The sequence below is a fragment of the Leuciscus leuciscus genome (assembly GCF_965113295.1).
Source record: "Leuciscus leuciscus genome assembly, chromosome: 13".
Lineage (NCBI taxonomy): Eukaryota > Metazoa > Chordata > Actinopteri > Cypriniformes > Leuciscidae > Leuciscus > Leuciscus leuciscus.
In genome coordinates, this window is record NC_138737.1 from 18,197,248 (window position 1) to 18,258,195 (window position 60,948).

The 60,948-nt window shown below is 38.4% G+C and overlaps 2 protein-coding genes across 2 annotated transcripts; one reads left to right on the plus strand and one right to left on the minus strand.

Annotated features, from left to right (window-relative positions):
* Nucleotides 1-4,271: 4,271 nt before the first annotated feature.
* selenop (selenoprotein P) lies at nucleotides 4,272-9,600 on the plus strand. Its single transcript, XM_082189102.1, is given in 8 exon segments — nucleotides 4,272-4,426; nucleotides 7,180-7,407; nucleotides 7,594-7,803; nucleotides 7,898-8,015; nucleotides 8,335-8,595; nucleotides 8,599-8,613; nucleotides 8,617-8,631; nucleotides 8,635-9,600. Coding segments are annotated over 7 exon segments (855 nt in total). The 5' UTR covers nucleotides 4,272-4,426; nucleotides 7,180-7,204; the 3' UTR covers nucleotides 8,668-9,600.
* An 11,702-nt stretch (nucleotides 9,601-21,302) lies between these two features.
* Nucleotides 21,303-59,810, minus strand: ghra (growth hormone receptor a). The gene is made up of 9 exons (XM_082187986.1): nucleotides 59,472-59,810; nucleotides 44,962-45,071; nucleotides 31,728-31,860; nucleotides 30,916-31,085; nucleotides 30,651-30,829; nucleotides 28,157-28,310; nucleotides 27,941-28,031; nucleotides 26,690-26,759; nucleotides 21,303-25,868 (listed from the first exon to the last, which is right to left on the minus strand). Exons 2-9 carry the CDS (start codon nucleotides 45,053-45,055, stop codon nucleotides 24,945-24,947), a joined length of 1,815 nt encoding a protein of 604 aa, XP_082044112.1. The 5' UTR covers nucleotides 45,056-45,071; nucleotides 59,472-59,810; the 3' UTR covers nucleotides 21,303-24,944.
* Nucleotides 59,811-60,948: the final 1,138 nt, after the last annotated feature.

Here is a 60,948-nt window from a genome sequence, read left to right on the forward strand (position 1 = left end):
CAGGTGTTATCTCAAGCGTGCCTCAGGAGGGCAGTGGAGAGTTTTGTCTGTCAATCAATAATTCAGTGAAATATATGCATTGGAAAAAAAATCTTTTTACATTTAATCATTTAGCAGACGCCTTTATCCAAAGTGACTTACAAATGAGGAAAGCAATCAAACTAACAATCTGGAAGCAATGCAAGTGCTGTGACCAGTCCCAGTTAGTCTAGCACAGTTCACGTAGCACAGTTTTTTTTTTTTTCTAGATATATAGAATAAGTGTTAGTATTAATGGGTCAAGTGTTGAGCCATTTCTTGAAAGCGGCTAAAGACGCAGCAGCTCGGGTTGAGGCAGGTCATTCCACCAGCAGGGAACTGTCAAGGTAAAGGTCAAGGTTCTGGAGTGCACATACGTCTTAAGTAATGAGTTTAGGTATGGGGTGCAGAGCCAGTGGTTGTTCTGCATAAGTAAACATCAGTGCCTTGAATTTGATGCGAGCGGCAATTGGCAACCAAAGCAAGTTTGAGGAGAGGTGTGACGTGCGCTCTTTTCAGCTTGTTAAAGACCACTCTTGCTGCAGCATTCTGGATCAGATGCAGAGGTTTGGCAGTGCATGCTGGAAGGCCTGCCAAGAGAGCATTACAATAGTCCAGTCTGGATAGAATCAGAGCTTGGACAAGGAGTTGTGTAGCATGCTTCGATAGGAAGGGCCTGATCCTCTTAATGTTGTATAAGGCAAAACTGCAGGACCGGGCAGTTCTAGCAATGTGGTCTGTGAAGATTAACTGATCATCAATCTCAACTCCAAGGATCCTGGCTGTCCTGGATGTAGTTATGGCTGACGAACCATAGCTGAATGGAGAAGTTATGATGAAGTGTTGGGCTGGCTGAGACCACAAACAGTTCTGTCTTCGCAAAGTTGAGTTGAAGTTGGTGGTCCTTCATCCAGCAAGAAATGTCTGTCAGGCAGGCCGAGATGCGAGCAACTACTGTCAGATCATCTGGCTGGAATGAGTTGTATGTCTTCAGTGTAGCAGTGATTGGAAAAAACATGTTTCTGAATGACAGATCCTAATGATGACATGGAGATGGAGAAGAGAAGTGGTCCAAGCACTGAGCCCTGAGGTACCCCCGTAGCTAGATGTTGCGACTTAGACACCTCACCCCTCCACGACACCCTGAAGGACCTAGCTGAGAGGTAAGACTTTGGAGTGCGGTTGCTGAGATGCCCTTCGTCATGAGGGTTGACAGGAGGATCTGGTGGTTAACTGTGTCAAAAGCAGCAGACAGATCCAGCAGGATGAGTACTGAGGATTTTGGAAGCTGCTCTTGCCAGTCTCAGAGCTTCAATAACCGAGAGCAGGGCAGTCTCAGTTGAGTGGCTGCTTTTGAAACCAGACTGGTTGTTGTCCAGGAGGTTGTTCTGTGAGAAAGGCAGATATTTGGTTAAACAGAAGTGTTTTTGCAATAAATGGAAGAAGGGAGACCGGACTGTAATTTTTTAAAAGTGTTCGATTTAGAGTGGGTTTCTTAAGCATATGACATTAAAACTGATCATTTTTAACGTAAAAGGTCTAGCAAGAACCTTTAGCTTTGATTGCTGGAAGCAAAAAAAAAAAAACTGTAAAATTAAATACAGCATAATCTTAATTCATATCTATGGAAATTAATTCAATGTAACATTATTTAGTAAATTGATTTCAACAAAAAACATTTAAAAGAAAAGAAAAAAAAAGGTTCTAGCACAGGTTGTACTGCAATTATGGCAGCACCCTTGCTACTGTTATGGGGCTAACAGTTTAGGACCCAAGGACCAGATGTTTGAAAGAAGACCCGGAGTCAGAATTATAATAAATTGAAGAAAAGTTTTACTGAAGATAGTTTGCAGTTTCATCAGCAGAAGTCAGCTACAAGACTCACACAGGAGTTTGTTGGCCGCCCCGCTTACAGTTACAAAGATCACAGCAGTTATACCCTTCACCAAGGTCTAAGCTACATCCTTGCTTCAAGTTGCAGTTTCTGATTGGCTAAGAAATAGATTAACAAAGTAATTTTCCACACATATACAGATAGATTGAAGTATATCTCCATCGATTATGCCGCTGACACTTGGACCCTGAAGTTAGGCACGTCGTGACCTTCCAGTTCTCAGATTTGGGTTGCTGGGTGCCAGCATGTCCAGAACACCAACTCAGTCAATCTCCAATAATGCCAGTGGTTCCTTAACCTGCAACCAAGAAGACTAACACACACACCGACACATAACTTTTCCAAGGTTTGATTTGGCCAGGCTCTAATTATAAACAGGAGAGTCGTCTCAAAACATCAAGATAATGCGTTCTTTCTCTCAAGGAGAACTACACTTTAGTCTAACTGGAAAGTAAGGTTTTAACAAAGAGATGGTCCCTTAAACTATAGACTTCATTGACCCCTGTTACCATAGTTGTCAGAGTACCCTAGAAAAATGATGATGTATTTATTGACACATGTTGAAGACCTTTCTCAAACAAAACATCTTTACATATTTCATTCCTGGAAGCCGGGCTAAATGAGCAAGCACTGTTACTGCATTCATATCAAATACAGACATTAGAGAATATATGAAAAGAACATTTCAGTGATCACACTGGTAACTTCTATAATAAAGTAAAATCTCACAAGCTTAGAGAAGTCATTCAACTCATGTGATATTTAGAAGGAAAAATAATGATTAATACCTTGATTATAATCACTCATTACATAGGCTGAAGCAGCAGTGGATTCCAATCCACCCCCTTCACAACAAAAGTTTTAACAAAACATAGTGTATTTTTAAATGGTTTAACATGCTTGTTATATAATTTATGATTAGAGTGGAAATCCATTTACTAAATAATGTTAACTTGACTGACGGCTTCATTTCCACTTTCAAATATGAACCAAGCAAAGATATGACTTCCCTATGACCCTTCCCAAAGTTGTTTATGTATAATAGTGTCAAAAGATAATGTCTTGGAATAACTTAATTTGCTTAAAGAACAGAAGACCATGTTCAGATGTTGCTAAAGTTATCTTAACCTATCAAAACCTGTAGAAATGAAATCAACTGATTGTCCATTTGACTAAGTATTGTTTCTGTATCTTAAGTTTGAGGCTGGATCCTCTTACTCATTTTATATGGCCTTTGGAAGTGGGGAGAACTTTGTCTTCAGTAAACTCTCTGTCAACTCATTGAACTTCAACGTTGACTCCTGTCTTCATAGAGCATAATGGTCTCTTCATGTGGCTTAACTGTAATTCCCCTACATACCTAAAATCAAATAGATCAGACAATTTCTGAAGATGCCTAATATTTAATGTTCAGTTGTCGCACTATCCATTGGCTTGTTTTTTTTTTCTTTATTAAGAATTGACTTATATTGTTGTCTGAGAATCAGTTCATCTTATTAAATTATTTCATAATACTTTATTCAAGTTAACTATTAACTGTCAGTAATCAGTAAATCTGTGTTAACTGCATCTAAAGTGCATCACGGTCAAACTGTCCTCCAAATCATGAGACCTGATAATGAAGATTAACTACATGAAATTGATTATAAACCGGTCCAGACACAAGGATCACAGACAATGTCAACCTGAGACTTTCTTCGAATGTTTGAAACAGATTTTGAATGTGTAAGAGATTTTGAATGTGTAAGTTTTTCCAAGTAAATGTGTTTTATCATTGTTTCTCCTGTCTTACATAATTTCTGCTGCATGTTGTTTATCAAAGATCAGCAAAGAGACAGGACGTTTCAAAGTTTCATCTCAGCAGGAAAAGTGCTGACACTAACCCAGCTGTGCACTGCTGCACAAACAGGATGTTAAGAGAACCATGCAAATAAATCCGCATTGATCATTGATTCTCTCCAAATGAATGCTTTAAAAATCACGCTGTCCACAGTCCTCTGATACTCAGTTGGTTGTATTTTCTTTTCAGTGTCGCACCCAGCCCCCTCTTTCTGTATTAGGGAAAACAGAAGTCTGGAATGCAGTTCTTTAACTGTTTCCTCTCTGGACATTTTTAGCAAAAAACAAAAGTTAACTTTGTGTGTTTTTCGTCTTCTTCTTCTTTTAACAACAGAGACATGAAGAAATAAAAAAGTTTGATAAAAAAATTAAAAGAATTTGCAGTGACATAAAATATCTAATCACAATGGACTTTTTTTCAGCTCAAAGTTCTGGCTTGTCCCTTCAAACACATTATGAAGGTTGCATACATTTATATTCTTGCTGATGCGTGTAAACCCTGGGTGAATACGTGAGCTATTAACGTTTTTGAAACAGAGACAGAGGGACCTTTGCCCTGCTTTTAGTCAGGAAAAACAAGAGGGGTATAAATAGGAGGAGCTGTTTGGGAGCGGGTTGTTTTTGTCTAGAATCAGCTAAGAAAGCTTCGCTGCTGAAGACTCTCAAGTAAAATAAGTAAGTGTACACTCCTCAGTTATGAGATATCTTTTTCTTTTTGCTCTTTTTAGTTCTTATGTAAAACAACATGTTTGCATTACTTATGCATTTCTTAAACTATTCAAATCTGCTTAAAAATTAGATGCTTGAAGTTTTAATGTAGTTATATATTAATGCATTATTTGCGCACCAGTTCGTGCACATTAGTTTAGCTCTGACAACTACATGTAATACATTTGCAATGTTCTTAGCATCTGGATGGACTATGGACCTTGCACGAAACTCGCATTCATTGACTTTAATCAGGAAATCTGGGGTAGTTCAAATGAAAATGTTGTCAATTTATTCACACTCATATTCTTCCACACAAAGAAGATATTTCGAAGAATATGGATAACCAGACATTTGACGGACCCCATTGACTTCCATAAAATGGGTCAACATCAACTGTTTGGTTACCCATATTCTTCAAAATATCTTCTTTAGTGTTCAGCAGAAAAAATACATTTATAGAGATTTGGAACAACTTGAGAGTGAACAGCCTAAATTATGACAGATTTAAATTTTTTGGGTGAACTATCCCTTTAATAACCAGATATGATATATGTGGCCCTGGATCACAAAACCAGTCACATGGGTCCATTTTCTGAAATTGAGATTTAAACATCATCTGAAAGCTGAATAAATAAGATTTCCACTGATGTATGGTTTGTTTGGATAGGACAATATGTGGCCGAGATACAACTATTGAAAATCTGGAATCTGAGGGTGCAAAAAAATCAAAACATTGAGAAAATCGTCTTTAAAGTTGTTCATTTATGTTGGCGATTGTGCTGCATTCACTGAATTCATGTTTTATGTATTTACGGCAGGAAATTTACAAAATATCTTCATGGAACATGATCTTTACTTAATATCCTAATGATTTTTGGCATAAAAGAAAAATCGATAATTTTGACCCATACAAAGTACTGTTGGCTATTGCCACGAATAAACCCGTGTGACTTGTGACTGGTTTTGTGGTCAAGGTCACATTTGATCAGATCAGGAATTGCTGAGTGGGCAGAAATTGTATTACGTGTGGACCAAAAGAGGCTAAGTTAAATATCAGTATTGTATCAGTATATTATACATTATATATCAGTATATTGATGTAACATTTTAACATAATAAATAAAATATAAAAGAAATAATAAAATATAGATAAATACAAATATATAGGGGGAGAGTGGGGTGATTTGTGCCAGGGGGGAAGTAGTTCCACCCCTTGTTCTGGAAAACCATAGAATAATTTGGTCATGTGACCACATAATTTTGAAAAGCAATCAATTTTACTCATCCTCCAAAGAAGAAAGATACATGGCATGAGAGTTAAGCACATTTTAGTGCAAAAAACTGTTTTTTCCCTTTCAAAGTACATTTTCTATGATTAAGGTTTTTTGATTGTAGTGTCTGGACAATTATAGACAAGTTTGAAAACATTTCACACATGTTTTAGTGCTTTAGTAGGCTACACAATGAGTCTATACAGTAAGCATGATGTTAGCTCTTAACTGCTGGATCATGCTAATTATTCAAACTTGTGGGTCTGGGGTGATTTGTGCCAAAGGGCTGGGGTAAGTTGTGCCAGATCCAGACCACCTAGAGACTTACATACTCACAGGGGATAATCTTGAGAAGTGAGGAGATGGGCATGCCTCATCAGTGTTTGACTTAGGCCTACCTGCTATGTGTTTAATTTAGCTAACACTGATTTCAGTTTTGAGTTTGCACTATGTTAATAAAGATAAGTTTTATTCAGTTTTTAAGTGGCCTAAGTCACAATAGGATGTTTAGAAATTAGCCTAGTAACTTTATTCTTATGTTACATAATTGACAGACAGTGTTCTGTCAACAGGCATCTATTGCCAAAGCCTTTTTTGCCTGAAATGATTCACAAATATCATATATTGTGTTGCTATGGTGCTCTAAATGGTTGCTAGGGCGTAGCTTGATAGCTTCACAATGATCCTGAGAGACTGATTGGTCGTCTGAGTAAAATGAGCCCGCCCCCTTGTCTCTGTGACACTGTGATCCAGAGTTGTGTTCAATACAAAATCCCTATGCAATTGACCATAGTAGGAAAAATGCATGCTATGGTATTCCAGGGTGACAATATCTAAATAAACCTTAAATTAGTCATTTTGTATTGAATTTGTCTTGCTTTCATATAGCATACGGTTCATAACAGTAAAATGTTCTGTTTTACTTCAGAAAGCACTGGCACAATTTACCCCAACATATTTCCCCAAAAGGCACAACTTACCCCGCACCAGGGGCAAGTTGTGCCATGAGACCACTTTTTTCCCAAAAGCTATATTTCTGAAACTATTTATTTCAGATCCAAAGTAATTATTCTCAGGGATGCACAACATCCTGAAATACATGCACATCCTTAAGTTGAAGGCATTACTGTCATGGCCTCACTTTAAAGTCACTTTGAGTAAAAACTGGCACAACTCACCCCACTCTCCCCCTAATGTGTTATCGTCTTTTATATGTAAGTATATATGACATTTTAATATAAAAATGAATAAAATATAACATAATAAAATAACAATAATATACAATATAAGAATAAAATATGCATCTTAAATTTTTTTTGCTGATTGTAAGGTTTGAATTGTATCTGAATTTTACAGTTGAAATGTCTGCTATACTTTTAAGAAAAATATTTTCTTTTGTTTCTTTTTTATGAATGTGAGGCATAAACTGTTGATCTTTGTGTGTAGGTTAGTGGGCTTGCTGTTTGGAGTCATGTGGAAGGCGCTCAGCCTTACCCTAGCTCTCTGCATCCTGGCGGGCTGCAGTGCAGAGAGCGAGACGGATGGAGCCCGCTGTAAACTTCCTCCTGTGTGGAAGGCTGGGGAGGAGGAGCCCATGAAGAACGCTCTAGGACATGTGACAGTGGTGGCTTACCTACAGGCCAGCTGACTGTTCTGCTTGGAGCAAGCATCAAAGTGAGTCCAGGCTTTTTATTGCAGTGATTAGCCTATACAAACATTTAAAAATAGCAATGTTTGAAAAAGAACAAGTTTGATGAAACCTTTTCAAAACCATATCTAGTCACATTCTTGATGGTGTTTTCTCTGTGCTGTTTACACAAGGTGTATTTATCTAATCCAACTTGTTGAATGTTCTTCAAGGCTTAATGACTTGCTCCTGAAGCTGGAGAACCAAGGTTATGTAAATATAACCTACATGGTGGTAAACAACCGAGATGAACGGTCCCAAAAACTGCACCACTTGCTCGAAGAAAGACTGTTAAATATCACCCTTTACGCCCAAGACCTCACCCAGCCGGATGTCTGGCAGGCCGTGAATGCTGAGAAGGATGACATTTTGGTCTATGACAGGTTTAGCTCACAACTTATTCAGCTTAATTCACCCAATGAACATATTATACCATATAACTTTATCAATATACCACTAAATACCCTTTTCTACCAGGTGTGGACGACTCACTTACCATCTGTCTCTTCCATATACCATCCTGAGCCATCCACATGTGGAGGAGGCTATAAGAAAAACCTATTGTGATGGTATTTGTGGAGAGTGCAACATAGAGGTAAAACAGCAGTGATTTAACGTTAAATGTGTTTATGTAACGATCATTTTTATTTTATTATTATTTAACTTTTTTATACATAAATGCAAATTTCATGGAAGTGATACAATTTAAATTTTAATATCTATGGAATCTTTCCATTGCAAAAAAAAAATAAAAAATTATTCATAGTGGAAAAGGTTCTTCAGATTATTAAAATCACACTAAGAAAAATGGTTATTTAAAGAATTGTTCACTAAAGGGATCTTTGGGGAACCCAAAATAGCTCTTGGCAAAGCTGAGAAAAAGAAAAAAAACTTTTTCCTTTTCCTCTGGTCAGAGTTCACTGCAACTTGAAGAGTGCAAGAAATCCACAGATGTGAATACACCAGCAGAGGAAGAACGGCCTCACCATCACAATCATCACGATCATCATGAACACAGTCATCACGGTCATCACCACGGTAGTGCGGAAAGGCATGGTGGCTCCCACCATCACCACCCTCACCATCACCACCACCAAGGCCAACAACAGGTTGATGTGGGTCAGCAGATTGACTTTGGTCAGGTAGCCGTTAAACAACCAGTGATGAAACGACCTTGAGCCAAGCACACTAGGTGAAAAGTCCAGTTCAGCTGACAGCAGGGGGCAGATTCTCCTGTGGCCAGCTGATGCTGACACTGACGACAGCTCTTTGGTGGGGAGGGTAGTGGCCGCGTGGCAGGCCTCTGACACTGTGAGGAGACTCTCCCAGCCTCCTGACACTGACAGGGCCTGAAGGTGGAGGACAACAACATCAGGGAGACCTGACAGTGACGTCCCGCCCACCCCACTGAATGAGAGCAGTCGCAATCAACCTGAGCCTGACCAGCAGGGGACGCTAGTTGAGTATGACAAGAGAAGTAAACAGGGCCGTTGCCTGATCATTTATAGCTTCACGGAAACATCAGTGAGCCCGGCACTGCTGGTCAGCGCTCTCGTTTTATCTACCAACTAGTATTTACACCTCAGCGTGTGGCAGCACTGGACCTTTGCATCCCATTCTGAACGAGTCGCAAATTGGTTCTTCTTATGGAAGCTAAACAATTCAATCTAAATAACCTAGTTTTTGCAATTTTTCTGGTTAAATCTGTTATATAACAAACAAAACCATCTGACTTTAATGGGTCCAGTGTCTGTTTTCTTCTGAGAGTGTGTCAGGTTCATCATGTTAGTGTCTTTTCACCTCTATATGCTTTATGTGGCATTTATGAAGGCAGGTGCAGAAACTATGCTCTAGTGGTGCCTGTCCGATGTTAGGCCATACAGAGCAGAGGGCAAAGATCACGTAACATCCTGTAACCTTTGCTATACCCAATCAAAGCTATGAAAATCTGGGGTATTAAAATCTATTTTGTCATTATTCTGGTATTCAAAAAGATGTTTTAGTTTAGCTGTGTGGAGATAGAGGTGGTAAAGTAGGCGGAGAGATTCTGATCATGAGAGTTTTAAACACTGTTGAGAGACTTCATTTAAAGGTAATGGACCACTTTATGATCTGTTTTATTTTAGTTACTAACACAAATGTTGTAAGCGGGTCGTAAAATTGATATGCTCTGCAATGCATTACAAAAAGGTTAATGGATCATAGGGAAATTGACAAAATGTAACTTTTACTACACATATAGAGAGGAGTTTGGGGAGTAACTGGAAAAAGGTTTGGTCATTGTTATCTTGGGAAGGGCTGTTTGAAACATTTTACATACTTAATGAAGGTTTTCTGGAAAATCTAGTATCACCTGGAAGACCCGAGAAATTGTATGAAAATTGTATGTTTGTGATGGTGCCAATGACATATGAATGTGAAAAGCAAGTGAAATGTAAGAGAAAAACATGTTACACAAATAAAGTATAAAAAACAAAAACTTTGTTTATCCACTAACTTGGTCAATGTACCTTGATTTTTTTACTTGGCTATATAGTTTAGTCACTCTGCCTCAAAACGTCTTAACAGAAATTTAAAATTCTAAATTTTTGAATGATAACCTTGATAAATTAATTTATATATTTTGTAATTAAAATAATTAATTGTATTCATTTTAATGGTATGATTAGTTATAAATCAATATAATGAAATCAAATGACATTATACATTTTTTTTGTTATATATTGTTATCAAAATATTATTTAAATATATGATTTATATAATCAATATTTAAATCAACATTTGATATTTTATAAAGTATTTTATGTATATATTAGTAATTTAAATGATTAATAAATTCCTTTCATTCATTTAATTTTATTAATGACTATATAATTATTTGTTTTATCATTTAAATGTATATTTATTTTACATTTATTTTAAAGATCCCATGACATGGATCATTAATTATTTTAGAATGTTTCCTGGGGTGCCCTTATAATGTTAGTGTGTTTTTAAGATAAAAAATTAATAATTTAGAAATAAAAGGCATTTTTCCTAGCCTGATTTTAGCCTCTGATTTGAACACTCTGTTTGAAGGGGCGTGTCACTGCTGTGATTGGCTGACATGCTTGCATATGAAATAGCTATCATTACATGTGGAACTCTCTCGAATACTTTTACTATTACAGCTATTATATGTTTTTATTATTACAGCTATCGAGATTAACGAATCGTGAGAAGTTTAAGTATTTAGATCTATTCCCATCATATAAAATGTTGCAGTGATGAGCATTGAGCAGATGACAGCCTGTTTGAAGATCTTATCATTGATTTCACCAATGCAAACATGAGGCGAGTACATGCAGTAAGAGCTTCGTTGTGCAGCGTAACAGCATAATTGATTTCATAACGAGTTTTGTCAAGTGTCCAGATAAACGCGCCGTGTGATTGACAGCTTGGGCGATTGGAAAGGTATTGTTTTTTTTTTTTATCACTTTCTGTATATATTTTAATCACAGTTTAAATACGATTATTTTCATCCTACCAAGAGAAACGATATGAAGTTGATATTTTAGTCAATGGCTTGATTTACTGATGCATAAACAGTATTGAACGATTTTGAGAGAAAGATTATCTGTCTGAACTTGAACAATTACACATCAGAAATTCACATAACTGGTTCTTCAGAGGCTCGGATGAAGGAACTAAAAAAACACTTTTGTGTTCAAACACCGAGCAACTGCCATGCTTCGCTCGTTTGCAAGCCTTAGCCAAGATGTCTCTCGAGGAAAAACCAATATCACGCTTGCGCAGCTCATATTCTCTAGCCTGACTACGAAAGACTTTGTACTTCCGCTCAATTTCAGTTCGCTTCTGTACTCAGTCTGAGATAGCGACCTATCTCCCAGTTTTCCTCCAGCCTCAAAACAGCCGGCCAATCAACGAACAGAGGGCAGGCTGAGAGCCGTGACGTAGACGCTGAGGGGGGTGTCGGTACACGATCCGTTCCACCTGCACGATCCGTACACGCATGCGCGTAATTACGTAGTAGAAAACGTCACGGTTTTCCTACACTATCGGAACCACGCATGCGATGGCACAACTTGCGGCATATTTGTGTAACGTTGTATTGTGTTTAACATTTCACAGCGGGTCTATTTTGATGCTTTTAAATGTAGCTTACGCTATGCATTACGATGTGTTTACGTGGTTGCCAATCCAAAAATAATAAAGGAGTTGTGAGTTGTTACATTAACATACATGATCAGTTTCCTCCATAGGCTACTCTCCTTTGCGATTCACTGCTGTATGGTATTAGGCTTAACTTGCCGTGTTTTGGTCTGAGGTCAGTAGTATTGTCAAAGACGGTTTGTGTCATTTTTTTATTATTAAAAGCTGCTAATATTAGTTAACTTTTAAGTTGAGTAATTTTGTATTAGTATGGTATGGGTCTATATAATCTAAATGAGGAAAATGATCCCTTCAATGTTGTTTACAGAAGACAATAAGGAACATAATATGCATTTCTGCCTAGACAATCTGCACTTACATGAAGAAAGAACTACGTGGAACAGATCGTGCAGTGTCGTAAATCGTCGCAAAACAGAATTATCATTTGCGCATGTGCGTTCCCTTTCAAGGGAACTCCCGTTGCGTCGAAAAGCTGACGCTATGGGAACGCTTTGCGTGATGACGTCTTGAAGCACATGTAAAATCAGTCCAATGGTGTGGCGGAACGTCAGAGGCGGGTGACGTCACGTACCAGGAAGCTATAAAAGCCGGCCCGAAACAGAAAACGAAAGCTTTCTGAGTCTTCAGTTGCGCTCTGTGTTGAATCTGTCCTTGTTATTTGGTGTTGTCTGTCTATATTATATATATATATTCAGTATGGCGAGCAAGCAGCAGTTTAGAGTGTGTGTCCATCCCTGCCCGCGTTATTTAACGGGAGGTGATACTCACACTCTTTGTGTTGTTTGTTTGGGTGAGGAGCATGCCCAGTCAGCACTCGAGGGTGGTGACTGTGTGCATTGCGACGCGCTTCCATTGCGCACGCTCCGATCCCGCTTGGCTCGGTTCAATCCCGATCGCGTTCCCGAGGGCTCGGGTCCCGCCGCGGCTGAGGCTCGGCGGCGATCTCAGACCTGGGGTTCGCAAATGGATCTGTCAGTGGATGTTGAGACGGGCTCTGCCTTATCTCAGCATCAATCTGACAGATCCAGTGCCTCTCATCAGGGTGTGGAAGCACGCATTGCGGTTTCTTCCCCCCCGATAGAGGCACCAATACTGCAACTGTCCAGCTCTGAGGAGTTGGATGTTGTGAGTATTGAAGCTGAGTCTGAGGATTCGCCACCTCAGTCTCATGCGTTTGAGGAACTGCTCGATGTTATTACTAGAGCAGTTGACAGACTATCTATTGAGTGGCCAGAGGATAGGCAGGACGTTCGTTCGAAAAGTAAGCTCGACGAACGCTTCCTGCCATCTCGTACACAGCCTCAGCGAAGAAGCCTTCCGTTTTTCCCCGATCTCCACACCGAGGTGTCGAAATCGTGGGGAAAACCGGTTTCATACAGAGTGTATGCACCACAAACATCCCACTATTCTTCCATTCACAAATATAAAGAATATGGTTATGGGGAGATGCCGAAGGTGGAGGAGACGCTTGCGAGCTATCTCTCTCCAGCAACGGCATCTTCCCTGAAAGCTCCTTCACTTCCCTCTAAGCCAGTAAAATTCACATCATCTCTGGTTCATAAATCGTATGCAGCCGCTGGTCAAGCTGCAGCGTGTCTGCATACGATGTCTATTATGCAAGCCTATCAGGCAGAATTATTGGGGGATTTAGAGGAGGGCGGGGGAATTGGTCCTGACACAGTGGCTGAACTACGCAGAGCCACAGGTCTGTCTCTCAGGGCCACCAAGGAGACCGCTAAATCAATCGGGCGGTCTATGGCAGCCCTGGTGGCCACTGAGAGGCATCTGTGGCTCAATTTGAGCGATATAAAAGAGAAAGAAAAGCACGTTCTCTTAGATGCTCCGGTTTCCACTGTTGGTTTATTTGGTGATGCAGTAAACAGTGCGGTAGCTAAATCTCAGGAAGCTGCTAAACAGGCAGCTGCATTACAAAAACTTCTCCCCCGCCGTTCTTTCATTGAGGCTGCTGAGCGGGAGCAGCCTCACTCCTCTAAAAAGAGCGCTGAACATCGTGCCACTCAAAAACAGAGTATGTCCTCTCGTGCTCCCCCACAAAAATCTCGGGGACACGGAGGGCGCTCTCAAACCCAGCAGTCTTCGAGGGGTAAAACGGATCTGCGGACCGTTATTACCGCCAAGAAGGCTGCTGGGGAAAAAGTCCTGATGTCTGAGGGCTCAGGACAAATGAGGGTAGTCCCCCCGAAGCAGAGCGGTTAACACCTCTTTTCACGGTGCCCGTCTCTCTTCGGTGCCCTCAGGGGACCGTTCTGCCAACCCTGCCACCTCTGGTGTTACAGGGCGCAGCGGTCTCCGGCGAGCACATATCTCAAGGTCCACCCGGAAACGTAGTGGCCTCGGGATGCCCGCCCCCTCTGAGGAGGGTGCTAGAGCAGTCTGTTTGGTCGTTCCCTGCCGGTGCGCCGTTACAGGGCGACGAACCGACTACTCAACAGCAGGAGAAAAATACGGTGCCGTCTCTCTTCGGTGCCCTCAGGGGACCGTTCTGCCAACCCTGCCGCCTCCGGTGTTACAGGGCGCAGCGGTCTCCGGCGAGGACATATCTCAAGGTCCACCCGGAAACGTAGTGGCCTCGGGATGCCCGCCCCCTCTGAGGAGGGTGCTGGAGCAGTCTGTTTGGTCGTTCCCTGCCGGTGCGCCGTTACAGGGCGACGAACCGACTACTCAACAGCAACAAAATCCAGAAACCAGTCTCGAGAGACTGGTACCTCTTGTAGAATCTTTGACAGCGTGGAAGCTACTGTCAAATGTTTCTCGTTGGGTCCTGCAGACCGTGGAAAAAGGGTATTAGAAAGGCCAGCTACTCACTGTCAAACAGTTCCAGAGACTGTTGGGTCTCATGGCAGCAGCTTCCAACGGGATACCTTTTGGACTGCTGCACATGAGGCCCCTGCAGTGGTGGCTCAGGACCAGAGGGTTTTTCCCCGAGGGGCAACCCATTTCGCACAATCAAGGTCACGCGGTGATGCCTACGTGCCTTGGTTATGTGGAAGAAACCTTGGTTCCTGTCCCAGGGCCCAGTGCTGGGAGCTCCTTGTCGTCGCAAACTGCTAACGACGGATGCTTCCCTCACGGGTTGGGGAGCGATCCTGAGGGTCGCTCATCTCAAGGTCTGTGGGAAGACCATCATCGTTCCTGGCATTCTATAGCCTAGAGATGTTAGCTGTCTTCCGGGCTCTGAGGAGCTTTATCACAGGTCTCAGGGGACACCATGTGTAGTACATACGGACAACACGTCGGTAGTCGCCTATATCAAGGGGGTTTGCGCTGGCATGCCATATCCTCTTGTGGTCCCAGGGGAAGTTGCTGTCACTCAAGGCAGCCTACATCCCCGGGGTCCAGAATATAGGAGCAGACACTCTGTCGAGACAGGGGCCGAGGCCCGGGGAATGGTGGCTCCACCCCCGAGGTGGTGGAGCTGATATGGAAATTATAAGTGGATCTGTTTGCGTCTCGAGAGACGTCTCACTGTCCACTTTGGTTCTCCTTCACGCATCCAGCTCCTCTGGACTGGATGCTATGGTACAGACGTGGCCGAGGCTACGTCTGTACGCCTTTCCCCCAGTTGCTCTGCTCCCGGGAGTTCTGGAAAGAGTTCGCAGGGACCGGATTTGCCTGCTTTTTATAGCCCCGCGCTGGCCGGGCAGAGTATGGTTTCCCGATCTTGTGTCCCTCCTCGACGGGCATCCTCTGGAGTTACCCGTCAGGAGGGACCTTCTGTCCCAGGCAGAGGGCTCGATATTTCACCCTCGGCCAGAACTGTGGAACCTGTGGGCTTGGCCTCTGAGGGGGCCCAGCTCATAGAGTCAGGTCTCTCAACCGAGGTTGTTGAGACCATTCTACAGTCCAGAGCTCCCTCCACGAGGAAACTTTATGCCCTGAAGTGGAGAGTATTCACTTCTTGGTGTAGTGACCGTCGGTTGGACCCAGTCCACTGCCCAATTGGTACAGTGCTGGAGTTCCTGCAGGAACGGTTCACTGCAGGTCTGACCCCGTCCACTTTAAAGGTCTATGTGGCGGCCATGGGTGCTTACCACAGTCCTTTGGGTGGAATGTCTGTGGGGAAAGACCCCTTGGTATCTCGTTTCCTTCGTGGCACTTGGAGGTCCTCCTCCCTTTCGAAATCGGACCAGGAGGCGAATAATTTGCTTTGCCCTGTTCGGGCGTTAGACGCGTATGTCCACAGAGCTGCCCTGTGGCGTAAAAGTGACTTTTGCTCCCCTAACAAGGGAGGTCCAGTGTCTAAGCAAAGGATGAGCAAGTGGGTGGTTGAGACTATCTCACTGGCTTATGAGGCGGCTGGACAGCCTTCTCCTTTGGCTGTCCGGTCGCTCTCTACTAGGAGTATGGCGGCCTCTAAGGCCCTTATATCAGGAGTATCGTTACAGGACGTCTGTGATGCGGCAGGCTTGTCCTCACCGCACACCTTCGTCAGGTTCTACTCTCTGGATTTAGACTCTACTCTAGGGTCTCATGTTTTGTCTTCTTAGTGCTGCTCACATGATTACACACAGGACAGACATTTGTAGCTATGGAGGCGTTGGTATAGACGTTCCCATAGCGTCAGCTTTTCGACGCAACGGGAGTTCCCTTGAAAGGGAACGCCTCGGTTACGACTGTAACCTCGGTTCCCTGAAGAGGGAACGAGCGTTGCGTCGCCTTGCCATATCTCCTTCATGCCTGTCAGCGCGACTTCAGACTTTACGAAGCTTTCGTTTTCTGTTTCGGGCCGGCTTTTATAGCTTCCTGGTACGTGACGTCACCCGCCTCTGACGTTCCGCCACACCATTGGACTGATTTTACATGTGCTTCAAGACGTCATCACGCAAAGCGTTCCCATAGCGTCAGCTTTTCGACGCAACGCTCGTTCCCTCTTCAGGGAACCGAGGTTACAGTCGTAACCGAGGCGTTTTCTACTGCGTCTACTACGCATGCGTGAAACGGATCGTGCAGGTGGAACGGATCGTGTACCGACAGGTGTCATATGCAGGCTAGGGGAACCCATATTAATGTTATAAAAACCTCATAAAGTGACATTTTCATGTCATTGGACCTTTAACATTTTATGAAATCTGTATGATTTCTAACCTATAAATACATTATTATAAGTGTAATAGATATTTAATATACAATTATTATAATAATTAAAAGTATTCATTAATTTAAATAAACTATGAAAATATTTTAAAGGGAATGGAAATATAACATCAAAACCTGTTGAAATTCAAAGTAGTTAGTCTGTTAGTCCGTGTATAAAATGTGTCATTCTGAAATTCACCTACAGATGGCGCGCGCGCTTTGAATAATCTTTCGTATACGTTGCTCTCCCTTTTGAGAGCCTCTCCAACATTTTTTTTCCCAGACCTGGACTCATGAGCTGTCTGCAGTGTTTCCTTCTAGACACACCGAAGTCTCTGTCCATGTGCGTGATTTACTGTCTCCTGGCAGAAAACAGGTAAAGAGAAAATAAAGGAGAGATTTTCTACAAGAACAACTTGCAGTATTAATAGCAAGACAAAATATGAGACTTTCGGTTGCAGACAATGGGTTTCTATGCAGGATCCCACATATAAATCTAAAGCAGCATATCCAAATGTATAATGCCTACTGTTGTCATATTTATCAGTGAGGTTTTCATCATCACTTAGCAAAGAAATTCATGGATCCTCAGCTAACTAGCTTTGTTTTATTTGCTATAGTAAAAAATGTGCACTAAATAGATGGCCTCAATTCATTTAGGATAGTAGCCCAACCTATCCATTTCATTGTTTTCAAATCCACAAGGGTGGTCTGGGTTGTGTGGACAATCATATGACCCCGAAACATTTGTAGCATAAGATCAAAAATCCACATTTCCTCGTTTCAACAGCCCTCGAGATGCCATGTAAACGCCAACTCCTTTAAGCACATCTCAAACCTCTTGTCTAGAGTACGCAATGCAAAAGGTCAACAAGCAAGTATCGAGGTGATAAATGATCAGGGTGGGTGGCTTTGATAGGCCTAATTGTCCTGAAGATCCAGTGCTGGGGAGCAGAGACTCATGGGCAATTACTTACAATGTCCTGAGAGGCGGACTGTGAGAGTGGGCTACACAGATTCAATCAGCCTCACGCAGTGTTGCCGAGTACGCGCCGCTCGCCAAATTGCCTGATTTGCTTTCCCCATCAGCCGAGGTCCTGTTGCTTCTGTATCCACTTAGCAGAGACCGGAGAGCTTCTATCTGGTACTTGCTGGACGCCTGCTCTTTCCTTCTTTCCCAGTACATTAAGGCTTCGGTGTGTTGACCATGGCCTTTAAAATGCATTAGGCCTTCTCCACAGCATGGCTCTCAATGATGTAGTTAAGCTAGTCAGTCATAAACATCACACCAACCTCATACTAATGGACCCCTTGAGCTGTAGGTTACGGTTTGTTTTTCGTTTTCCATTACTACTCATATGAAATGAGAGTGAAGACCGCTTCCTGTTGAGTTATAAACTGGATTTTACCTATGCCTAAGGGAGATGATTCATTTATTCATTTTATAAACATCATGTCTGGATCACAGTAATAGTGAAGTATTTATCGTTCTTATTGTTGGGAGAGGTTATTAAAGAAATACTCGGAAATTGAATACTTCTGAGAAATAGAAACGGATACATATATAATGCAATAATTTTTATAATTTTTTTGTTTGTTTATGCATTACAGTTCAAAAGTTTGGGATCGGTAAGATTTTCTACTGTTTTTGAAAGTTACATTTGAAAAATAACGGTTTTCTATTTTAATATATTTCAAAACGCAATTTATTCCTGCGATGGCAAAGCTGAATTTTCAGCATCATTACTCCAGTCTTCAGTGTCACATGATCCTTCAGATATAACACGCTGATTTGGTGCTCAAGAAACATTTCTTAGCTTTGTTGAAAACAGTTGTGCTGACCCCAAACGTTTGAACAGCGGTGTGCAGGCGATGAGTGGAATGGTTCTTCTTACAGGTTTGGAGACTGATCGTGGCTGAGACGGATGGCTGGAACAAAGAACACTGAAGACGCTGGAGACACAGAGAAGAGAAGCTGGAGACAGAGAAGAGAAGCTGGAGACACAGAGAAGAGAAGCTGGAGACACAAAGAAGAGAAGCTGGAGACAGAGAAGAGAAGCTGGAGACACAAAGAAGAGAAGCTGGAGACACAGAGAAGAGAAGCTGGAGACAGAGAAGAGAAGCTGGAGACAGAGAAGAGAAGCTGAGACAGAGAAGAGAAGAGAAGCTGGAGACACAGAGAAGAGAAGAGAAGCTGGAGACAGAGAAGAGAAGAGAAGCTGGAGACACAGAGAAGAGAAGAGAAGCTGGAGACAGAGAAGAGAAGCTGGAGACAAAGAAGAGAAGCTGGAGACACAGAGAAGAGAAGCTGGAGACAGAGAAGAGAAGCTGGAGACCGAGAAGAGAAGCTGGAGACAGAGAAGAGAAGCTGGAGACAGAGAAGAGAAGCTGGAGACACAGAGAAGAGAAGCTGGAGACACAGAGAAGAGAAGAGAAGCTGGAGACACAGAGAAGAGAAGAGAAGCTGGAGACAGAGAAGAGAAGCTGGAGACACAGAGAAGAGAAGAGAAGAGAAGAGAAGCTGGAGACACAGAGAAGAGAAGAGAAGCTGGAGACACAGAGAAGAGAAGAGAAGCTGGAGACACAGAGAAGAGAAGAGAAGCTGGAGACACAGAGAAGAGAAGCTGGAGACACAGAGAAGAGAAGCTGGAGACACAGAGAAGAGAAGCTGGAGACACAGAGAAGAGAAGAGAAGCTGGAGACACAGAGAAGAGAAGAGAAGCTGGAGACACAGAGAAGAGAAGAGAAGCTGGAGACACAGAGAAGAGAAGCTGGAGACACAGAGAAGAGAAGCTGGAGACACAGAGAAGAGAAGCTGGAGACACAGAGAAGAGAAGAGAAGCTGGAGACACAGAGAAGAGAAGCTGGAGACACAGAGAAGAGAAGCTGGAGACACAGAGAAGAGAAGAGAAGCTGGAGACACAGAGAAGAGAAGCTGGAGACACAGAGAAGAGAAGCTGGAGACACAGAGAAGAGAAGCTGGAGACACAGAGAAGAGAAGCTGGAGACAGAGAAGAGAAGCTGGAGACACAAAGAAGAGAAGCTGGAGACACAGAGAAGAGAAGCTGGAGACACAGAGAAGAGAAGCTGGAGACACAGAGAAGAGAAGCTGGAGACAGAGAAGAGAAGCTGGAGACACAAAGAAGAGAAGCTGGAGACACAAAGAAGAGAAGCTGGTATATATAATATATACCGGTCAAAAGTTAAAGTTTTTGAAAGTCTCTTATGCTCACCAAGGTTGAATTCATTTGATAAAAAATACAGTAAAAACAAAATATTGTGAAATATTATTACAGTTTAAATTAACTGGTTTCTGCTGTGATATATTTTAAAATTTTAATATATTCCTGTGATGCAAAGCTGAATTTTCAGCATCATTACTCTTCAGTGTCACGTGATTCTTCAAAAATCATTCTAAGATCATTTATTATTATTATCAATGTTGAAAACAGTTTTAGCTGCTTAATTTTTGTTTTTGGAAATCATAATACACTGCCATTCAAAAGTTTGGGGTAAGTAAAAAAAAAGGAAATAAATTAATACTTTTATTTAGCAAAGGCACATTCATTTGATTAAAAATGACATTAAAGACATTTGTGAAAATAATAAATATTACAAAAAAGTTATATTTATAATAAATGCTGTTGTTTTGAACTTTCTATTCATCAAAGAATCCTGGGAATCCTTTCCTCAAAAATATTAAAGCAGCACAACTATTGCTTGTGTTTAACATTTCATAAGAAATGTTTTTTTGTTTTTTTTTGCAACAAATCTGCATATTAGTATAATTTCTGAAGGATAATGTGACACTGAAGACTGGAGTAATGGCTGATGAAAATTCAGCTTTGCATCACAGTAATATTTTTTAATATTTTACAACAAAAACCAGTTACATTTACGCATTTGGCAGACGCTTTTATCCAAAGCAACTTACGTTGCATTTCAAGGAACACATTTACATTCTTATCAGGTCTTGCTTTCCCTGGGAATCGAACCCATGACCTTGGCGTTGCAAGCACCAACGCTTTAATGTTTGAGCTACAGGAAAATGTACAGTTAATTTAAATTTACAGTAAATTTTACAGCTACAATTGATTACAATTTTTATCATATTTCACATATGACTGTTTTTACTGTATTTTTGATCAAATAAATTAAGCCTTTGTGAGATTAAGAGACTACTTTAGAGAAAACCTTAATGTTTCCAAACTTTTAACCGGTACGGTATATATATATATTATGGACAATAGGTTTACTAGAACTCACTTTTAAAGGTTTTTTTCTATATAAATGCAGACTCTTGGGTGCCCATAATGCAAGTATAACACTTTTTCCTTATATTGCTTGGTAAAAAAATGATTCTGTTAACATGCTGGAGGGTTTTCCGTTTGTTGTTCACAATCAATCTTATGTCCAGTGCTATTTCAGTTCATTTTTACTGGTCTGCTCACACCTTGAGGGAAATTATGCTTGAATAGCTGAAATGTATATTTTCACAGTAACACTCAAACGCACAGTACACACATTCATCCAGTACAGCACACCGAGATTAAATTAACGGTCCATGTCATTAAATAAAACACGAAACAACCAACAGCATACAGCCACAGATAAATCAAATTGTTTGAAGCTATCTTTATTAAATTGAAGAAAACAGAACAAAAGCAACTGCTGCAAATTACGTTCATTTGAGGTATAACGAATTCAACCAATTCCAAAAGCAAACCGTACAAATGTTTCAAAAATAAACCTGAATCGAGTTCTTTATAATGTCTCTAATAATGCTCAGCGGCGTGCATCCATGAGGCAAACACATCATTTGAAGAAAAATTGGCATAAAACTGCTCCAAAAATATATAGCCACAGACATACAGGACTAAACATAGGCCTACAGAAGATAAAATGTACTATAGCATGTCTATATATCATGTGCATTTGTCAACTTGCGTGTTCAGACAGACCTATGCATTTTAAGAATTTACCCAAAAGACAGAGATTCATAAGAAAATGCTACATGAGGAGGAAAGAAAGAGGAGCAGCAAAAGCTAAAATGCATATCGTACACCACATATCATGAGAGCTTAAGACATTTCCAATAAAACATGAACATGCTGGTTTCACAGCAATGGCAGCAGCAGAGGTGTATAATACTTGATATTTCTCAATAAGGCAATATCTTTACATATAAAAGAATGGCACGTTGCTTAGCACAGTGTAAAAATTGACTACATTATGTATAGACCCACTATTAATCACACACACATATATATATATATATATATATATATATATATATATATATATATATATATATATATATGTAAAATAATAAACATGTGCTGGACTTCAAAAGTGAAATCATTACCCCTTATCTATGCTTTACTATTACGGATTTAGCTTATGTCCCGCTCTATGTGTATGGAGGCACATAAAGTGTGGGCTGGGTTACTATTAAAATATCTATTATGTGCGAGTAAATTTCTGCATGTCATAATATAAAAGTAAATATCTGAACTGTTTTTTCCCCAAACTCAAGTTCAATATAAAAAAACAATACTTTCTCCTGTACCATACAATTTTTTTTTTCACTACACCAATATCTACACTACATATATCTCTGATATGAGCTTCAGCATCAAGTCCTCCCTTCTGGCTCATTGTTCAACAGTTTTTGGCTCCATTTGTCTCAGGCGTACCTGTGTGTTTGTACAATAACAAAGGCTCAGCATCATAATTACGGGAGTTAATTCTACTGCGGAACAATAGAACACTTGTACAAAATAAATTATTAAATCAACAATACATTTGATTAGCCTGAGCTGTTATTATGAAAACACATACATTGCCCTCCAAAAGCAATTTAAAATCTTTCTCAGTAAACAAAAATTGTGGGTCTGAGACGATAAAATAACTCCATCATTTGCGTGTGGACAGTCAGCAACTTAAGGACACGTTAACCTACGTGTAGGTTGAAAATAACAGCAGATTTTAGACCTTTCACATACTAAGGAGAAAAAACTGACCAAAAAGTCTGTCGTAAACAAGCAGGTTCTGTTCATGGCATCTGTACAGACCTGGCAGAACATCAACAGGGTAGATCAGTCTGTAAATAGAGTCATTTATGAAGGTCAGCTCACCCAAAATTAACATTCTGCCATTTTTATGTTCACAGTAACGCCGTTCTTAAGAACATTAAGACAGAACTGTGAAAATCTTCCTCGTGGCTCATAGTGACGAGCTCTGAAAATAAAACCCAAAAATGATCCATAGGTGTCCTGCCGCCCTATATTCCCTGAAGCCGTTATTCAATGGAAATCTTTCAACTGCTGGATCAGCGAACCGGAAATGTGATTGAATTGTTCTTTTGAGTTTGTTCTTTTCAATTAATTCATTAATGGATCAACTCACTGACTTCATGACCCAGTCTGAATAGAACTAAAGTATCAGTGAATAATGGCTTCAAATTTGGTCTGTTCTTAACGCAAAGATATCAAATGACATCAGGTGACTTGGAATATTGCGCATAGTCATACTGGCCACTTTTATGGATCTTACTTTTTTAGGGTTTTTCGGTCACTACTGTCTTTGCAAATGATGAGACTAAAATCTGCATTAAAACTGCTTAAATATAGACAGAATTATCATTTTCGGGTCATCTATTTCTTTCGTTTTTGTTGGCATATGCAATATGAAGTATTAAGAGCAATTCATTATGTAAAAGATAACAAAAGAAACGGTTTGTGAGACTGTCTGAATACCTCTGGAGAAAGTCAAACGCTTTTGGAAGGCACTGCAACTACAACAGACACCTAAAACAAGTTAGGACCCAGTATTCAAGCATCATAGGCAAACCCAGGACCAATTAAGCTCCTTCTTCACCATCATATACCTCCACTGTGTTTCTCTAAAAACAGAGAACAGGTCAGAGTGACAAAGCGCTCAAAATAAGCTCATCTATACAACTTAACAAGCAACACTTTTTCTGTACAAACTTTTCAACAGCATACAATTACATCTGTGAGAAATCCACCGACTAGGTTTTCAACATGTGGTTTGAGAACTCTTAACAGTCTATGATCGCAAATAAAAAATCTCCAGTTATTATTTCTTATATTATAATGCATTATTTCATAAAATAGCTCTAGTTAAAAGCAGCTTTGTTCCATCATTGAGTAAATTATCCTGGCAAGAACGATTTAGCTTCATTTGATGGCCAGTCTTTGTGTAATACAACAAGTCCAAAAATTGGCACTTCTTTCCCAGCTATTCCATAATGTAACTCCCATTGTAAATGCATGTATACATTTATAGTGTCTCCGTCAATATAAAACTGCTACATGTACAAAGGTCAAATATAAGAAAACCTGCCATTCGGTTTGCATTGCACAGCAAAGACTACAAATGCTTAATTTTTGACAATTCCCCTGGATACATTAATACAAAACAAAGACAAGTTCATTTCTCGATCTTTGAACAAGGCAAGGTAACAACTTGTTCTGTGGGCTAATATCATTACAATCACTTTTCTAGCAATGATCGCAAGTATTACAGTCATTTATAGTGATGCTAAAATACACAACCCCATTTCTTAGCGTTTTAGCATATTGGAAAAATAATATGGCTATGGCAAAGGATAAAATGTGCAGGATGGATGGAGCACACATAATGGCTCCCATTCATTTTTCTCCTAAAAAGATTTAAAAAAAATAATGAGTCTCGTTCGTCAACAAAACGAAATGTTTCTGGTACTGTGATATGATGCAATGAAATATATTTAATATTCCATCTACGAGCAAATGTGGGTTGATGAATTGCAGTAAAGTGATGCGTCTTTTATCTGTGTGTAAACAATTTTGTATAAAGATATGTTTGAATTGATCTCATCAGATATTTTTCATCCCAATGCCACTACACCTGTAACTTTGTAATAATATAAACACATTTTCAAAATGGTTCTCTGACACAGCAAGCGAGCATATTTCTGTAGTGATTTTGCTTGTAACCAGCTGACGTTTCTGATTGTAAATCGATAACGCATCATAACTCTCTCGGCGAGCTAGCGTAGCGTAACTGCAACAGCAGAAAAGAGAAGAAACGTTTTCAGCGTAGTCCATTTTGTAGCGTACAGCAGAGTAAATCCATGTGCAGAATTCCCAAACAAAATGCTATATCCGTCCTGTGTTGTTCTTGCAACTTTGGTTTCCAACAGTGAGATTGTACAACAAGACCATCAACTTTGCGCTTCTTAGTCTCTTCATGGAGTCAGGTTTCCCAGAAGGTCTGGGGTGAGGTACCCCATAGGCATGGTTGGCATCGCAGGGAGGTGTTTGTTTGGGCTGTGCGAACAGACCGTGGGCTGCGAGGGAGGAGGATTCAGGAGGAGGCTGTGCTGGGCGTCCACTTCCTGCACTACAGTATAGTCTGACACTGGTGGCAGTATGGGGACTGGAGGAGCTTCGGGAAGCAGGTACGGGGTTTGGGAATCGCTGGCGGACACCAGGTACTCTCCATTCCAGAGGTTCCCCTCAACAGCCAGGGTTGGGAATGATTGGTACCCCTGCTCAGGACCAGGGCTGGGCGGCACGTCGGCGGGAAGCTGCCTAGCCGTGTTCTCTGAGGTGTAGGCTCCGTCGGAAAGCAGCTGGAATTGTATCTTCTTCTCGTTTTCTTCCTCTTTCTTTTTCTCTGGAGAGCCGTTGAGCTGTCCAGGTGAGAGCACCACTCCTCCCGCTGGTGTGAAATCACTTACTTGGGCATAAAAGTCCATGTTAACCCAGTTGGGCACAGCAGGTTGTGTTTGAACGGGCGTCTCCACTACTTCTGATGTCTGCTGCACGCCGAGGTCAGGGATAGACGAGCTGCTTCTGGAAACCAGCGGGTGCTGCTCTCCTCGTCCAGAATGGCCAGGCAGAAGGGAAGCCATGTCCTCAGGATCTGGGATTTCTGGGTCGTAGCAGCTAGCACGACCTGAATCGTCGTCGCTTTTGAAATTAAGGACGCGAAAAGAGCCCGAGCGGGACAGGCCCAGCAGATGTTGCGTATCAGAGCCATCGTTCTTCTCTGCAGAGTCGTCAAGGTCCAGCTGGATGAACTCCACCCATGGGTCTTCATGATAGAAGTCCGGCTTGTACATATCTTGACTGCTCAGCAAAGAATTGAGCTGGTCAAGCTTTCCATTCTGTTTGTGAAGGAGAGAATATATAGTATTATTAGAGAGGACCTACAAAAGTCCTGTATGCAAACAATTTAATAAAACAAATACACTCATTTTCAAAATCATTTGTATTGTTGGATGCATCAAAAACAGCATTTCCATGTGGGCATCTGTGTGTTTGTTCTGGGGTGTAATTGTTTAATGCTTAAAATGGACTCTAAAAATGGAGTATGAGGGTTGTTAAACTAAGTCCCAGTGCTTTCTGGAAGTAGAAGATTACTGGAGAATGGCCACAACATGTCAACAATTATGACCTTTTCAAAACAATCGCTCTGCAGCGATTCCTGCCATTTTGCAACTCATGCCAGATTCGTAAACAGGCAACATTTTACAATGCCGCAATTTGAACAATTCTAATGAAAGACTTTGCAATTATGTATTCACCTCTCATTGTTTTGATGATAATTGCTGTAATGCATTTTATAATGTGCAACATGCAAGGCTTAGCCTAATGCCTTTGCCATTCACAAAAATTTACTAAGAATATCTTCTTTTGTGTTCAGCAGAATAAAGAAATTCATACAGATTTGGAACAACTTGAGGGTGATTAAATGATGACAGAATTGTCATATTTGGGTGAACTAAAAATGTTCTTCCTATCATATTTATAAACAGAAAAGCACCAGGCATTACATTTTCAATTCTATCCATACTGTATTACACATGGTTATAATTAATTGTAGTTGCAAAACCAAAACAAATATAATTTGTATGAAAAAGATTAACAAAATGATGAACATACATGAAGACTGAAATGCGAAGTCTTCTGTTTTATGCAAAATTACCTTTAGCAGCTCTGGGTCGATGCCTTTAATTTTAGGTGCAGGAATAGGTGGTAAAAAGATTACCATCAACCTGTGGGGAAAAAAATTAGCAAAATGTTGTAAATGCAAACCATTTTATGAATTTGTAATTGTGTACAGTCAAAGCAACTCCCTGTTTACAGCTTAACATGAAACAAATTACATTCGGGTCATATTTCACCCCAAAATAAATGCTAAAAAATCTGATGAAAAACAAATAATATATATATATGTGATGCAATCTGGGAAAACCCACCACATGGTGAAATTTTACCTATTACAGGTTTTGATATCATATGGAAGCTGGTATCAAGCCCTTCCTAAATCTGTTTTTATTTTTATCATAGCTTGTTGGTAGCAAAAGTTATGTTTATCTGAAGTCGGCCGATCGCTATGATTTTCTGAAACGGAATTTTGAGAAAAACAGGTTTAATTAATTGTCACCGTCGGGACGCTTGGCACTCTTTTTTTTAAACAGGATTGGCGCGAAATGCGCACTAATACACATTCATTGTACATGTTATGTGGTTTATTTTATAGGTAAACTATCTTTGTAGTGTTAAGAGACGGACAGGTGTATGGGATATACGGCGATTGTTTTTTGTTTTTTTTACCTCTGCGTGCGTTAGAGAAAATGGTCGCATAGAATGCATTAGAGAAAGAGAGTATTTTCTGCTTGACACTATCGCTGTTTTTCTGCACTAAACAAGGGAATTTTGCCAAGATATTTTCAGAGATAAGAGAAAAGATGTTATAGAATAATACTTTAATGAAAAAAATTTTTTGACAAAAAACTGACATTCAAACTATTTTGGAATTTACTGAAAACGGCCCAGCGCGACATCCGACGGGTTTTCCCAGATCGCATCACATATATATATTTATATATATATATATATGTGTGTATTTTATTTAAAACAATAATGAATTAATATTATTATTACTATTATATAAAAATATATTAGAATATGAAATAATACATTTAAAGTACATTTGCACAAAAAAATTTATAATTGTTTACCACTGTATTTGTTGTATTGAATTTTATTAATGCAGATTTTTACTTTTTAAATCTAAATGGTTTAAAAAAAGGCTTCCTTTTTATTGTGCTGAATATAATTTTTAATTAAAGAAATATATATTTTGATTTGGGGATGAAATATGACCAATATGACTATATATTTCTTTGTGAAATACACAAAGAATATAGGTGTTATAAACAAAATCTCTCACCTCTGCTGCTGGGAGAAGATAAGGAGGACAAGAAGAATCACCACTCCAATCACTCCAAAAATCAACACCAACATCTTCGGGAATGTTGATTCTGCGTAAAGAAAAATGGTCTTTCCTTACCCTGAAGCATTTTGCTTAAACTATTCATGATGGTTCGGCTGCACAGCTGGATTCACTTTCTGCAAAAAACAAGTTAAGCTCTTGATGTTGACTAACCTTTGCTAGGTATCTGTGCCACATGGACAAAGATGCTGTTGCTGAATTCGCCATAGTTTTCAAAGGCTGACATCTTGCAGCGAACACGGACTTCATACTCTTTATCAGTGAGTAGACCGTAGATGGACTGCTGTGTGCCACTCTCCAGGCCCAGCTGCAATAGAAGAGGATGAAAAAGTAAATAAGAAATCAGGGGATTGAGTAAAAACAAAACTGCCATTTGTGAGCAATTAGATACGTGACATGGATATGTGAGAATAATGTTTTCTCAAAGTCTGTTAATATCTGTCTGTCTGTCTTGTCTGTCTATCTATCTGTCTATCCAGCCATGTTTTCTCCAAGCCAAGATTTGTAAAATGGCATTTTAGCACCGTATTTTAACCCACAAAGAGAATAACAGTCAAGAACCTCACTAAAAATACTCCTAAAGTTTATAACTGTGAAACACCCTTGGGGAAACTAAAATCTAAAGTACTTGTGTGTGTGACCTACAGAAATATAACAGTGAATTATTCCCCTCTGCATTCAGGCCTGGCAGCATACGGCAGCGATTTAACATGTGGCTGAATGTGGTTTTTCGTGCTTCTGCTCAGTCTGGGCAGGACCATCGGGTAGGCCGGGGGAAAGTGGCTGTCAAGGAGTGTAAACTGAGAGAGAGGTTCTTAAAGATCCTGCCAGACGCAAAGATCTCCCAACTCACGCCTGAATTACAGAGCACACAGGACTGCTCTGGACCAGTGGTGACCCTTTTAGAAAGAGTAGATGAATACTGGCTTATGTTGCGTCTCCAACACAAAATTGTATTTCTCAGAATACAATAAATAGGATGGTACAACCATTTTTCTCCACCGCAATGGCTGAGAGTCCACCGAGAGAGGAAGATCAAAACAGTTGGAGCAGAATGTTCTGTGATGGTCTGATGAACTCTGCCTTACTTTGCTAAATGGATTCTCTAGGTTTATATTATTTCATGCCACAGCACTGCTGAATGCTTGATTCTGACTGGCAGATGTGAAATGTTAAAGGTTAATTTTAATATATTAATATGAAAAATATATTATTTAAACAGCATTTGTACAATTATGCATGCCATAACAATCCTTTTAATTAAGATACTACAGAGTAGTATAAATACATATAAATATGTACTGTTTGTGATTGTGTGTGTACGCACGCACGCACGCACGCACGCACGCACGCACGCACACGCACACGCACACGCACACGCACACGCACACGCACACGCACACGCACACGCACACGCACACGCACACACACACACACACACACACACACACACACACACACACACACACACACAGACTAATGAGCACATATTTGAAAAGCCTGTGACCCACGGCATAACCACATCTGAAGTGGTTCAATATTTAAAATAAATCAATTAAATTTCAAGAGAGCAAGAAGTACAGCAGCAAGTAAATAAACCTTTATGCAAATTTGCTAGCATTAAATGATAAATGATAAAGCCACCCCACATGTAGAAATTGTAATAAAAAAGGGTTTGTGTCCGTACTTATGTCTTGTAAAATGTTAAAGGGAGTCATGATTTACACACACACACACACACACACACACACACACACACACACACACACACACACACATACACATTCATGCACGCATATATTATAAAAGTTTTTATAAACAAAAACTTTGTTGCATGCAATTAATCACAATGAATTGATTTGACAGCACTAGTATAAATATAATTATACATTACCAGTCAAAAGTTTGGAATAATTATGATTTTTAATGGTTTTGAAATAAGTCTCGTATGCTCACCAAGACTGAATTTATTTGATCAAAAATAAAGTAAAAACTGTAATATTGTGAAATATTATTACAAAATAAAATAACTATTTTCTATTTGAATATATATTAAAATATCATTTATACCAAAGCTGAATTTTCAGCATCATTACTCCAGTCTTCAGTGTCACATGATCCTTCATAAATCATTCTAAAATGCTGATTTAGTGCAAAATTATTATCATTTATTACTTCTACTCAATTATTAGTAATGATTCTTGTTTTTGCTGCTATATTGTTGTGGAAACCATGATTTTCAGGATTAGTTGATGAATAAAGTTCAAGAGGACAGCATTTATTTGAAATATAAATATTTTGTAACATTATAAACATTATAATTTACTGTCACTTTTGATCAATTTAATGCAGCCTCTCTGATAACAGTATTATTATTTTTATTTACCCCAAACTTTTGAAGCCAAGAAAACGTACATTTTTGTAAAACGTTTTTTTCATAAATCGCTTTTAATATATATTGAATGCATGGCAATTTCAGCATCCAGGTATAGGCTGAAAATAAATGACGTTTGTGACTATAAGTCGCATGTATGGCTGAGAATAAAACGAGTCTCCCCCACACACAATGTTCTTACTTCAATAATTCCTTGTAAAAAAAAATCATTGCAAACTGCAATATAAAATTTTTCTGGTGCTAGAGACATACCATCTCCCATTGGGAGGTGTTCCTGACCCGGTACTGAACCTGGTACACCAGACTCATCCAGCCCATCTGCACATCTGCTGACGGAGGGGGAGCCCAGCGCACAAGGATGTCAAAGTGCAACCCTGAGCGACTCACGTTCAGTAGAGTCCAGTTCAGCCCAATTGGTGGGTCAGGATGAACTAGGAAGTCACAAAACATTGAAGTCAGGCCTCCAACATAGATGTGTCAAAACCTTAATGAAGCATTTTCACAGATATTAACTTACCAATGTTCTCCACTGTAAAGCAGGCCTCATCATAGGTTATGTTCAGAGGAACCGAGCGCAGATGGACGCAGTACGAGGTCCAGATGTGTGTGAAGGTCTTGTTGAAGTAGCATTCGTTTTCCACAGTACGTGTGTAGTCTGGACACTCCTGCCACTCACTAGAGAGGACACTAAATATCAAATAATAATGAAAACATAACATTAGATGTGTACGAATATACGAATATTAGACATCTCAGTAAATTGCACTGCATGGATTTATCCGTAAATGTATGGTAGTTGACTTGAAATACTTACAAATGACATCATGAAAACAGCGTTTGATGATTATTTGATAATTATTATGAATGCAGCTTTTATTAACTCATTAATTAAAACATATTTTACTTGCACTTTTAATCATTCATTTGTTAAAACCGCATGTAAAAGTAAAAAAGGTACTGAAAAGTTTACTTAAAACGGTAAAAAACTTGGTGAGAAGCCACAGCACTTAAAATATTCACTTTAGCTTATAGTCATATAAAATATTCTGCCAAATAACACACAATTTAAGCATGACAATATTTTATATACTATATCATATATGTATATACAGTATATATATATATATATATATATACTGTATATATATATATATATATACACACACATACACAATATTTGATATATATACATACACAATATTTGATATATATATATTTATATATATATATATATATATATATATTATATTAATGTCATGTTCACTTTTGGTTTCAGTTACCTTTTCATGGACATTGCGTCCGAAATTGAATACTGAAATTGTCTCTTACTTTTGGGTCCGGTAGAAGACCCTGAGTGCTCCAGGCTCGGTGAGGTTCTGGAAGGTCCCAGCACTCCACCAGCAACGAAAGGTCTCCTGCTCTCTGGAGCGGCAGCCCGTAAAATGAGGTCCTCCGTTGGGATCTGAAGCAGAAAGGGAAGATAAAACGAAGGTATCAATTATTATTGAATTAAATCTTAATATTTTCTTTTTATTATATATGTACTGTATGCATGTTATGTTTTGGCACATTGTGAACTCTGTCCTCTGCAGTTGAGCTCCTCTGGTGCCAAGTTCACCAGCCGTCCTCTCCATCCTCTGCTTTTGCGCAGCCATAAATAAGACTTGGAGGATGCAATTGATTTTCGCCCTCTATTTCGCCCTCTAACTGCAGTATAAATCAGCAGAGCTAGCATGTGGCACCAAATCCTCTAGGTATCAAGATTTTCTATGACACCGTGTTTTTATTTGATCCATTTCTAAATTGTACCTGTAAGAGTAAATCTAGCTTAAATGAATAGTGGCTTTGGGAATGGAGAGGGCCGTTAAATATCTAATTTACTCTGAAGAAACGTTTCTGCTGAGGATCTCCAGCACAACCATTTTTCCCATTCTCCTTCGTCCAGCCCTCTTCTAGTGACAACAAGATATATTTCCCTCCATCCCACAGCTGCTGAGCACGGCAAAACAGCCCTCACAGCGACGCTGGTTAGGACTGATCGTGTGGGGAAGGGATTTTCAGTGGCTTAAGTGAGTTCACGAAAGCACATCCACATCCACACATAATGTAAACCCAAACCTTGCTTGTGAGGGTTTGCTGAATTACTAAAATAAGAAAAACATATTCTTGTGATTTTACAGTAAAAACAGAGATACAGTGGGGAGAACAAGTATTTGATACACTGCCGATTTTGCAGGTTTTCCTACTTACAAAGCATGTAGAGGTCTGTAATTTTTATCATAGGTAAACTTCAACTGTGAGAGACGGAATCTAAAACAAAAATCCAGAAAATCACATTGTATGATTTTTAAATAATTAATTTGCATTTTATTGCATGACATAAGTATTTGATCACCAACCAGTAAGAATTCCGGCTCTCACAGACCTGTTAGTTTTTCTTTATGAAGCCCTCCTGTTCTCCACTCATTACCTGTATTAACTACACCTGTTTGAACTTGTTACCTGTATAAAAGACACCTGTCCACACACTCAATCAAACAGACTCCAACCTCTCCACAATGGCTCTCCACAATGGCTCTCCACAATGGACATCAGGGATAAAATTGTAGACCTGCACAAAGCTGGGATGGGCTACAGGACAATAGGCAAGCAGCTTGGTGAGAAGGCAACAACTGTTGGCGCAATTATTAGAAAATGGAAGAAGTTCAAGATGACGGTCAATCTCCCTCGGTCTGGGGCACCATGCAAGATCTCACCTCGTGGGGCATCAATGATCATGAGGAAGGTGAGGGATCAGCCCAGAACTACACGGCAGGACCTGGTCAATGACCTGAAGAGAGCTGGGACCACAGTCTCAAAGAAAACCATTAACACACTACGCCGTCATGGATTAAAATCCTGCAGCGCACGTAAGGTCCCCCAGCTCAAGCCAGCGCATGTCCAGGCCCATCTGAAGTTTGCCAGTGACCATCTGGATGATCCAGAGGAGGAATGGGAGAAGGTCATGTGGTCTGATGAGACAAAAATAGAGCTTTTTGGTCTAAACTCCACTCGCTGTGTTTGGAGGAAGAAGAAGGATGAGTACAACCCCAAGAACACCATCCCAACCGTGAAGCATGGAGGTGGAAACATCATTCTTTGGGGATACTTTTCTGCAAAGGGGAACGGACGGCTGCACCGTATTGAGGGGAGGATGGATGGGGCCATGTATCGCGAGATCTTGGCCAACAGCCTGCTTCCCTCAGTAAGAGCATTGAAGCTGGGTCGTGGCTGGGTCTTCCAGCATGACAACGACCCGAAACACACAGCCAGGGCAACTAAGGAGTGGCTCCGTAAGAAGCATCTCAAAGTCCTGGAGTGGCCTAGCCAGTCTCCAGACCTGAACCCAATAGAAAATCTTTGGAGGGAGTTGAAAGTCCGTATTGCCCAGCGACAGCCCCGAAACCTGAAGGATCTGGAGAAGGTCTGTGGAGGAGTGGGCCAAAATCCCTGCTGCAGTGTGTGCAAACCTGCTCAAGAACTACAGGAAACGTATGATCTCTGTAATTGCAAACAAAGGTTTCTGTACCAAATATTAAGTTCTGCTTTTCTGATGTATCAAATACTTATGTCATGCAACAAAATGCTAATTAATTACTTAAAAATCATACAATGTGATTGTCTGGATTTTTATTTTAGATTCCGTCTCTTACAGTTGAAGTGTACCTATAAAAATTACAGACCTCTAAATGCTTTGTAAGTGGGAAAACCTGCAAAATCGGCAGTGTATCAAATACTTGTTCTCCCCACTGTATTTGAAAACTACTTTATTACGCTAAATATGAATACAACAACTTGGCTATTATTTTTTAAATCACATTGTCCAAAACGGACAAAAAAACAGGGATGCACAATATATTTGTACCGTTAAGGCCCTGATATACTCATAGCGAAGTTCTTTTTCGTTCTTCACTTAGGGGTAAAACGAAGTTTGAAATACGTGAGCAGCGATATACTGTTATCAAACATCTGACGCCACCCACACTGCTGAGAGCGACATTTAGATGAATATGTAAAAATGTCCTGTGCACTTTCCTCTCAATAACAAAATAAACACACAACAAAAATTAGAAAACAGAAAGCATTTGTAATAAAGCATAAGAAAAGATAATAATCTGATAATAGCAACGCGGATATGTTTGCACAAACTCTGCAATTCGGCACTCTAGTAAAGTCACATCATGTTTATTTATATAGCACTTTATACAATAAATTGCTTAAAATCAAGTGGCTTTACCGTGTTGAACATGAAACACAGTGTCAGTGTCTCGCTATAAATAATCATTAATAAAGACTAAAGCTTTAGTCTGGATCTTCTCAGTATCTATAACTCCCCCTCTCTCCCTTTCTGACTCCCAAAACTCTGTTATTGCTGCTCCCTCCCCCTCGAAATTCCGGCATGTGCAATAAAAAAGCCTGCTATATGGAAGAGATTAGGTCTGAGATGAACAGATGATTTGTGGGCCACTGCGGAAAAGATGGGGACAGAACAGATAGGGACATTATCACTACTAAATTGTTCCTGGTCAATATTTGGTTTGGTGCTGCAAAGGGGGCAAAAATCAGCCCAGCGGTCTTCAAGCACACACAATTTGCTCTCTAAAAAACATTGCAAAAGCAGCTGTAAAAAGGCCAAATATTTAGATTTGGGAACAGTTTCAACTGTGTTAGATGTCAGTGTGGGAGACTTTTTAATTGACAAATCAGATGTGGTACAAGAGGAAAAATTTTAAAATGTGCTTTGGCTATATTTTCTTTTGCTTTGCTACAATTCAATCTCCCATCATATTCATAATAAGCAGAGCACGCAAACTTTTTCTGGGACTTTTCACCACAATCTCTTTCCTGACAATTATACAAACAGTGAGTTATGCCGTTTTTGAGTATATGCTGTTGGAACCGTGATCTCTAAGTCAGAGCTTTTGAGCCAAAGTACTTGCGCAAAAAGAACTCATCTATCATTCTGATGTGTTGGCAGTGTTGTGGAATACTAATCTGCGTATGTGGTTGTGCGGGCGTGAATATTTTGGACTGACCAATAAGTCCTACACAAGAGACATTACAAATCATTGATGAAATGCAACACTTGTTCCAGTATGAAATGTAGCAACTAAACAAAAATGACATTTTTTTTTTTCAGTTAGAACTTTGATACTGATTTTGAAAGACGTGAAATAATTTGTGCGATTTGTGCGTTAAAAATTTTCCGCTCCTTTTATGTTACTTATGAATAATAAATGAACATGTCGCTTATGCACACACCTACTGCTTGGAAACGTAAATAAAGCTACAGCTTGTGTGGGTGAAGATTTCCCACGAATGAAAAACATGATGTTTACTCAGCTCCCCGCAAAGAGAGACCATCGGTAACTAGGATACTGGTTCAGACCGAAAGCCAGGACAAATGTTTTCCACTTCGGCTAACTGCAAACTTCTGAATAAATTGGCCACATTTGCCAATTAAACTGTCTTGATGGATTGCAATCACTTGAAAAAGCACCTTTATCACTGGCTGTCCAGCAAATGTCTTGATTGGCTCAGGGTTATGAGCTGCTGAGCAGATGCTCCATCTTTTCCAACCCATTTGCTGCAAAGATGACAGTTTAACAGCAGAATCAGAAGAAAGTGCATACTTCAGCGAATCTAATCAACAGAAGAAAATAGCATGTGTCTGTTACACAGGAGTACTTATCACAGCACTTACATAACATCTTGTGAGCTTCTGTGTATGCGGTTACAGCTGTGCGTCATTTAGTACCCCTGTGAAATCCATTTGACAGTGAGCATCACTGTGCCTATACTGACACTGAAGGACACAGCACCTGAAGTGAGTACTGACAAGCTGTACTTCACAAAGCTGTACATTTGTGGCCCTTTAATCTGAATCGAATGGTACATTCATAACATGTCTTACCTTCAATTATTTATCTTTTATTAGAGAAACGGCTAGTTATATAAAAAACAAACATTCTGAAAACGGAATTTCTATACTGTGATTGTCTTGCCTCAAATACAAATTCCTTACAGATTGAAGGACAATTTTTAATCCCATTTCTTATGATTGTGTTTTTATGAAAAAATTAAAACAGAACATTTCAAAAATGTTTATATAATTCACAAATTACAACATAAGATGATAAACAAAAATATAATCAAGATGTAGCATAGCATATACATACACTACCATTCAAGTTTATTTGTGTGTGTGTATAATATCTATCTATCTATCTATCTATCTATCTATCTATCTATCTATCTATCTATCTATCTATCTATCTATCTATCTATCTATCTATCTATCTATCTATCTATCTATCAATAATTTAATCGATATTTTAACCTATAGTTAATTTATGTAAGTGAGGATAGCAACATAAAGTAAATTGTGACATATTATACCCAAAATTTCTTCATACAGTGGACTACCAGTAAAATGTATAAAAATTTGGGACCAAAAATTATTCAGACACTTTGACCTGACCATGTTTTGCTTAAGTGTTTTTTCTTTAATTGCTAATACGACCTTTTTACACCATAGACTGAACAAAATTAAGCATTGCTTGGTAATGAAAAACGTTATCAAAATGATTCCTGTTCGCAGGCCAGATGGACGGACGGACGGATGGATGGATGGAGAGAGAATATTACTGTATATACTGTGTGTTACTGTACTGTAAACTATATTAAACATTACACTACATTAAACATGTTTTGCTGTTTTCACAGAATAGAACTGTAAGACTGCTTGAGGTCAGATCATATTTTGATTTTGATGGACAAATTTGAAATAAACTTTTTTATAAATTAAAGCACAGGTTAATTCTGTAAAAACGGCATGCTGCAGGTTCTCACCCAGTTTAGTGTTATATTAAGTAAACTTTTATGGAGCTAAAAGCACAGATACATGAAAACATGTAAGGAATATTTCCTTGAAAGTCCTTGGGTGTATGGTGATGGATTTAAATCCAGGTAACGTTATATGTGATACTTCAAGTAGCATCCTCTGCCCAGAGTGCCCTTTAAAGGCGCCAAAAACGCTGTTTGTTATTTTTACATGTATGTTTAGTGTGAGGAGGTCACTTGGACACCTCAAGCAATGTAGAAATATTACAAAGTAGGTAAATAAAGCCTCTGTGAGAAAAACAGCATGAGAACATGATGTCCATTAGCATACGAATGTGTTAACAGACAGGGATTCCAAGTCTTTATTATGGCAAAACCGAACATTATGTTTATCACAAGAAGATCAGAACCATAATGAGCTTCATTGCCATGTACCATCCACAGAAAGCTTGTTGTTTTTTATTTGTTCGACATAATTGTTTCTGGAAGCATTCTGACCAATATGCTTTACAACATAATTAGAATTAGAATAGATTAATTTAAATGAAATGGTTGTGATTGTATAATTTATTACGTCAATGGGCTGTTAATGGGTAAGAGCTACACAGATTGCTCATCATTTCAAACACAATTAGGTTAAAAGCTTAACTTTTTTTGCTTTAGGTATTCAATTTACATTTTTGAGTTGAAGTAAAGGGTGAAGTAAAAAAAAGCCAATGTTTTTATTTTGCTGTTGTTACCAGAAACACTTAAAAAATATGTTTTTGACATTTTCTGACCTAAGCAACGAAGGGGTCAACTTGGTCAATAAACAAGCCAAGTAATGAGCACAAAATATGACAGCAGTGATTACATAATTTTCATTCTCTCTGCCCCTCAAACTAATTACCAATCACACACACACACACACACACACACACACACACACACACACACACACACACACACACACACACACACACACACACACACACACACACACACACACACACACACACACACACACACACACACACTGACTAATGAGCACATATTTGAAAAGCCTGTGACCCACGGCATAACCACATCTGAAGTGGTTCAATATTTAAAATGAACACAATTAAAATAAATCAATTAAATTTCAAGAGAGCAAGAAGTACAGCAGCAAGTAAATAACCTTTATGCAAAGTACAGCAGCAAGTAAATAACCTTTATGCAAATTTGCTAGCATTAAAAATACAAAATGATAAGCCACCCCACATGTAGAAATTGTAATAAAAAAAGTGTTTGTGTCCGTACTTATGTCTTGTAAAATGTTAAAGGGAGTCATGATTTCCCTGTCTGTACAATCCGATGGGGCCAGACTTTTCCTCAGAAACCACGCAAAGGAAGTGCTTTCCAAATTATGCCTGATTAAAGTCCCACGGGAAGAAAGTCTCTCAGAAAGATCTATTCCATAAGGGTTATCTGGGTTGACCATTTCAGTGCTCAAGAGCTACAGACACAGACAGTGTTTTTTCCCCCCCAGGTAAATCATAATAAACCGTTATACACAGCCTACAATACTTAAGACTCCATTCATCAAGCTCATCTGTGGTGAAAAGAAATAAAATCCTAATACTATAATTTTGTAATACTACAAGCTCACAGATATTTCAAGCTGGTTTTGTTCTGGCCCTCAAATTGCACCTATACACACAAGAAAAAAGGTTGAGGGACAGTCAGACATTCTGAAAACACTTTTGTGTTCAAAAGCCAAATGTGCAGTAGGTGTTTCCAGCACTGTGTTCAGCATAAGAATATGTGTCAGCGGCTGGGTCAGACTACCATCGGTCTAACAGACCAGAACATAAAAATACTCACTGACAGTCCAGCACGAGCACCACCTGCTGCTCTTTGTCCTTTAAAAAAAGCATTATGCTGAATGGGGGCAAGGAGGACGGACAGGGGTGGTGGAGAAAAAAGAGAGAGAGAGAGAGAGAGAGAGAGAGATATCCTATGTTAGAGACACACACTTCTGATAAAAATAATAAAATGTTTATTATTTATGCATTTATAGGAACACTTGTCCCATGTTGTCATTTAACAATATTATAGATAGATAGATGATAGATAGATAGATAGATAGATAGATAGATAGATAGATAGATAGATAGATAGATAGATAGATAGATAGATAGATAGATAGATAGATAGATAGATAGATAGATAGATAGATAGATAGATAGATAGATAGATAGATAGATAGATCTATTTATCGAATTATTAATTTATTTAGCTATTGTTGTGTGGTCACATTTAAACATTCTTGAGGATAAACTAAAAGGTCGAAGGCAGTAGACACTTCCAACAGAATGTAAACTGGTGTTAAAAATAACTGCAAACAACACACACACACACACACACACACACACACACAGTACAGAAAGGGGGATGAGAAACTCAATACTTTGCAAGTGTTCACTTAACCTCCAGTGCCTAGATGTATAGTGGAAAGTACTAGTAGAAACCACATTATATAGAATATAATGGAGGATTTAGGGGATGATATCCACCACAGGAAAAGGAGTCAATGTCCGATAATGATGTTTCTTTCGCCATTTGCTTACATGCAAATGATCGTTATTCCAAATGTAGTGCAAAGCTACATAAACAAACAGCAGCCTTCAATTGCCCTGTGTAAGCCCATCATTAGCAGACCCTCTCTTTGATGATCAGTGAACACAAATCCAGACCCGCAAGCTGAATTACAGCAGATTTGTGTCAAGTGGTTCTGCGATAATGACCATAATCCTCCCTAATACTGTAATAATGAGGACATTACTTGAGTTAATCTACCAAATCATTTCTTTATTGGGATTTTTGCCACTTTAATAAATGAATAAATAAAGTACAGCGTCACACAGTCACATACTTTGACCGGAGATTCTCTCATTAAAGCTCTTGTTAAATTGCTTACTGTTTTTTGCTTGCATTTTTTCTGTCCCTCAAAATCTAATCTATCAACCAAACATTTAACATTTTTCTCTCATAATTCTGCAAACCAATATGCTGAATGTGCAGGCGAGTTTACCACAGAAGGTTTAAATATGCCTTCAGATGAAGAGGAATTGATTTATGGCCACACGCTCCTTGTGGAAAAAGTTTTATGTGAACGGCCCTGTGGTCCTGCTGTCCATCTGGGGTTTTCTGCACAAAAAGAGCCAACTACTGCCTTATGTAATGGCAAACTTTGCTGTCCTCTGCTGTTCTTCTTTCTCCTCATGTTTCAAAGCGAGCAAACCCAGCTCTCTCCCTGACTTCACCCCGCTGTCTAGCGTAAATAAACTACAGTCCAAAAAGGGCTCCGCCTGCATCTGAAACTCCCTGAGTCACAGCAGTAGACTTTGATGTTGCTCAGCGCTCACAGCGGACCCTGTGTCGTGCGATGGTTATGGCAGACAGCACGGCGCAGGGAGAATTAAGGAATCAACACGGCAACATAATCACTAGGCCTTTAAACGCAAAACCGCATGCTCAACAGAAAACACTGCTCCAGTGGTAGACTGGCTTGCTTCCTTAGTGAACATATTGTTAGTGGAGGAAAAATAGACTGACTTCCAAGATTCTACTCATGCTTCTGAATGTTTCCTGTGTATGCACACATTGCTCTGAAGTCTTCGGCACTTCTGGTAGTTTAATTATTTATTTATTTAGAGGACAATCCCCTTAAAACAACCTGGTCTTGGTCAAGGACACAATGGTTATACATCTGGTTTGTGCTAAGACCCAAGTTTCTTGGGACTGCAGTAAATAGCTTAACCATCATGCACTTATTGTGAAATCTAATGGGGTCATTGGTTTTTCAACATTAGGTAGATAAATGGTGTAAATAGATTCATGGTGAGGTAAATGTTAAAGTGATTTATTTATTATTGTGTTGTATTGTTTGCATCATCAATGGGTAACAATCATTCATATGTAAGAAATGCATAATGCTTTAAACTTAACAATAAGGCAATAAAAGTAAGAAAAACCAAATTTGCAGCCATAACAGAGTTTTATGGGTGGCTGTGTAGCAAATCCAATAAAGACGAGATGCGTGATGCAGAATGAATAAATATATTTTTAATGAACACCAAGATATCAATGTAAGAGGTGTTAGTGAGGCCGACAGGGTGCTCACCCTGTGGTCTGTGTGGGTCCTAACGCCCCAGTACAGTGATGGGGACACTATACAGTCAAAAGAGCACCGTCCTTTGGATGAGACGTTAAACCGAGGTCCTGACTCTCTGTGGTCACAAAGTAGGGGCGTAACCCCGGCATGCTGGCCAAATTTGCCCAGTGGCCTCTGTCCATCAAAATGCCCTTTATTATACAATAATTTTATGGCAATATATTTATAATAGGTGGTTGTGTTGTTAAATTGAGCTTAAAGGTTTCCACTGTAATTAGCAAAGAACATATATCTGTGTTAAACAGGAATACACCGTAATAATGTTAATCTCATCCTGGGCACAGTATGTAATACCTGCTCTTCCTCTCTCATCTCCATCACCTTCTCTCTTTCTTCTTCTCTCAGTCTCCTTATCTTGACCTGTATATCTTCCATTCCCAAAGCTGAGCTTTGATTGATACAGTCTTTGCAAACTGATTATTTCTGTTGGTCATTTAAAACTTCTATTGTAAAACAGCTGTTTAGTTTAGCTACTTACATCTTATCGCACTTTATGACCGATAACTGAAGCGTGAAGCGTCGAGCTGGAATTCACGCTCACAACTTCTGTGAACATAAAGCCCGCCTACTTTGATTTGATTGGTCTTTTCAAACACTTTGACATTGACAAGCGGTTTTAGCAGTCGGTTATCATGGCGATGTGCATTATCCTTACAGCACCAAAGTAGATATGTCAATTATTTCACAACCTTCATTATATGCATTTCGAAAAATTACTGAGGTCCAGACCTCGGGGACCTCAATGGTGGGTACGGCCCTCATTGGGATATCAAATCTACCAACAATCATCTAGTATTTCAAGCACAACAAATCTACAGTTGAAATTAGCAGTATATATAATTTCAGTATATAGAAAGGAGTACTATCATGAACTCCCCTCCGCTTGGTGCAGAGCAGATCCACGCACATCTGATTTATTGGAGACACATCCGCATACACGGATGACTTTGACTGCAGTGGGTGCCAATTCACTCTCTCCTCCATAAGACATGTTCATGTCTTTGAATTTTCAACCGAAGCTCAAGAGTCATACTTGCCAGAACTCCCTCACAAAAAAAGTCCACAAATATGGCCCCTGTCCGAAGCCATAACTCGTGACGATTACTGCTGTTCTCAATCAAACCGCAGCCTGTCCTCAGAACACCTCTGAAGAGACCTTAGTCAGGGCAGACAGCATGGAAAGGGGCAGATGTGCAGTCCATTCAATAGGTTTTAGTCCCCAGGATTTTTATTTTATTAATTTTTTTTATATATTTTAAATGTTATGTCATTTGAACGATCTGGGTGGTGCCCAGATACACAATGGCACCACCCATTGAACAGACTTGCTTGTGAAAAATACCCTAGACAACAGAAGCATAACTAAAACAGAACGTGCTTTAGTGAACGTGCAATGCTGTAGGATGTGTAGTAAACTCATAAGGTGTTAAAAACTCCAGTTATCAGCTTATACAACACTTATACAATATTATACAAATATTATACAATCATACAATCTGCTTATGCCCACTGAGGATTAGGTTTAGGAATGGACCTTTATGCTTATTTTTTTCTAAAAACCTTGTGAATTCACCAACAATTCACGGAAAGCAATTTTAGTTTTTTTGTTTTTGTCATGACAACAGGTTGGTTCAGACAGGCCAGATTTCAGAAGGCAACATGACATTATTATTTGCATAGTCAAGATGAAAATAAACATCTTTTATGTCGTAATTATTTCTAGCACATCTTTGCTAAAACATCTTGCTAATGCATTAATAGCCCTATCATTGTTTTAAAATGTTATAAAAATGAAAGGAACGATAATTGGACTCCCCATCACACTTTTTCATGCACTCCAAAGCTCAGGTGATAAGGCAATATTTTTGTCCATAGTAGTTAAATAATAACGTAATAAACATTAAAAGAGAATATTTTCAAACAGAAAACCAAGAAAAACGAACTTTAATCCAAGTGCTAAAGTCTGTGCTCCAACTTGTGTGCAGTGACTGGGTCATTAACCCAAGTCATTCACTGCATCTGTGAAAGCCTATTACACAAATGTTATTCACCATAACATATCACTGTCTCAATGATAAGCTATGTGCAGTGTTGGCATCCCAATTGGTTCATCATCCCATAAGCGCCACTGTATCCTGTCCCTGGACTTTGGATGACCACAGTCAATGTGTTTACTTTCAAACAAAACCTATTTATTGAAGGATTGTTTGACTAGACCAAAGTAAAATGTTCTGTGTGCTCAAAGGTGAATAATCTTGACACAAGCCCAATGGTTTTCCTATAATGACTTGGCAGAGACATCTACAGTTTAAAGGCCCACTGAAGTGCCTTGAAATGTGCAGCGCTTTTCAATGTGGTGACGTAATTTCCACTGAAACATGAAGGCAGGGCGGGACAAATCTCCTCCCCCCTTTTAAAATAGCCAATAGCTTTTCACTTCTATCCCAGCTCGGCCACAGCCGTTGAGCTCGGCAAAGCCGCATTTGACAGCTTATGACAGCCAGGGTCTAATAGATTCCCCCTTTAGATTTAATATGAAACTGTTGCTAAAGCAAAACAGTGATCATAATCAGCTGAGGATGTATAGTTTGAAAAGGGTAGTTTGTGTAGATCTGTGGTTTCCACTCGTCAGTGCTGTTTCTAGTGTTCTAGTTTCCAATCATTTCCTATCCCCTATATAGTGCACTACGTGCCATTCACCATGTAAAAAAATAGCAATAGTGTGAACAATTTCAGCCACAGCTTCAACGTCTATTTATAGTGCAGTGGCGGCATGCTTCAGATTCTAGAGAGCATTTTATTGGACAGAAAATCAGAAGTGCAGAGTGATGTCATCAAAAATGTTGATTCGTATTTGCAGTTTTGAATGCTTATATCTTCCAAATGAGAATGGTGTCATTGTTTTGGAGCATACTATCTCATAGATAACCTTAAGACTAAAATATTCATACTAAAAGCCAAAATAATTTGAATTTGATTTCATGGGGACTGTAATTCTTTGACTGATGAAATCCCTATTACAACATTTTACCACGTAACATTTAAATATATATATAAATTATGATATTAAATGTATTATTTATGAATTATTATTAATTAATATTAATTATTTGTTGTTAATTGTATAATTTATTTAATGATTTCTTACATTTTTATTTTACAACAAAATAAAGCCAAAAATATATTTTATAATTCAAAAATATATAAAATATCGATAAATATTTCGATAAATATCAAAAATATATAAAATAAACAAATAATGCAAATTAACAATCCATGAAGAAATTTTGCAAATGCTGCAGTAAGCACAGCTGAAAAAGCAGCCAAAGACATTCATCTGATCCATATTTACATAAGCTAACATTTAAAAAATAGTGTAGACTGAATCATTCTACTTTGTATAGACTGACCAACTTGATTGCAAATCAGACTACTGTGTTAAAGTGAAATAAATAACACATGTTTTTTGACGTGGTTGTGAAGTACCTGGAGCGAACAGCTCGGATCCTCGTGCGGACACCAGTCCGTTTCCACACAGCAAGCCCAGGTACAGCAGACTGAGAGAGAGAGAGTAAGCCATAGCTTCTGCTGTCTCCCTGTGCGGTAAAAGAAGAAAAGAAAAATCATTATTAGTGGTGCTCCCGGATGACACCCCTCTGACAAATACTTAGCTGAAACCCCTAGAGAGCCCCGGGGCCATCTCCTCAGCATCTCCAATTCATTTCCCTACTCCTTCACGCCAAAGCGCACTAGCTGTTACCGCCATTAATACTTAGCAGGTCTCTGTGAAACCCTATATGAGGAAACCAGACAATTAACAACCAGACGCAACCTCTGCAACACTCAGCACTTCCAGCCATACGTGGGTTTATCATTATCTGTGGGTTACATGGGGTCTTTTAAGCATGCAGGCTGTGCGGGGGATGTTTTCACAAGCTAATACTCCACATATACTGTGTTAAACTAGGATTTCCATTATCAAATTATGCTAGGGCGACAGAAAACCTTTCAAAAAGTCAAACGTTCATGCTATCTCTGCTAAAGGTCCTGGTGAAACAGTATCATATGGAATGAAGCATAAAGAATTTAAACCAGCTTCAACTTATATTAGAGTTAGATGTGTGACAGAAATACTGTTGACAAGTTGGCATCATTCATTTTTGGATTTATGTATCCATGGGGGCGCTTCATGATTTGTACCTTGTTGATTCTGTCAATGTTCCTTCGCCCTCACCACGTTTGCCACTTATTACAATATCATTCCATAAAAGAGATAAAGGTTTGTCTGAAATGGTGATGACATAGTGACATAGTGAGAAATTACGGTCACAAGCATATAGGGGGAACAGGTTGTATCCAGCTAGCCCAAGAGTTAGGCTAAAAATAAGTACACTATATTTGTTTGGTCACCACAAAAAATCATAGAGAGGTCAGTGGCCCTTTGAGACTGATGATTCTGATCTTAAAAGTCAAACTAAACATTATGTAAACAGCCTGATAAAAATAGAGAAAACACTGATGTGGTTTAAATGTGTCAAATAAATGATATTAAATAAAATCAAGTGGACAATTAATAAAAACAATTGGCCAACAAATGTTGTTTAGACTTGCCGCGTCCTGATGTTTCTGAATCCGATCTGATTAATGATGAGTTCTGCCCTAAAACTTGGCTTCAGAGCTATTTTTATTATGCACTTGGCAGTGGATTGTTGAAAACAGCACCAGGCCAAAATTTCCAAATGTGGAAAAATACACAGTCAGCAAATAACTGGCTTTGTTGCATTTGACCTGTAGCTTCACCCCATCTCATCATCTAACAATGTTAGAATAACAACATGCAGGTTTCAGAACCCGGTCTCTTTTTATGTTGATACTTGTATTGTAAAATACTTCTGTATTTTGTATTCTCATTCACAAAGCGGAGTAAAATAAAAGCTAGTTAAACTCATTGAAAAGGCTTAAGATATATTAAAGCCAAATAGTATACAAAATTATGTATATGTGCTTTGGTCACATGTCTGGTGCATATACAGACTCAGAAACACTTGATCCTCTCTATCCTACTCAGAGACACGGCCCTTCTCAGTCAGGTAGTAATGAGACCCCATTCCTCACAGGAACGCTGCTATCATACAGTCAAAGGTGTAAAAGGAACTACACACCCAGATTGACAGCTGGTCCAATGCTTATTAGCTGGTCTATGTGACTATAACATTTAGCTAACTATTATTATGTCTAATTATTGATCGGCTAAAATAGTCAATTGATATAAAAAATAATGTGCACAGATAAATGTGACCCTGGACCACAAAACCAGTCACATGGGTCAATTTTCTGAAATTGAGATTTATATATATTATAAATATGGAAGCTAAATAAATAAGCTTTCCATTGATGAATGGTTTGTTAGGTTAAGACAATATTTGGCCAAGATACAACTATTTGAAAATCTGGAATCTGAGGGTGCAAAAAAATCGAAACATTGAGAAAATCGCCTTTAAAGTTGTCCATTTATGTTGGCGATTGTGCTGCATTCACTCATAAAAATAAATGTTTTATATATTTACGGCAGAAAATTGACTAAATATCTTCATGGAACATGATCTTTACTTAATAGCCTAATGATTTTTGGCATAAAAGAAAAATCAATCATTTTGACCCATACAATGTATTGTTGGCAATTGCCACAAATATACCCGTGCGACTTGTGACTGGTTTTGAGATCCAGGGTCACATATCATTTATAATAAACACTGCAAAATTCCATAAAAAATGAGAATTGTCACTTTTGATTTAATGGTGACTTTAAGGGATTACTTTGCCCAAAAAAGTAATACATTTTCCATGTTGTTTCTAACCCATACTGTATTGTGAAATTTCATTACAATTTTAAATAACATGTAAAATAATTTTTATCATGTGATTGAAAAGCTGAATTTTTCAGCATCATTACTCCAGCCTTCAGTGTCACATGATCCTTCAGAAATCATTCTAATATGCTGATTTGATGCTCAAGAAAATCATATTTATTATTATTATCCGTGTTAAAAACAGTTGTGTTGTTTAGTATTTTTGAGGAAACAGTGATACATTTCTTTCAGGATTCTTTGATGAATAGAAAGCTAAAATTAATAATAATAAAAAAAAAATATTTGAAATAGAAATCTTTAGTAGGCTAACATTATTAAGGTCTTTACTGTCACTTTTGATCCATGTAATTTAACAGTATTAGTTTCTTTAAAAAACCTTACTGAATCCAAACTATTATTAATTTTATATTATATTATATTATATTATATTATATTATATTATATTATATTATATTATATTATATTATATTATATTATATTATATTGGCAATTCTATGAGACATATCCAAACACTGTTCTCTCGCATTTCCGCCATGTGGAGTGTTTGGATTTACTGGGAGGGCCGGTAGGATCGGACCCCATGAAGGAGTTAAAGGGGCACAGCAGTCTGCACAGAGGGCCTGATTGTCTGGATAGCCATGAGAGGGTGGAGGGTGGAACCTCCCTTGAATCTGATTGGCTGAAGGAATTTCCCGCTTCTTGAGTGCTTCACAGATTGCATGCATATTAGGCAATGCTTCTCACCATTTAACCTCCAAAATATCTCTGCTGTTGATAACATGACCCATCTTGGACAACATTTACATTTTTGTCATTTGAGGGCCATGTCTTTGAAACAATGTTACTGTAATGATTCTCTTTTAAATCCCTCATTATATACATTTATATATAGGCCTCTATATATACATGGACAGCGCTGCACAGTAGGTTGTGCAAATAAACAGGTCTGTTTTGCATCAGTCGGAATGTGTGGTTGAGTGGATGACAGGCCACAGTTTGTTTCCGATCTATTTGCTGCTTGAAGCATTCAGGGCAAAACTTAAATATATAATAATTTTTTGCTATCAGTGTGGGTTTCAACCAGTCCTTAGTATTCACCGTCTGTCAGAATTTTAATGATTGGCTGCTACTTAATAAACGGATCTGGTTCTGGGTTGCATTTCTGCTTAAATGGATGACCTTTTGAGGCGAAGAAAGGTCAGAAATCACAATTTTCACATCTTTACAATTCTGGGCACATTTGCAAACACAAAACTTCTGAACACTGTTTGTTTAATTTATATATTTTAAAAAAAAAACTTCTTTTTTTTAACAGTGTAAGCTAACAGGTCTACAGCTCAGGCTAACAAGCAAGAGTAGAGTATCATTCCTGTTTGGCTAAAATCCAAGACTGAATTAATAACATCCAAAATTAGCACTGCCATGTAGAGTTTACCGTTTCAAACCTGTTGATCTCTGTACTACATAATAAACTGTCCAGAGTCACTGAGTCATACTCTTGTTATGATGGTACACTCCAAACAGGAAGTAATACTAAATCTGAGTGTGGTGATGTGCTCGGTCGTAAAATTGCTCTTAATGGCACCTATTTAGCAACTTTATATCAGCAATCATAGTCAAGCAGAGATTTAATCTATGTGCACTGAGACTAAAACCACTGTACCTTTTTCCAGTTCTTATGAGCTCAAACCTGCTGTCAGCATGATGTAAAACAAACACGTGGACATCACCTTTAGCAAACTGTGCTATAACTAATGGATTGATGATATCAATCCATTACTATGAGTGTTGTTACGCAATCATACTATATACATACACCATATTATCCAAGTCACTTTTTCATATAAAAGTAGCACACATTACTTTTCCATTTATGTACTTCGTTTAGTTGCAAATAAAAATACAAAAACTCTGCCTTCCCATGTTGGGAGAAATCTGGATATGTATAAGGATATGTTTTTTTCCATCAAAAACATTTCATTTGGGTTGTGATATATTTGTTTGGAGATTCCCACCAATGTGTTTCTTATGGAAGCTAGTTTTCGCATAAACAATACAAACATGCACCTAAACAATTTACAGTTGGTTTTATGACTGCAAGTCATCCTCTTCAAATGCTACTGAAGATAGAAACATGTGTACCAATGTCGTACAGTCTGTAACTTTAGAGACGGTCCCTAAATGTGCGAATATCCAGTGTGAAGCCAACTTTATGCCAGTAAGGGAGAGCGGGGCACGACCTAACACATTTTGGGTTTGGCTCAATTATTTAAAAAATAATTAAGTTAGATTAATCTTCTTCTTTTTTTACACAAGCAACATACACATCTCTGCTACAAATGAACACTTACATTTTTTTCTAGGACCTACCATTTTCGTACAGTTGCACTGAAAGTGACAGAAGTGCAAATGTTACAACTTACCCATATGCAGGCTTAATTGTAACAGACAGAGGGGTTAGTTGTAACACTTGTGTGTAACACACATAATTCAGTACTATTTTATCTGTATAGCTTGATATTGTTTGTGCATCTGTATAGATAGATATCCATACATCCATCCCTTATCCAATCATCCTTCTATTATGGATCAATATCATGGATAGAGATATGAAAGGGCTGCACAGTTTTGCAATAAACAAATAAAATCATCAAATTCTGTAATTGCTATTGAATTATATTTGTGTGTGGCAGCTGCATGCAAAATTTAAATTATTAATAATTACAGTAATAATAATAAAAAAGAGCTCAAAAATCAAATTTTAAAGGGTTTATTGCATTTAAAACAGGCTTTTTAATAAATAAATAAACAAGTGATCAATGCATAGTAAACAAATGTGAAAAAAATCATACTTTGACATTTAAATTCAATCATTGTTTGTGAAAGTCCAGCAAAGTTAAATGTGACAAAATAAATACTTAATACTCAAACCTGAAAAGTTGTGTGGCTCCGTTTTCATTTCATTATCGTTGTACACTGTGCTACAACTAACCCCACTGTGTAAAAAAATATTTTAAGCCTAGCTAACAGTTGCTAGGAGTTGCTGACATGTTTCAAAATGGTGCTATGTTTTAGCCAACAAGACAGTGATTAAGGTAATATAAAGTTCGATTTGGTGACGTACAACCCAACTCAGAAACCTTGCGCGTTACGTTCATATTCTGATTCCGCTTGCCTGTTCCTATATCTAGTATAGCCTACATCCCCAATAAGGTGAGAGTTTGGTCTTTTATATCACTGTAGTCCATTAAGCATTAAAGTGTCCTGACCACAGGGAAATCCTGGAGATATTGAGGGAATCCCCAATTCTGCAGCACAGCCGTGATATAAAGTGACTACCTCAGATTTAACGTTTGATCAGTACATCAGCTTCGGGGAATAACATTATAATCTTGTTCACGGTAGAGAAAGCTGCATACATGTAAAAAACTAACTGTGAAGACTTACAGCTTTTGTGTTTCTATCAGCTTTTCCATATACTGGCCCTGATAATCATCACAAATACTTACTGCTTGCTCCATTTCTGTAAATCTGTTTTTATGAATGAATGACTCTCTCACCGTTGCTCTATAGTTTTCTTTATCAACAGCCGCTTTCACCCCCTGCTGGTGAGGACGACTAACAGCTATGGAGATTATCACTCGGCAATCTACTGATATTCCTGCCATTCCCGGAAGTCAAATGTTGAATTTTCTGTCGAATTTGAACCACTGAATTTGTGGAAGCGAATTGGTAAAGCGAAATAAAAAGGACCGAAAATTGCCGGTCGAATATTATAGGTTGTATTTTTAAACAGAATGAATTTTTTGGAAGTGAAATCTGAAAGGTGAATATGGATTATTGAATGTTTAATAATGAAAACGTGTGTGAAATGTTTTGAATTGAAATATCCACAGCTTAAATTTACAACCATGTTGAATGTCAGCCCGTAAATATTGCAAGCCCTAAAAATACAATGCATTAAAATGCAAGCACGGTTAATGCAATGCATATTTTTTCAAGTAGTGCAATTCAGCAAGCTTTTTTGTTTCAAAAACATTTGTCATTGCTTTACTTCCATAGAATTGCGAGATTTAAAGTGAGAATTGTGAGAAAAAAGTCAATTGCAGAAGTTGAAAAAGTCAATTGTGAGTTTGTGTTTCATTCTGTGGCGGAAACAAAATTGTTGAAAAAAATTGGAAAAATGTGTATATATATCGGTTGTTGGCTAGTCTTAAGATGTTTATAATAAATCCCGTTCACCACAAATAACATTGGTTAACCAAATTTTTGCAAGCAAATAAAGTTTGGAGTATAAACACTGTTCATAAAATAATAAAAAAAAAACTCTTCATCAAGCACTAAACTGTATCTTGCTGGGGGAAAAAAATCTTCGCCTATGCTTTCACTATTCCTTAATCCCTCCCTGTTCTAGCGTGTACAATTCTGATTTATGCCTGAAACTTTGCATTACTAGAACTTCTGTGTATTGCCTCTTTAAGTATCTCTTGTAGTATTCCTCATTTGCAAGTCGCTTTGGATAAAAGAGTCTGCTAAATGAATATATATAAATATAAATGCAAAATAACATTTCTAATGTCAAACGTCTCAGTCAGCTGATAATGTAACATTATGAATAACTATTTATGAGTAATGCAATATTGTAATCCATTTCTTATGTAGCAATTTATCCCCTATTTTAGCAAGATCATTAGCATTCAGTCCATATGTATCCTTGCAACATCGCATAAGCATCTCTGAATTTACAGTTGTAATCTAATTCTAGCATAATCTTTAAATGTTATTAGTGAAATACTGTAGCACAGGTCTCAGTCTACAGAGCGTTTGGCTACTGCAGAAAGAGGATCTCAGAGAGGATTCAACCTTTCCTATTCTGACTGATTTAGTCAAAAGACGAGATGCAAGGTTCAAAGGTGACATTAAGTAACCTCAGTTGCACAAGCAAGCAAATAATGTGCTATGGTGAAACAAGCACAAAACCTTGTGTAAACTGTTACAGATGGATTTGCATGTGCGCTGAAAAAAATCCATGGAAAGTACATGTGCTGCAGTTATGCTGGTGGAAAGGGGATTTTAACTAGGTTAGACAGGGGTTTAACACTTCATTGGACTTTTCAAATAGAGATTAAAGTGGGCTTCTGCCAGCTACAGCATATGAGAATATTTTCGCTTTGTGATGGTATTCAGTTCTGGCTGGTGAGACCCGATCGTCTCTGACGCTCCTATTTCACAAGGGCAGTGGAAAAGTTTGGGTCAGCAAGGCTGCTGGAGGGGGACGGAGCTAGATTCTGCCAAAGGAGCATGTGCGCGCATATGTGTGTGTGGCGAGAACTGAGTTTTACGATGCTGACTCTAAACAAGAAGGAGAGAGAGATATCATGCTTCCAACACCCATGGTAAACTGAGGTCAATCAAGTTCGTGCAGGGTGTGCTTGCAAACCTGTTTGTGTTGTGAAGGTCTTCAATCGTCTAGATGTTTTTCATTGAGAGCCAAAAGCTGGCGCATTGTAACGCTTGACCCTTTCATACTCTACTTTGTTATACCCCCGGTTTCACAAACAAGGCTTAAGCTAGTCCTAGATTAAAATGAATGTTTGAGCTGTTTTAACTGAAAGCAATTTGCACTGACATATATTAAAATATGTCAGTGCTATTGTTTTGACTTAAGATGCACACTAGTAATGTTTTCTTTTTATATAGGGCACGTTTATAAAAGCTACTTAAATGTCCTAAATGAACTAAGACTTGGGCTTAGTCTAAGCCCTGTCTGTGAAAACAATACCGTTCAAAAGGTTGAGGTCAGTAGGATTTTTTTAAATGATTACTTTTATTACAAAAGATTTATATTTCACATAAAGCTCTTCATTTGAACTTTCTATTAATCAAAGTATCCTGAAAACATGTGCCACGATTTCCACCAAAATATTAAACACAACAACTGTTTTCAACATTGATAACAATAAGAAATATTTCTTGAGTACCAAAATAGCATATAAGAATGATTTTGGACATTTGATTTCTGTTTTGCATCACAGGAATAAATTACATTAAAAACAAAAACAAAAAACGATAATATTATACTACAGGGCTGTTGAATGCTTGAATCTGATTGGTTGACGAATGTTCTAAGGTGAGCAATTATTTTCAGGGAAATGCACGGCTAAAGTAGTTCCAGGCAGGTCTTAACCGCATTATAGTTCCATATCACTTTGCGTAGTTGACTGTAAAAATGGAAAATAGGATACAAGAAAAAAAACATGCAGCCCCATGCGCTTGATCTGCAATTTTCTTAGACTTTTCTTAAATAAAAAAAAAATAATATTGACGCACATGCTCTCTCTCTCTTTCTATCTCTCTAATATAACTGCATTAATAACTGCATAAGCCGGGGACACACTTACTGTAAGGCCGGTTGTGAATGTAATTTGATACTTATGACTGATCATGCGCGTTCAGTCTGTCACAGTCGGTGTTTAAAATCTGCTGTCCAGTCGATAGAAACAGTCAGTCTTAGAATGTTTCAGCTAGTCGATAAGTGTGTCCCCAGCATTAGTCTGCTATCAGCGGCTCAAACCTCCGTTACTAACTCGAAAATGACGTTTTGGAATTAGCAACGGAGGCATGGGATTAGATGTGTAAGAAATTAGTCCTACATACAAGAGCGTTTTAATGACAAAAACTTGACAAAATGTCTTGAAATACATCATCTGAACAATGTTTCGAGGTGTGGTAACTGAAGTATAAGCGGAATAATTGACTCCGGGCCGTTGAATTATTAGAAAAATAATACACACCCGAGGTGGTAATGCGGTCACGACGCGAAGCGGACTAATGGTGTGGAAACTGTAGTATAAACGGAATAATTGACTCCGGGCCGTTGAATTATTAGAAAAATTCAACGGTCTATCGTCAATTATTCCTTACTTAAATAATATATCACAACAGTACTGCACCCTTGATGAGCATAAGTGACTTCTTTCAAAAAGAATGTAAAAATCTTACCGACCCCAAACTTTTGAAAGATAGGGGAGAGCGGGGCACAAAGTAACGCTTTTTGACTTTCTCAGTTTGTGTAAATCTACTTATGGTTCAGAGTATTTATTTTTTCCCACATTAATTTCCCACATGTCTAGTACAATTATGTGGTTGTGTTTTATTAATACAGAATATACTTTTTTCTTGATATACCCCGAAAGAATGGAAGTGAAATGTGACAACATGCCCCATAGGTGGGGTACATTGTAACATGTGTGGGGCACATTGTAACATGACCATATGACAGCTTAAAATGTTATCTGATCCAATAAAAAAATATACAAGACAAACTAAAATATTTTCTAAATAAAATACAATTATTAACTTTTTCATATAAAATAATGGCATTTTTTAATAATTAAATATAAACTCATTTTTGAGTTTTGACTACGAACACATGAAAACACAGCTATACAACATAGTTCAAAACAAATAAATAATTAGTCATTTCTGAACATTGACTCTCAGTCTTTATTCACCTTTTTCTCATGTTTTCTCAATAGAATTAATAAAAGTATAGAATATAATAGCATATTTCTAATAGGGGCACATTGTAACACAGTGTGACAACATGCCCCACCTGCACAACTGGGATTTAAACCCAGCTAGTGTCTTCTGCTAGTTAGCGAAGCATTAAAAGAACTATCTCAACTGTTAAATAACATATTGGAGATTAAAATAATATCAGATTTGTCTAATTTTAAATAAACACAAAAAAATAGAGATGAAAAATGTACTTAAGAAATGTACTTTTGCTATGGTTTAATAAATGTCTATGGATTTCTTCAAATTTTTTTTTTAATTTTGCTGGAATTTTTTCTCTATATAGTGTTGATATGGCAACTAGTAAAAACACCATGTTTCGTCATGCTAGCATGTGTGGAAGTATTTAAAACAAGTGTGTTACAACTAGCCCCGTATTACGTTGTGCCCTGCGCTCCCCTAGTGTATAACAAAATACCAAATGGCATTTATTTTGATGAAATGTAGTACAAACACACTTTTTTAGAAAAATAATTCACACAAAGCAGTTTATTAATATAACAATACAGATAAGCATGTTCTTTGGTAATGTATTGAATTACAGCTGTGGTTATTCTGTTTGAACACTGTGTCGACTTCCACTAAAATATGACTTTGGAAGAGGTTAGTTAAAAGTACAAAAGTTGTACCAGAGAAAATGCTTCAATTGTCTGATATTTTACACCCATGCAGACATTTTAAGAGTGTCTTAGGGCGTTCACACATGTAGTTCGGTTCTCTTTGTTCTTTTCTTCCGGACCAAAAAAACAAACAAAAAAACAGTACCCTAGTAAATATAGTCAGTTATGTCTTAAGTAAACTTTGTTGAGAAAGTAAACAAATGTGTAACAGTATCATTATATTAGATCCGTACATTCACTCTTAAAGTGACAGCAGCCTAATATTCCTGCTGTCTGTGTTTTTAATGTTAATCAAACAACAAAATTATGTCGAAAAATTGTATCCTAGTAAACATAATCAGTTATGTCTTAAGTAAACTTAGTTGAGAAAGTAAACTAATGTGTAACAGTATCAGTATATTAGATTTGTGCATTTACTCTTAAAGTGACAGCAGCCTAATATTCCTGTTGATGTCTGTTTTTAATGTTAAAGGAACACTCCACCGTTTTTTCATATTAAACTATGTTATTCCCAAAATGAGTTGATACATACCTCTCTCGTCTCAGTGCGTGCACTCAATCGCTCTGGCGCGCGGCAACACTTTGATAGCACTTAGTAGTTACACGACCAAGTATGGTGACACAAAATAAAACGTGGCGCTTTTCTAAGCGGGTAAAAAGGATAACTATAATGTATGGCGTAATAGCACTTGGGAGCACTTCGACTTGGCGCAGTAAAAAGTCACGCCTGAAAAATCCTCTCCCTTCTGCGATTAGAACCAACGTGACTTTTTACTGCGCCGAGTCGAAGTGCTCCCAAGTGCTATTACGTCATACATTATAGTTATCCTTTTTACCCGCTTATACTTGGTCGTGTAACTCGTGTAACTGTATTTAAATAGGGAAAACGTGGAGGTGTTTGGTCGCTTCTAACTTCATCTCTGTTTGGTCCCTAATGAATGAACTGGGCTAAACTAAGTGCTATCAAAGTGTTGCCGCGCGCCAGAGCGATTGAGTGCACGCAGGTAGAGGTATGTATCAACTCGTCTTAGTTAAGGGAATAACATAGTTTAATATGAAAAAACGGAGGAGTGTTCCTTTAATCAAACAACAAATGACAAAGAAAAAAATCCCTCACTGCTCTTGACTGAATAACTTTCGTAACTCTAATAAGGATGAATTAATAAGGATGTTACAGTGAAGACTATGCAGTGTTATTTTACATTTGCTTACTTTATTACATTTCTGTACGTGAAAACTACTGTTAGACCTAGCTGAAAAACCTGAAAGCACTGTTTATTACATTTGTATCTTTGTTATATTGTATTTATTTGTGGTTTTGCTTTTTTTATTACTGACTTTTTGCTGACTTCACTGACATTTTTGTCTTTAATAATATTTGAAATGTATATAAGGCTAGTAGTTTTAGCTGTGGTATTGTAATATAGAATTGAGAATTTTCACTGGTATCTAAAATTTTGGTGTCAATACTGCCTGTTTTTGCAAAAACAGTTTCATGGACGGTAACAAATATTTATGGCTGGAAATTTTTTGCTTTAGTCACCGGCCATTAGCAGGTGTGGCAAAAAGTTAATTTTAGGCCCTGTGCGTACATGATGGAGCTGACAACTTGTGATGAGCTTATAAAATGTGTAAAGGAGTCAAAACAACAGCAGAAATCCCTCCGTTACACAGACAAACGAAGATCTGCTGCGAGGAGACGTCTGTACTGCCTGTCCCGAACTGTAATGGGCAACAAAATTGCGACTATATGACGAGAAAAAAACTGTATGCTTGAGCATTCTTTCCTTTTTAGGATCACATCTTGTGACATCATGTCCTGTTTTTGGTTCATTTACATGTCTTTGGTTCGTGTTTCGTTAATTTTTCAGTCGAACCGCACCAGAGTTTGTTAGAAAGCGGACCGAGACCCATCTTTTCAGGGGTCTCGGTCCTCTTGTTGGGTGCGCAGGGTTCAAATGGAAGCGTTCACACTTATTCAAATGATCCGCACTAACAGAGCAATCGCACCAGAGTTAATTTTACTCAAACCAAAGCTGACAAGTGTGACACCCTTAAACACACCCTTAAAAGTGTACAAATACTATCTAAACACTTTTCTGATTACCAGCACTTTGAGCTTGTTTCTGTGTGCACAGTCCATTCAGTCAACACAAAATGTTCCTGCAAGCCTGCTACACAAAAAGCAATTACAATCGACACAGAAAACATTTAATTACAGACAAACATTAAGCTGAAACAAGTAATTCAATTTAATGGTGGATGGTGGCAATTTAATAGCCTAATGAGTTTAAATGAATAATAATAGATTTCAGGATCAATAACATTTTGCAATTGGCATGTGAGAATCTACTGCTGAATATCCCCAGCATTAGGAAAGCACTGAACAAAAATATAGTTTAATACAAGCTGGTCTGTACATGTCATGCCTTGAGCGGGAAACCTGAGCAACCTGTTACCTTTTTGACAAAAATAAAAAAAAAGCCAGAAACAGTCTATGAAAACTGGGAAACCTTTCAATACATTTAAAGGGTTAGTTCACCCAAAAATGACAATTCTGTCATCAATCACTCATCCTCGTGTTGTTCCAAACCCTTAAGACTTTCGTCCATATGGAACATCTATTCACCGTTCATCTATTCACCCAAAACTGCATTTGTTTAAAATATGGATTTCTTTTACAATTTCTAAATGAACGTTTTGCAACGCCAGAGTTTTGGGTGAATACTTTGAATGGAGAAACAGAAATCTCTTTTAGATTTATTAAAAATCTCTTCAGTTGTGTTTCTAAGATGAACAACAGTCATTGGAACGAGAGTGAGTAATTGGATGACAGAATATACATTTTTGGGTGAAACTATCAAGTGTTTTAGGAATATGCACAAATCTGCTGCACTCTTCTTGCCCTATCATCTTATGACCTCTCTCTTCTTTACAAGCTGCTTGAATTGAGTCTGTGAATGAAGCATGCAGACTCGTTTAAAGCAGGAACTCATGACCTTTTTGTTTAAGAATCTTTGAAGAAATTTTGATTGCAGCGCTTTTACCTGTAGAATTGCACAGGTAATTTCATGCAGGGAGTAATGGATTTGCAGTCTCATTTCAATGGCATTTCTGTCTGGAAAAAGTGCTAGGTTCTCAGAATAATTTCTATGATTTCTCAACCATTGTTTGAGCTTTTAGTCTTTCAACCGTCATTTTCTTTATCGGTATTAAAATTCAAAGTGATCAAAAAAGTTATAGCAGGATTTTTTTCGTTGGCACCACATGGATTTGACATTTGATGGATTTTGTTATCAAAGTGCTCGAAATTCTCCACTGCATTATACATTAGATAAACAACGCACTAACAATAATAATGCAAAACTATCCATACAATACATTCTTCAAAAGTGAAGAAATGCCAGCTGCTTTATATTCTAATACCCCAAGTGTACTTGATTACACCTGAAGTGCCCTAAAGTGATTTAAACCTGAGGAAATGCCGAGTATGCATACATCCAGCTGTCACAGAAATTCATGACAGGGATAAACAGCAAATGTGTCCCACTCTGTTTAACTTGTTACTCTGGGTTTGGTTTAACAAGGGTAATAAATATTTTCAATCACTTATCGCAGCCGATAAGACATCTGAAGCCCCTTATAAACATACCGAGACGTGGGTAAACTACATTTTGGATTTATTTCCACTCGCGCTGAGCAAAGTTTAGAAGACAGAACAACATCAGACGAGCAAGAAAAAAAAAATCACATATTATCCAAAGACTTTTAAACTGCACACGAAGCCCGCAAACTGTTTACCGCCCTGTGATCCACGAGCTCTGCACACCCCTTTAAACCAACGTGTAGCCCAACTAAAACACTTAAACCCGAGATTTATAAATGCATATCATGCGAGAGCACTTGATAAGAAGAGAGCAAAACTCACTCAGCCCCAGAGAAGTTGTCCGCGAGCAAAATCTGTTGCGAGTTACTTTTTCACCAGTTCGTTCATCCGGATCAACAGACTTGAGTGTTGTGGGTCTCCCGATATTCTCCCCCTCCAAAACGATGGAAAAACGTGATGAGTTGACACTCAAAAATCACTCGAACATATTTTCGGGAACAATGCGTTGCAGGGTATTCAGGTAAAACGCGCTGAAAAGTGTTGACAGGGATATGTTAAGAGGGAGTGGGGGGCACAGCGCGGATCCTGGAGGGTCTCACGTTGACTGCGTAGTACTTCAAGTCTCCACTGCAGATTCACATTAACTGGTCTCTGGCGATGTCACTGGCTCGCGCCCCCTGCCGACAAATATTCAAGTCTTGGCGCGAGCTGCGAAATATAGCGGTCTCCCACGCGCTGAACGCGCGCAACATCCAAAACACTCGCGCCGCATAGAATCGAGTGAGTTTAGTTACAAGTAACAGATTACTCGCGGAAACTAAGTTTCTTTTTGTCGTTTGTGAAAGTCGGCACTGGTCACCCTTTTTGTTCACGTATTTTGGCCTGAGAGAGACAGCTCTATTCAGCGTTTTTGAAGGAGAATCACTCTTTTGGTCACTTATTTGGGAGAGCGCGCTTTTCAGACAACTCAGGACATTCTTTTTGGTCACTTAATAGGGAGAAATGACTCTAATGCTCTTTTTTGGTCATTCAATTCGACATTTTTCTGAGAGAGCCAGAACTGGCCACTCTATTTGGTCACTAACTTGGGAGAGAGAGCACATTCATTGGCCACACTTTTCTGTAACTTTGGTCACACTTTTCTGTTACTTTTGGCCCAAAAAGTGCATATAGCCTACCTTATTGAAGAAACCACATTAAAATCACTGAATCCATACAGTGTGTTTGTGTCACATAAAAATGTTGAAAATAATGCACTGTAAAAAAAAAAAAAAAAAATTGTTGGTTTAACTTTTAACAAAAGAAGCAAGTTAGCCTACCTGGTTGCCTTAAAAAAAATTGTACAATGAAGGAGATTGGTTTATTCAACAGAAACCCAAAATAGTATGCTATCTGAACCACATTAATTATCTAAGTTGGTTTGACAAAGGAAAAAAAAAAATGGAGAGAACAGAATCCAAACCACTATCAATATATTTGCCAGATGAAATGACCTCATCTTTACCTGCCTTTTAATTATTTACTGGATTTCTCTCTAATGGTGTAGCTTGACATCCACTCGGACATGTCTGATATTGAGAAACCTTACATGCTGGAATCAAATTAGACCTCCTCAGTAATGTTTCTCATCAACCTTAATTTTGTTTAATCATGCATGATCTCATGAAAAGGAAAGCTATACAATTTAAGAACTGTAACTTTTTTGCTGAATCTTGCCTGTCTGATAATATGGTTGTGATTTTAATAAATAAGAGGCTATATATCAGTTTTCATACCTAGAGGTGTCTTAAAAATATAT

Bases quoted from the DNA above. Each gene is read 5' to 3' on its own strand.
- ghra (XM_082187986.1), bottom strand. From the start codon at position 45,055: ATGGCTTACTCTCTCTCTCTCAGTCTGCTGTACCTGGGCTTGCTGTGT. The intron at 28,311-30,650 runs GTATGTCTCTAG...CTTCTATTGCAG, and splicing joins ACACCTCCCAATGGGAGATG to CTGGGCCTGGAGAGTGGCAC. The intron at 26,760-27,940 runs GTGAGAGATTTT...TTTTCCCCACAG, and splicing joins ATCTTCTCCCAGCAGCAGAG to GTTGATGGTAATCTTTTTAC.